A 60,948-nucleotide genomic window follows, 5' to 3' on the forward strand; every position below is an offset into this window, starting at 1 on the left:
AAATGCCGTCGTGCGTTTTGAAAAAGAGTAAAAACAATAATATAAAGTTTTAACGGATTGAAATGGAGAAAAAATTGTGTAACTGATATACCCCGTAACTGCACACACACTAGCATAAAGGTGCTTCAATCGCTAATATCACGGCGCGAATCCTTATTTTTTTACTAGTCCGTGGATTTGCTATGTTTTTTTCTTCGTAATCTATGTATGACGTGTCTGTTACCAAAATCTCAATCACATTAATACAAAGTCACTTTTCAAGAAAGTTTAGTATAAAACTACTTCCATCCATGTTTCATGAATGAGGTTATAGAAATCTTTGTTCGTTCGAGCATTGTGTTGCTATATGAAACTTTTCCATTGAAGTTTCACTTTCTTAGTTTCGCTCGACAAGACCTCGACGTCTCTTCAATATGGACTTCAATAATGAGAAAAGGTCTTGCCAAGAGGTTATACGATTCGTTGTGTTTGGCATTTAGTATTTCATAGTAAAACCATCCCTTATTATTTCGATATGTCGTTGCTAGATTTGTCTTTTCGGTGGTATTAAGGCTGTACTTAATTAATTATACCTACTTGTCAATTAGATATAAGTACAACCTTAGTATCCAACCCTACTATGTGGTACGATTAATAATAATATGACTTCTTATCATTTTACACCCATACTTTCCTTTTTCTAATACTGATATATATGTATATATATATCTATGCATAGCATTGTTAGTGTTCATTCTTCCAGTTTAAATTATTCCAAATGAATATTATTAGAAGCTGTAAAATATTATTGATTATTTGTGCCAATTAATATTTCTTTTTAATAAAAAGCGAGACGAGCAGGACGTTCAGCTGATGGTAATTGTTACGGCCTGCCCATTACAATGCAGTGCCGCTCGGAATTATAGAAAAACCCAAAAACTCTGAGCGGCTGGTGTTGTGGTCAATTGCACTCGTCACCTTGTATCATAAGTTGTTAAATCTCATTAGTCCAGTAATATAACTAGCTCCGGTGCCCATTCGACCGAAACACAATAACGTTAACACATTACTGCCTCACGGCAGAACTAGGCGCCGTTTGTGTATCATAATATAGCTGGCATCTTGTGCGAAGGAGCCTACTACTGGTTATGTTATCAAAGGAAAATAATAAAATTTAATAAGATATATTATTATGCGTTATTATAACTTTTAATTTATTGTTTAACAGTTTTGACACAAATCGGAAGGGTGAATCTGACTGACCTGTAAATATTTCTTCAAGAATCAGTGATGTTGTTGACATGACATGTTATTAATCAATTTAGGTAAAGTTTAATTATTTATTTTAAAATGTGTGGTAGAACAAGGCAAACATCAGTAGAGATAGTCCTACTAAAATCTTCTCTTTCATGGCATGCGTCCGTACAGAATGGGATGTCGCTATGCCAACTTAATGGCTGACAGGCTTGCCCTGCATGTTTCAGTATGACAACTGTCTCTGTTAATGATTATTCTCATATTAAAACTTTACATATAAAATTCTCGTATCACAATGTTAGTTACCTTACTCCTCCGAAACGGATTTACTGATTTTTACCAAATGTTATATGCATATTTAGTAGGTCTGAGAATCGGCTACTATCTATTTTCATACCCCTAAGTGATAAGGGTTGTTCACCCTTAACATTTTTTTTTAATTTTTGGACAATTATTTTTTGTTTTTATTTTATTATGATTCACCATTGAAAAATGCATACAACTTAAAATTTTCGCCCTTCTACGATCGATAAATCGAATCGAAAATAGTTCTGCTATTTTTGTATCGCTATTTTTACATTATTCTGTTCCATTCACAAAACCGCTTGGTTGCAAGTTAGCAATCGAATACAATAATTATAGTACGATATATTTGGAACGTCCGAGAATCAGTTGCATCTATTTCCTATATGTATCGGCAATACAACGTTTGCTGGGTCAGCTAGTACCTATCATATAACATTCACATAGTGATGCTTGAAATGTAGGTGAAAACAATATGATTGATAGTGAAAAAGCCATGAAATAATTTAAAAATTTACATAATATGAAACGTCAGCGGCGCAATATGCATGAACCAGTGCGCCCTAATCTGCCACGTCCTGATGTGTCTTCAGTTTTCGAAGTCATAATATAATGTACGTTAACTGGACGCCTTATAATGTCGGCAATGTTCTATTGTTTATTCCTCACCTGGTTGTAAGAGAGTCTATTGGCCGCGTTAAACACAGACCCGAATGTATGCTCTTTTGTCCTTTTCTTCCATTAATTATTCAAGTGTGTATTTAACATTATTATAGCTATTTACATCCCACCAAATGTATCTGACGATGTCTATGTCAATTTTTTTGACACATTACCAAACCAAATGAACAGGAGTTCCGTTAAGAAGTTCATTATTGTTTGTGACTTCAATCTGTCATCTATTGACTGGATTAGGTCTCAGGATCACATAGATATATCCGATAAATGCCCACTATCGACACCAGAATTCATTTGCAACAGTTTATGTTATTAACTAATAGTTTTCAGTACAACCCATTTAAAAATCACTTCAACAAATAAATTACTTGACCTAGTCATTAGCAATGTAAACTGTCAAATATTGCAATCCAGTAAATCTCTAGTTAATATTGATGCATACCACCCACCCATATATATTTTAACATTTTTTAATATATTAACTCCACTACTAAAAAAAAACGTTATGAGGTATAATTTTAATTAGGCTATATATCAATTAACTAGGAGATTGACAATACTGATTGGGACTCGGTACTAAAAGACACATCCTGTGAGCTATCCGTAGCAAAGTTATATGAAATCATTAATACTACTATTAAAAATAACATTCCGCTTTCAAATCTTAAAAATATGTCATTTCCCATTTGGTTTTCACCGTCTCTAATACACATTTTTAAAATAAATCCCGAGCATGGAGTAGGTGGAAGAAATATAATAATATCTCGGATTATGAAACTTTCTCCATCTTTAGAAAATGTTTCAAGAAAGAATGCGGATTATGTTACAAAAGGTACATTAGTTCTGTAGAGGATAGTGTTCACTCTAATATTAAATATTTTATGTAGCCAACAGTAAAAAAAAGATTGGTATTCCACATCATATGACGTACAAAGAAGGAGAGGAGAACCTCTAGTAATCCTGAAACTATTTGCGATATGTTTTCTTCTTTTTTTGAATCTTCTTATGAGCCATCAAGTCTTAATTTAGATAACTGGGCCCTCGCTTTATGCACAAACACTAATAACACTAATGTAAGTAATCTGAGTGTCACATTATCAGAAATAAAAATTAAACTGAAATCTCTCGACTTTAAAAGGACGGGACCTGACGGAATTCCAGCTAGGTTTCTTAAAAATACATGGGAAACCATTTCCTATCCAATACAAATAATATTTAATAAATGTCTGAATAAAGGAATATTCCCTAGCGTTTGGAAGGTAATGTCATTTTTGTCAAAGGTCTTTGAGAATCTTGTACATGATAAAATTTACCCCCTAAATCACAACAATATATTAGAACAACAGCAAGGCTTTGTCAAGGGAAGATCAACCACAACAAATTTTATTTTATTCACGACTCACGACGATATTATTGGATAAAATCTCCTGCAATGGCATAAAAGGCAACCTGCTTCGTTGGTTTGCACCCTATATTACTAACAGTACCCAGAAAATCGTCATTAGTGGTTATGAGTTCGTCCTGTTAATGTAACATCCGGTGTTCCTCAGGGATATATTTTAGGATCTTTTCTATTCGTTCTATTTATTAATGATATTCACACATGTTTATTAAATTCAAAATTCTTACTTTATTCAGACGACCTGAAGATATATAAAAGTATATCAAATCCTTCTTATACTATTCTCTTGCAACAGGACTTAAATAGACTCACCGACTATTGCAACGCCAATAAATTGTTCCTGAGTATTCCCAAGTGCCACTCTATAACGTTTTATAAAAAAAGAAATATTATTACCTCCCAATATTCCCTTTGCAGTTCAAATCTAGCTAAAATGTGTAGTGTCCGTGATCTTGGCATACAGCTTGACTCATAACTACATTTAGACTAGCACATTAACAATATTGTAAACAATGCACATAAGATGTTTGAATTTGTCATGCGCGTATCCCGCCAGTTTAAACAACATACAACATTCATAACACTTTACAAATCACTAATACGTTCTCAACTTGAATACGCTGTACAGGTCTGGGATCATCTGTACAGTAAATATACCGATATGATTGAGACTATACAGCGTAAATTTCTAAAATCAATTCATTATAGATGTTACCAATCTAAATTATCATACCCTGATCTGCTACAAAAATATAACTTACAGACCCTAAAGTCCAGAAGGAAACTTCTTGGGGCTAAAACATTATATGGATTATGTAACAACAAATAATATGACTGCCGTGATTTAGTACACAATCTAAATTTCCAGGTCCCAAGAGTTGTATGTCAGCGCAGTGTACGAAATCGTCCCCTTTTTGCAGTTAGCCCAATTCGGACCAACTCCGGCAAACGCGCGCCTCTCCAGCGCCTCATTAGCACACACAATGAAATCTTTTCAGATATTGACATATTAGGTTTATCGGAATTACAATTCAAATCAGCAATTAATAGCACATTGAAACAGCATCAACTTAATAAATTTTATTAAATTAAATTTAAACTTAAATCTCATGGTTATTAAATTAAGTATTCTCATTGGAGATTGTAAGCAACATCGTTTGTAATAATCTCTTGATCGTAATAATCGCATTATTAGAGTCTGCTTTTCTTTCTTGTTATCTAACACTTATTTACATAGGCTGCACTAAAAGTTTCGGGAATGGAATATTTCCACTGTTCCTCTCATATTAAAATCTTTTTAATTGAAAACTCCTTGGTTTTAAAAATCGAATACCATTTATTTATTTAAAAAAAGATTCTCGGTCTTGTCACAAGGTCTTGTCAAACTTGTTTAGTCGTTGAGAAAATGGAATTGAATCGAGAAAATTCTAGAGCGATGATTTATTATGACTTTCGAAGTGGTTTAACACAAAAACAGTGTGTTGACCGGATGATTTCTGCATTTGGTGATGAAGTCCCTTCCAAAACCAAAATTTATCGCTGGTTTGCTGAATTTCAACGTGGACGAAGAGAGAACCGCAACCGCCACATCATCCTCCATCACGACAATGCGAGTACTCACACCGCGCACAGAACATAAGAATCCTCTTAGAGCAAGAAAACATAGAATTATTAGACCATCCGCCGTACAGCCCCGACCTAAGCCCTAATAATTTCTATACTTTCCCTAAAATAAAGAATAAATTGCGTGGTCAGAGATTTTCTTCACCTGAAGAAGCTGTGGACGCCTACAAAACGGCCATTTTGGAGACCTCAACTTCCGAATGGAATGGTTTCTTCAATGATTGGTTCCATTGTATGGAAAAATGTGTCAAATTTCGCGGAGAATACTTCGAAGAGCAATAAATACATTTTTAAATAGTAATGTTGTGTCACTTCCTTGATTCCCGAAATTTTCAGTGCCTCCCTCGTAGTAACCCTTGCACTTAGTACATCTTATGTTATTTCTTCCTCTATTGTAATCATCTAGTGTGTAATGGTTTTGTGTCCCAAATAAAATAAAATAAATAAGGTATCACAACTTAATTAGTAATCTAACCGAAACCGATCCATTATTAAATCGCCAAGTGAACAGGTAAAGGTTCTTTAACATAAAACTTTTCTAAATATAATAAAAGTTGTGTATGTAATTGTGTTCGTGTTTTTAATAAGTTACCGAGTAGCATTAATAATTTAAATTCTAGATTATTTAAGAATAAGCTATATAGTTGGCTAAATTCTTATAATTTTTATAGTGTTAGTGAAATTATGGAAATCAAATTCTGATTCATTGTAGTTAAATAATTGCATGCTAGGAATAGTGCCAGCAAAACATATACGGTCATTATTATAATATTTTACACCATTGTATACTATGTTTTTTGCAAATAAATATATTATTATTATTATTAACGGATAAAATAGAGAAACCAGAGAAAAAAAAAGCCCGCTGAGTTTATAGCGCCCGTTCTTCTCAAGGCTGAGGCACAAATCGTGGTGAATGTGTGGTAATATTAAATAATAAGTGATTTACAAACCGATTATGAAAAAAATGCTTGAATTTTAAGAGTAAACAATATTATGTAATCAAATAAATAAAACAATACGTCATGCACTTAATGAAATTCTTATGCTTGTATTTATTTTTCTTTTATTTAAAAAATCACTCTTATCTTAACAATTAAATATGAATAGGGTTATATTGAATTAGTTATAAATAACAATCCGTCGTTCTAGGTATACATGAATTGGGCAATGAGTTTTTATATATTTCCGTAGAGCAGTTTGGTCGAACTCAAGAGTACGGAGATGCCTTTTTTTATCCATCATCTGAAAGAAATAAATAACGAATTATTATTATTTTATGTACCCTCGAGCGATGTAACAGGGACGAAACATTGATATGTTAAAGACTGCCTGACGTCACTTTGATGGCGTCCTGCGGGTCTACCATGAACTCTTATTGCGATTCAATTGACAAATTGATATCAATTGAATCGCAAACTGATTTAGTTCGTTTATTCATTCGTACCATGAGGTAATATTTCAACCTAAACTGGATAGCTTATTTGTCAAAGAGAGCGATTCGAAAAAAGTTGCTACTTCCTTAGAGGAAAGTGAATCGTGTTGTTAATAACTTTTAAAAAATATTGAAAACATACAGAAAAGGAAAATTTTATTGATGAATGATGAGATGAGAATACTTTATTGGACTTTTTTGTAAAACAAAATACTGAAAATAAATACCAAAAATAAAAATACTGAAGACAAGGCAGTAAGGGTCCGGGCTATAGCCTGTTGGCAAGAACGATTTAAAAAAAATGTACTCTGTGGTCCTGTCAAATTAAACATCAATGGAGGTGCATAACTCGTTATTGTTACGAAAACAGTAAGTAAGAGAGACAAACTTATGCAACGAATGTAGAGCGTCATCTCTTTCTCTCACCGCGGACCACAGACAAATTTATTTCGTTCATTCTTCATAAGCGATCCAAACGCCATTTAGTAAAAGGCACTTCATGGTACGAATTTTAGTAATTCAGTTTAGCTACCTTAACTGAACTGCATCGGAATAGCATCGGAAGTGAAACTGTCGAGAGCATTTCTGGGGCTTTTAACAACGGACAATCACAAGATATATTAATATTAACAAAAGATATATTATAATGAACACTAACCGCGTATCCGTCGCCACCATACGTCAGATAGCTTGTTGCTACTATTTGGTAGGTTTGTTCAGCCTCAAGTGGTACATGGAAGCTTCCTTCAACTACGAACACTTTGTCCACTCTACTGCCTTCTGGTTTTGATATATTGTAGATTACTTGAAGACCTAGAAATGAAGTTTTTTTTTAAAAAAGAGTGATTTACTCTTAGGCTACTGATATCACTCATCTTATAATGCGTAAATCAAATATAAGTGTCTTTATTATTATTATTCGTGACTCAGGTTTATTATATTCGGGGGATGGTCAAAAACCAGCTCTTGTATAGCCTCAATTATCAGGCTCAATCTCAGAGAGGTCTACTAAATCAAGAACAGGTCTATTTAGTGTTGTGTAATGAACTCTTTGACTAAATCTATTAAAATACGCTATCTGGAGCGTATTGTGTTTGATACGATCGTAATTATTTTTATTTAATAGGAAGCAAATCGTCTCACATGATGGTGGTGAAGCAACCGCCCAAGAATATCCGCAACACCAGAGCTCAAAAAATGCGGTGTCGGCCTTTAAGATGTTAAATGCCCTGATTAGATCAGCGTGCTTATACTATGAGATCGGCCTGCGGATCGTTCTGAGCTTCCCTGAGATTGCGGCCAATGACCTGAACTCAGCGACGTCAATGGTTGTGCCTAAAATACACGCGATATCGGAAGCGGTGTCATTTAAATATTGCTGCCCACCACTTGGTAGTACGCTTACCGATGCACTCGTCATGGGTGGCGGGGCTAGAACAATGACCTCTGTCTTCTTGTTCAGTCCCTAAGGGTTACTGGGGAATACCCATATACCTGGAAGAAATGGGACTGCCCGAGACCGCAATTGTAGTGTGAATTCTCAACCTTTTAATGCTGTGTACTGATTTACCAGTGGGAGGCTCCTTTGCACAGGAAGCCGGCTAGATTATTAAGGCATAAAAGGCATTTATTTTCTCAAAATTGATTCCCTTAGAATTCTTTTTGATGTCATTTCTAATATACTAGATACTACTACTGCTTCGGAAACAAATGGCGCTCTGAGAGAGAAGAAGCGGCGCAAGAAACTCTCCCAGCATTCTATTTTTCCGCTCTTTTTAATAAAAATATACAATATTGTACTTTCATTGCTATTGCTATAAAATAATCATAATCTAGTCCCAGGCTGTCCGATCACTTAGATATTCAGCTGTGGAGTAATAGGATTTACGACAGAGGCATTTTTTTTATAAAACATTTAAATTTATTTATAGATAATGCCTGAAAAGTGGCTGGGACTTTATTATAACAGTGTATACATTTACCCTTAAAACTATTATGTATCTTATGAAGCCTACTGGAATTAGTTACAAGCAATCCCTTATTTCTAGTGTTATAATAATGAAAATCACTATTAAGAGCAAAAACGTGACGATTTTTGTGAACGTTTAATTGTAGTGCCGCTTAGAATTCTTAGGTTTTTCAAGAATTCTGAGCGGCATTGTATTGTAATGGGTAAGGCGTATCAATTACCATCAGCTGAAGTCCTACTCGTCTCGTCCCTTATTTTCATAAATAAAAAAACAACCTTAACGTTAAAGATGTCCTTACCTATTTCAGTAAGGTGATCGGGAATGTTTTCGCTCTCGCATTTGACAGAGTTAAGATACGCCGTCACCATATGTCATAGCGTGGCACGGGAAAGCTGACTTCAGCTTAAAATTATTGCTGCCTTTTAGAAATACGCCGGTGATATCTGTTCAAAGCGCGTGTGCGAACACGTATCATATATCTAACGGCTGTTTTCAATAACCTATATATCCTTAGTTTAAGTTACTAGAAGGAGACAAATCTATTCTTTAACGCTTACTTACTTTTCAATAACCTAATTAAATCTATGACTTAATATAATAATAACATAAAGCATTGGACTATTGGCAGTTTTCAAAAACCTATCTACCCTTAGTTTAAGTTACGGCCGTTCCCAATAAACTTTCTACAGATAGAGATAAATTACTACCTTCTACTGTCAGTAATTAGTTGCCAATAATCTGAACGTGTCCCAATACCCGATAAGTCATTCTTATCGCCTTATATTGGGACGCGTAAATTTGCAAATTCCATACAAACTACTATCGCTGGTAAGCTATACGTCGTCCCATTGACAGACAGCGTGTACGGATAAGGTGAATTACCGTCGATAAGTTCATTGGGACAGAAAAGTCAACGATAGTTACGATTTTTATCTCAAGTAATAAATAAACTGAATATTGGGAACGGCCGTTATGGATACACTGCTGTCACCGTTTAATGACAAGATCTTATCTATCCATAGTTATGTCCAATATAGTTATAGTCCAATGCTATCTGTCAATAGGGTATTGAAATGTAAGTAAGCGTAAAAGGATAGATTTGTCTACGTATAGTAAGTTAAACTAAGGATAGATAGTAGTAGGTAGAAGTTATTGAAAACGGCTGTATTACTATATTAGACAAACTATGCAAAGATATGATCTTGTCATTAAACTAGAGATACGTTATTGAAAACGGCCGTTAGAGATTTCCTTACTACTGGTATTAATTTATTTTTTTAAAACCACGAGGAACGTTTTCAGCGAAATCTAAAGTATTTTCAAGTTTAATGTTATCAATAAATACGTAGAAGTTACATTGGATTACTATTATAATCATTTCTTTGCTTTGATACATCGAGTTATAAATAAAAATTAACATTTACACTAACCAAAATTATTCATTAATACCTTTTCATTTACAGTAATATTATACTTACCAGAAACCTGTAGTAGCCATGGAGCCATAAAAATATTTGTCTGCATAAGATCACTCACGGACCGTTCTAAGGCTTCTAATATATATTTTCCTTGTAATTCGAAACTTTCCACGGGGTCAAAATATGGAAATAATTCTACAACCTCACCCTCAGTCATAGCTGAAACACAACAAGTAAAGTATATATTTCTCTAATGCAATCAAATATACAATTTCAATTTCTACAAAACTTTATGACGAATATAAGTTTCTCGTGTAATATTCTAAAGGATCCTTTCGAACATAAGCTTACGCAGAAACATTGAGTTAATGAAAGGTTTGCTAATTACGCGGTTCAAAATCATAATTATATTTTCATGATATTATTTCCAGTGTGAGTTAAGTTTATAATAATTTGTCTAACTTCACGTTGATTGATTTTCTTTAAAGTTTTATAATGATGAATACGTTCAAAATTCGAATTTAAATTTGGTAAAAAAATTGAAAACAGACACGAGGCTTACGCCCATAATTTAATTTTCTGAGTCCTTTATTCAAATGTAGATAGACATGATGTGCTACAAATATGATTTTCTAGGTACCTAATGTATTTTGTCATATTATATATGTATTATACATCTTATGGAAACGACAGAAGGTGATAATATCAATTATTTACCTACAGAGTGTTAAGCGTTGGCTACTAAATGAAGGCGCTTCTTTCGTTCGTAATTCTGTGGGCAAAAACTGATTAACATTGATACAACATCAATCACAACGACTTACCCCCGGCTGGTACAGCTGCTCGCATATTGCTTCGCTGAATCAGCGCTATGAAGTGATACGGACTTTCCACGTTAGTTTTACCCTGAAATCATTTAAACAATATAATATTAATAATACTGACACACTTTTTACACAAATTATCTTGCCCCAAATTAGGCATATATAGCCTATGTTATACACTTACTTAAACATATATAAATACATATAAACGTCCATGACTCGGAAACAAACATTCATATTCATCATACAAATGTTTGCACCTACCGGGATTCGAACCCGGGACCCCTAGCTTAGTAGGTAGGATCGCTAACCACTCGGCTATATATGTCGCCGTAATAATCTGTAATAGAATAATTATTAAAAATATTATTTGCCATACTTTCATTCTCAAGAAATAATAATAATGTCTCACAAAAATTTTTTTTTCGCCTGCATATATCATGATGGTTATAGACAGTCACTGATAGTGAAACTTAGAGCCACTATAACCAACTTTGCAAATCCTGTGCTGCACTGCATAACAGTACAAATAGTAGTTTGTCTTGTGTGATTGAAAGTGATTTCTGGGACTCTTTTATTAAAATGAGCTCATACAGACAGTAGAGTTATATGAAACAGACATAATATGGAGTGCAGGTCCGGCCACATTATATGGAATATTGCTGTCATCTCTGGAGGTGACTACTCGCAAAATCGACAACGATACATTCGGATCTATACGATAATACTCCGAATATATCGTACCTACCCAACAATAACAAATGTTCGAATTCCTTATCGTTTATCGTAACCATCGACTAATATGTTTTTTTACGATGTTAGAGTGAATTAATTATATGCAAACCTTGAAAAACTAAATATTTTCTGTGCTATGTCGCTGTTAAGTGTCAAAAGTCAAAACATTGCTTAGACGTTTCTAAGGCGCGTTAATTCAATTTGTTTTGGATTGAAGGAAGTTGTAATGTAATTTACAGCATCACAGATCTGTAACAACAATTATTTTAAGTTGCACTATTTTTTGTGGACAAGATTACTTATTATAGTTAGTAAAAATCAACTTGAAATTTCTACATTCAAAGAATGGTAAGATTTCCTGATAAAAGGCATAAAAAAGGCATAAAAGGCATTTATTTTCTCAAAATTGATTCCTTTAGAATTCTTTTTGATGTCATTTCTAATAACTACTAGACACTACTACCGCTTCGGAAACAAATGGCGCTCTGAGAGAGAAGAAGCGGCGCAAGAAACTCTCCCAGCATTCTTTTTTTGCGCTCTTTTCACTAAAAATATACAATATTGTACAGTCATTTTTATCGCTATAAAATAATCGTAGTACTATCGTATTCCGTGCAAAATCCTTGTTATATTACACACGTACACAAGTTCTTTAAAATAAAATTATTTAAACGCGGTATATCGACAGTTAAATTATTGTAAGTTGTATATGAATGGATAAAGTCTGGATCGAATAAATGTTTTGATTAAAACGTGAACAGTTTAATAGTTTAAATAAGTGAATTTAAAGTAAGTTAACTAAGTTTTTAAGAGAATAATTATTCTGAAAGTGACGGTGAGGTATAAAAAAGTGCTAACAATTGCATTCCACTATAGTGCTTATTTCTTTGAGGATTGCGGCGATAAAGGCATATGACACACGGCCGTATATGGTTTTATACTGGATGAGCAAACTGTAAGCGATGTAAAAATTCTAATAATATTTTAACAAATATTAATAAGAGTTACATCTGAGACATACACTTATTGAACTAAGTGGTTGATGAATCTTTTTGTACAAGTTACCTACTTACCTAGCATATAAAGTTCCATAATGCCTTTATGCACAAAATGTTCAGTAACTATTCTTGTTACACAAAAACGTTTGAAGTGTACAAAATGCAATAACCAATACCATTCTGAATGTGTTGGTTATAATAATAATGATACAAAGTCACGATCACAGTGGATATGTTCTAGTTGCTCCCCAAACACTAAACAATGTAATTTAAATAGCACTTCCACAGTGTCTATTGAAACGCAAGCAACCAATTCTACTATATCGTCAAGTGTTATAAGTAAAATTGAGAATAAGATTATCGACGTAATTACGAAGGAATTACCGAGTATTATTCGGGAGGTTCTGGTTTCGGAGTTGGAACCAATTAAACAGCAGTTACAACAACTAAAGGATTCCACCGCAGTTCTTAATAATCAATACGAAGAATTATTAGAAGTTGTCAATTCCAAAACCACGGAAATATCATCTCTCCGCTTTGAAAAAGACACCCTATGTGATACCGTAAGCGAGTTAAAATCTCGAATTGGGCTTATGGAGCAAATTGCACGACAGAGCAATATAGAAATTATTGGAATCCCGGAACATAGAAACGAAAATACAAAGAAAATTGTCGAACAACTCTGTAGCGTAGTTGGGTTTAACCTTTCATCGTCAAAGAATATTTTATTGGCTACGAGAGTTGCTAAGTATAATCGTGAATCAAATAAGCCAAGAGCCCTTATATGTCAGCTTCCTAACAAATTAATGCGCGACAATTTACTTGCAGCTGTTATATTATATAACAAGACACACAAAGACACTAAACTCTCCTCAACGCTATTGGGCATTGCTGGTCCCCAAGTGCCAATATTTGTGAACGAACACTTGACGCGAGCCAACAAATCCTTGCACGCTGATGCCCGAAAGAAAGCCAAAGAAAACGGTTATAAATTTGTTTGGGTAAGAAACAGTAAAATATTTATCCGTAAAGACGAAAATTCTCCCTCCAAGACTATTTTGAGCCCGGAACAACTGGAAAAGTTATTTAAATAATTTTCTTATTTATTTTAGAATTCTTGTTTATATTGTTTTCTCACCGTTCTGTTTAGATTTTAATTTAATTTAATTTATATGTCTATTAATTTAAATGTTTTTAATAATGCAACATTAGATATATACTACCAAAATATAAGGGGAATGAGAACTAAGTTGGAGGAGATTAATAAAAACGTATTATTACATAATTATATGATAATTATACTAACTGAGACCTGGCTCAATAGCAATATTTATGATGGAGAAATATTTGACGATCGCTATGAGATTTATAGACGTGATAGGCAGTCTAATTCTTCATATAGTAATAGGGATGGTGGCGGTGTTCTCATTGCCGTACATAAATGTATTAAATGACCTCTTTTGAAAGTATTGCTGAAGACTTATGGGTAGAATTAGAGATTAAAATTGCTAATGGGTTTGACAAATTAAGCTTATGCGCCGTATATATGTCTCCTCCTATTGATAAAACAGTTCTTCAGGCCTTTTTCTCGAAATCATCTATTGCTGTAAATGAATCTAAGAAACATTTGATAATTGGGGATTTTAATATGAGTTTTATAAAATGGACCAGAGAGGATGATAATAAATTTCTGGAACCCATTAATTTTCAAACTCCAATAGGTACCTCTTTGATTGACCACATGGCTTTTTGTAATAGTAAACAATTTAATTCTGTGTTAAATAAAAATAGTAGAGTTTTAGATTTGGTGCTGTCAGACATAAAGAGTGTGACGGTAGTGGAGACATTAGATGCTATCTCAAGTACGGATTATCATCATCCACCATTAAATGTATCGTTAGACCTGCTTCAAATGAGTAATTTAAAAGAAAAAAATAATGTCCGTGAAAATTCTCTCAATTTCTTCAAGGGTGCATATGAATTAATAAAAAGTGAAATTTCATCGATAAACTGGTTGTCAGAATTAAGTAGCTGTATGGATATAGATGCTATGGTAACGAAATTTTATTCCATTTTACATAAATTTATAAAACTACATGTTCCTAAACAATTCAAACGAAATTATAAATACCCTCCCTGGTTCACACATAACCTTATTCAAGTGTTGAATGAGAAAGAAAAGATACGAAAACGCTACAAAAAATATATGAATGAAATGGATAAACTACAATATAACTTATTAAAAGAAAGATCTCGTGTGCTTATAAATAGTGCTTATGAAAAATATATAAAAAAAATAGAAGATAATATAAAAGTAAACCCAAAAATGTTCTGGTCTTACATAAAATCTAAAAGAGGTAATACAAGTGTAATTCCATCTTTAATGAAATTAAACGATAGTTCATCGAACGATGGCACTGAGATTGCTAACTTTTTTGCTGAGTTCTTTTCATCTATATATAATAACACATCAAAAATTGTATCACCACAAAAGGATAGACACACTACATCAAAATTTAATAAAAATAGTACAAATCACCTACAGGTAAGCGAAACAGAAGTTAAAAATAAGTTAATGTCTCTTGTCATTAATAAAAGTGCGGGAACTGATGGTATACCTCCCGTATTCTATAAAAATTGTGCTGCGGAATTATCGATACCTTTATCAATAATATATAATAAATCTCTGAGGGATGGTATATTTCCAAGTGAATGGAAAAAAGGGAAGGTGGTGCCTATATTCAAGAAGGGTAATAAATCGGATATTAAAAATTATAGACCAATTACTGTACTAAGTACTCCTGCCAAAATATTTGAATCTTTTGTCTGTTCCCAAATCTCATGGGAAACTAAACATTTAATAAGTGAAAAACAACATGGTTTCGTTAAAAAACGATCAACCCTTACAAATTTGATGTGTTTTACTGATTCTGCTATAACTGAAATGAGCAATGATAAGGAGGTTGACGCTGTGTATACAGATTTTAGTAAGGCGTTTGACAAAGTCGACCACACCCTGCTAATAAAGAAGCTAAGAGATGCATACTGCTTCTCAGAAAGTGTATTGGTATGGTTAGAATCATATTTAGCTCATCGACCACAAGTAGTTAAAATAAGTGGGTATCAATCTAGAGAATTTCAACAAACATCTGGTGTTCCTCAAGGCTCTAATTTGGGACCATTATTGTTTACACTGTTTATAAACGATATTTCCAAAAGTATTCAAGAATCAAATTACGAGTTATATGCAGATGACTTAAAAATATATCGTACAGTTACTTGTTCAGAGGATCAAACGAAACTACAGAATGATATCCATCGTGTAATGTTATGGTGTAAAAATAATTTGATGGAACTCAATGCGTCCAAATGTCATTTTATAAAATTTTCTAGGAAACGAAAGAAATTGGAGAGTAAATATCATATTGATGGCATACAAATAAATCAAATAAACCATATCAATGATTTGGGTGTCATTTTAGACGAGGAGTTGAGATTTGATAAACATATTGACAAAATAGCTCACAAAAGTTTTAAAATGCTTGGGTTTTTCTTACGTAACACCAAGGCTTTTACATCAATTCCTACGCTTAAAATACTATACTATTCCCTTGTAAGATCTCAGGTTGAATACAATTCGGTAGTTTGGTGCCCCTATTACAAAACGTACATCACTAGGATTGAGTCAGTTCAAAAGAAATTTATATCCAAATTGAGTTATGTCACTAATAATTACACTATTATAAGTTACAAAGACAAATTAAAATTTTTCAATATGAAAACCTTAGAATTGCGAAGAAATGCGTCACAAATTCTTTTCTTATATAAATTATTAAATAATCAATTAGACTGTCCATTACTTCTATCTAAGATTGGATTATGTGTACCACCTTATCCTTGTCGTATTAGTACATATCTGCCAGTACATGTACGATTTTTCAGAAACAATTATGGCTCAAATTCACCTATCCAACTTATCTCAAAATTATATAACAGTAAATTCCATAGTAATAGTAGTATAGATATAAATTTTAATACATTTGGAATTTTAAAAAATACGCTTTTGAACCCTTATAATTTGGATGTATAAAATTATAGTTTTTAGTAATAGTAAACACATATTGTAGTAGTATTACTTAACTTACAATAATAAATGAAGGCAACGCTGTGCATACCTATAAGTTAGATATACAAATATAAATATAAGAAATTTTATATTATAAGTAGTCATAATATTAATTGTGTGTCTAGTTGGTAAGCCTTTTCTAATAAATAAATAAATAAATAAATAAATAAATAAATAAATAAATAATCACAATCTAGTCCCAGGCTGTCCGATCATTTAGATATTCAGTAATGGAGTAATAGAATTTACGACAGAGCCATTTTTTTTATAAAACATTTAAATTTATTTATAGATAATGCCTGAACAGCGGCTGGGCCTTTATTATAGAAGTGTATACATTTACCCTTTAAAGCTATTATGTATTTTATGAAGCCTACTAGAATTATTTACAAGCAATTCCTTATTTCTCGTGTTATAATAATGAAAATGTTGAAATACGTTTCTATAGAAATTAGCACAGTATCTCATAAGCTCATCATAGCCATAGCTACACTTTACATAGGGTATGTTCCGATATGCACTGCGAGCACTGCACAATGCTATCACTGTAGAAAAATTCGTTCCGTTATGAACTGCGAGTATACTGCCGCAGTACTCTAGGGAAAAATATGACGTCATAAATCGCCGCCATATTCTACTGTGAGCACTGGCGTTTTCGAGGTAAGATACTCGCAGTACTTTGATCACGTGATCAATTAAAACCACTCGAGTGCCTAATGTTTTATAAATAATACCTACAGTTTATCCCAAATATTTTTAATTTAACAGTTCTTCAACAACAGTTTTTTTTGAATGAACTAGAAAACTTTAATACACTCATTTGAATGCGGCGGACAGTATACGGGTGTGTGTTCCGTTTTAAATAGCATCGAGAGCCTAGAAGGTGTCGTTGAGAATATCGTAATGGTGACGTTAGATTATTTGTCAAATTTGAATATTTGTCACTGACATTTACAACTAAGAGCCTTACTCTTAGAACTGATAATATCGAATAATGTTTCGTTCGTTCAATCATTGTTTCGACATTGGATACGATATTACTAAGAGTAGGATATCGAATATCGATTTTAGGAGTATGTCCCCTGGCCTGGCGCACCTCAGCTCCATCCATTTGACCGTGTGCAACACAGAGCAACTCGAATTGTCGAAGACCCAGTGCTCTGTGAACGGCTGGATCACTTGGCGTTGCGTAAAGACGTCGCTTCATAGTGTGTCTTCTACCGCATTTATCACAGGCAGTGTTGCGAAGAGCTGTTTCACTGATTCCTGCCTCCGAATTCCACCTTCGTACGACACGCCACAAGTTAGGATATCATCCCCACCATCTGGATGTGTGGCGGTCCTCCACAGTGCGGTTTACTTTCTTCCACTTACTACAAAGCTGTGCAATGAGCTTCTTTGCACGGTGTTTCCTTGATGGTACGACATGGGTACCTTCAAAAAAAGCGCGTACACCTTAAAGGCTCGTATGATTCCTCTAGTGTTGCAAGAGAATATGGGCGGTGGTGATCACTTCGTTCACTTCACTCGTTTGTCCTCCTTTTCCATAAAATAATAATAATAATAATAGCTGTAACAGAGCACATTGATACTAACGTAGTGTCTGAGAACATCGGCCAAGAAATTCCCCATCAGACATTCTCCGTACAGACAGTCTTTGTGGTTCATTGGTGTCGTGATATACCCAATAGGTTTAGCTGCTGCAGCGTGGACCCTTCGAACAAATGGTGCCATCTTCTTCTTAACAGACAGATCTGCAATCATTTACTCGTAAGTAACTATAGTCTATAGACCTTATAAGGCACGAAATTTTGGACTAAATAAATGTCTAGCAAATAATTAATGTTATAATTCAATTATTTGATAACATGTATTTCTATCCACTTCAGGCAAATTGTCCTTAATTAAACATACATAAATATATATTTTAATTGTAGTTGACTCAGAAAGTAACATTAATATTTACATAAGTTTCTACTTACCGGTATTTGGTATTACAGTAGTCAGGGTAACTAAACCCTAGGCTATACGAGTCAGAAAATATCAGACAATAATAACTGACCTTCAGGAATGGACTGGTCCAACAGGATCTCGCCTCCCTGCCACAATTGAACATCTCCCTCATCGTCGAAGTACAGCGACAGGTTTCCAAGAACTTTAGTAAAGGCATCCGCTTGTACAACTATAACCTTAAAAAATTGTCGCTATAGTAAAGCTTCTTGTACATATGGGTGCAAATCGCCACCTACCGTCAATTGTTTGCAACTATTGATATTTATGTTTTTAGTTTATCGTTAAAATGAATATATTATTATAGATATATCTGAAATATATAAGATTTAAATACAAATAGCTATTTGTAAACATAAAACTGTATTAAGGTCTAACTAATTTAATAGACACTGTTTTGACTGTTTGAATTGTTTGAAGATGTTTGATGTTTCATTTATTGTTAAAATATTTAATTGAATGTGTAAATGTTCAAATTAATTTGTATTAGAATTAATATCGTTATTCTGTATCAAACTTTATTATTTTATGCAATAAGTCTTTCTTAACTGTATTTCGAAACCTGCTTGCAGCGCCATTTTCTTACTTCGTAATGTTTGTTCAAATTAAATGAACAAACTATTATATAAATCATGTGAAGTTATATAAATTCACTAAAACATTTATTGAGCTGTATTTAGGAATTACTTTACAATACCTAATTTCATTTGTGTTTTAAAAGAAGTTGTATCTACTCTGTTTCATCTATTGTACGGAAGCTATAAAAGCGGTTGTTTTATGTAAAGACTGTTCATATCTATACTACCAGTTGTACTTCAATAAACTGAGAAATTCTTAGTGTTGTAATTCTTCATGATGGACAATTCAAGGAAACCCTGGCTTAACGCCGACATACACGACGCCGGAGACGCACCGGCACCGAACTGGATGTCCGAGTATACAAATAAATATCACACACGCACCGCATTATCTACATAATATATGCAGCGCCGGGTGAACATGTGTGGCTTTATTCAATTAAATCAGTGTATTTCAAAATTAGAAAAAAAAATGGAATATACAATAGGTACTAATTATTTGTAAATGTTATCATAATAAGTATAATAAATATGAATATTAAAATTATTAGCAGTATTATTTTAAGTTTATTTGCAATGTTTCACTGAATTATATTTTTTGACGTCTAGTAAGTCATTAAAAAAACTTATTTTAAAATAAAACATGAATCTTAATACTGGGCATTAATGCGGTTCCGATGCGGCTCAAGGGAGCCTAAGGCCTAGATACCTATAGTTATTTACACCGTTATTTTAAAGTTACAAGAAATGTACAAAAGTTATCCAACAAATATTGCAAATCATTGATCAATTTCAATAATTGCCACTGTGTGCGCTCGTTAAAATCACAATCTTATAAATCGTAAGGTAAACTTAAACCTCGTGCCGGCCTATTCCTGCTCCGTGCAACTTACATTAATGAAACAGCACGTATTTGAACTTATAAAAATTGTTAGTGGGTATAATTTCCATCATTATTAAGCTTGCTCCTGTACTATAAAGATTCAATTCGGATTTCACCAACACTCACTAAACGCAGTTATTACCTAATCGCGTTTAAATGCTGACCGCCGAATTTTGGACGTTCAACATGTTTGATTGTGTTCAACAGCTGTCAATGTCGCGTTATCGTAATGGAAACATTGACATAACAAGGATTTTTCATAAGTGCTAATATGTAAATTGTGATATTTTAGTAAATAATTTAATTTTTTTGTGTTATTAAATAAAGATAAAAAAATATATATGGGGTCCCTTTATGTGGGTACTTTCAATCACTTAGTAGATGTTATTTTTGTTATTATTTTTAATTTATGTTCAATTATTAATTTATATAGCATATTATATGTTTTGTTTTTGTCTGTAACTAGAATAGTATTATCTCAGTAAGTGAATTTTGTCATTCTTTTTGAGATAAATAAAGTTTCTGAAACCTGTAACAATTATGATGCTGTTCATACTTATCGATAATAGTTTTGACAGGTGTTTGATATATTCTATTGTAAATGACATGTAAAAAGGTCTTATTAGTGAAATCGATTTGTGTTTAATCTAGATTAAGAATTTCATTTGAACTCGTTTACGTAAAACCGAGTTTTATCTAACTTTAACTTAATGAAATTATTATTTTATGACTGTATTTATGTATCGGGCATTGGAAAAAAAAATGTTTTTAAAAGCAATTTTACAATAAATTAACCTAAATACATATAAAATCATCCATGACTCGGATAGAAACATTAATATTCTTTATTTAAATGCTTGTAAACCTACCGGGATTCGAACCTAAGACCTCTAAACCTATAACGTTAGTTAGGTTCATTAACCCCTAAATAGATACGTTGATAAGCTTGCTCATAATGAAAGTTGAACACTTTAATTAAATGAGAACAGAAAGTGCATTGAGGTAACTTTGTGAAAACTGATTAAGCTACTTATTGTGCTTGTCAAGTTATGTGATGAAGTTTTAATTAATGAGGATCACATTCATAAAAACTAAACCAGTATTTAATTTATGTCCAGAGATTTTATAGGAGTTCGAATGAAATATGAAGTTTTCATTTTACTCCGTACATGGTACTAACAATAAATTAATTGGATTCATAGTTGCGTGGTGAATTTCGAGTTTCTTTCCACTTGTTCTCATTACTTTGATATTTATAGCAACTGTACCCAATTAGTAAATAATTTTTGCTACGATTTATTGAAAATATAACGTTTTTGTAACAATACCATGTGTATTAAAGTTAAGGAAAAAACGTGTACACCAGTTCGGCAATTGATAAAAGATAATCAAATCAACACATAATTATACATTTAAGCATTTGCATAATATACTACGCGCCTACGATACATGTTTTTTTTTAATGAAGCTGCAAAGCCAACCTTCTGGACTCAACACCGGATATACAACAGCTCAATAGTAGTAATTTTCATTTGAACCCTAAAACAAAATTAAATTTGTATGTAATTGAAAAGCGAAGAACAAGAGGTCGAGCGCCGAATTGACTTGAGTCGGAAATAGTCCAGAACTTTTTCTGGTCCTTGAAGGAAATCCTAAAAGGAGAATTTTCCTTACACCTAAAGAAAACCGTCTTAGATAGCTGTGTTCTACCTACTCTCACATACGGATGCCAAACGTGGAAAATTACAACTAGTGTCATGCCTTTCTGGAAAAAAAATGTCAATCGGTCAGTGGTGGGCAGCGCAGTGCCCTGATCCAACGTATTCGTGATCTTGACCAAATCGTTGGTCCATCTTGTGAGGGGCCTACCAATACTTCATCTCCCGGTACCTAGTCACCATTTGAGGGCTTTCCTGCCCCACTGGCCATCTGTCCGTCGAACTATATACCCTGCCCACTGCCTATTCAGTTTCGCAATCATTTGGGCTATAGTGACTTTGGTTCTCCTACAGATCTCCTCATTTCTGATTTCATCTCGAAGGGAATCTCTGAGCATAGCCCTCTCCATGGTCCTATGTGATACCATGAGCTTTCTCATATGGCCTCTGAGGTAATGACCATAATATTTTGTTTGAAATCGGTTAAAAATGTAACCTACCTCATGATTAGTGCTACTGGTGGCAACCCTGGTGAGGTAAGGGAAGGGTTCAGTCTTGTCCCTGTGTGAGTGTCCGCCGACAATGACGTCAATGTAGCGTCCGTATTCTCGTGCTATTTCACTTAAACCAATTCATTTTGAATTAAACAATTGATATTATTTTTTCATTGATCCCTCAAAAATTGCAAGAGTTCATAGTGTCATTGGGGAACTAATATAAAATATAATATATAAATAATATAAATACCAGGCTCCTTTGCACAGGACGCCAACTAGATTATGGGTAACACAACGGCGCCTATTTCTGCCGTGAAACAGTTGTGTTAGCATTAGCTAGTGAAATTACTGGGCAAATGAATCGAGACATCTTATGTCTCAAGGTGACGAGCGCAGTTGCAGTGACGCTCAGAATTCTTGGGTATTTCAAGAATCCTGAGTGGCACTGCATTGAAATGGGCAGGGCGTATCAATTACCATCAGCTGAACGTCCTGCTCGTCTCAACCCTTATTTTCATAAAAAAATCGTTAATCAATTCCTAATACGTAAGTATCAATCCCTACTATGTGGTTCCTATTACTGATTATACGAAAATTGAAAAATTCCTGAAAAATATCAATTACTGTTCTTATATACGTTCGTACTTCGTACAATTTACAATTTTATTAATAATTCGCTGGTAAACTATCGTCCTCACCCCAATCCGGGTCCCGTGCTACGCCCTACGCGCCCTTCCTGCTACGGGTAGGATTCCTTTATTAATATACTTTCATTTAAAAATGGCACACAGTACTTTTATGTTCTTGTAAATTATATTATATCCATAATTTTCAATTAATTTATAATATCTAAAAATTCTGTAATTTACTAATGTTTTACCGAAGTCTTTAATATTCTACATTGCCCCACCTTTTTTGGAATCATAAACTTAATCGAGGTTAATGCGTGATAATAAACGGTTTAAATTTATCAGAGTAATATTTTTTGCAATTTTGGAATTAATCTAATGAAGAATTAAAAATCACGCCGCCCATGGACATCCGGAATACCAGAGATCAAGAGACGCTTACTCCGTTTAAGAAAGTAGAAAAATGAGAGTGTGGCTGCTCACAAAAAGTTTCGAACCATTGAACAAGATAAAGAACTCATTATGTACTTTTATTGAAACAAATATTGTAATAAAAATTCTTTAGGCACGACTTGAGACTAGATTATTTTTCGGACGGAAATAACATCCTCTAGTTAGTTGACGAAGTTTCGCTGTTTACTAACAAACTATAAAATGCTGTGAATATATCTGATACATTATAATAGTTATTTATGCAACTGTTGTGTAATAAGGGTCGTGTCACTCATGTGATACTATTATCACAAAATAATAATAAAATAAGATAAAGCCACATTCGTGTTTTAATACCTAATTATCAACAGTTGCATACAAGACTTTATCTACACCCAGAATATGAATCATTTAAAAGATTCTGAAACAGTTAGCTTACCGCTAACATTAAAACAGTCAGTCCTAGTAGTAACATTATATCATCCATTACTGATTTTATACAAATAAACTAAGTGTTAATGAAATACTTAATTATCTATTTTAGTAGTAATTTACATTTTGTATTGTGCAATTATTAAAATTCACTTGAATATTATGTTCTTTTGCAGCGTTTAAAATATCCGGCGGTGTGCTGTCAAAACTTCAATCGCTAATTTTTTTCAAGAAAAATGGCGGGGTTTCGAATAACCTCCTTTTTTTTACGGCGCGCCAGGTTCTGGTAGTGTGGAACGCGAAAAAACGAAAATGTTTTTTTTTTTTAATTCATACAGATACCACGCATCGAGCAATAAGAATGTGGCTGCTTGTTGATACTCTTTGCACATAAAGGGATCGAAAAAAAAATCAAGGAGTGTTGTTATGAAATTCAGTACAACATTACAACACTCGTTTGGATGATTTAATGGTTATTACGACATTGGGTGTTTTAATGTTGGTAATAAGCTAACTGTATCAGAATCTTTAATAGAGGATTTAAAGCATGGGTGTAGATAAATACTTAAATACTTTTAAGCATATATTTATATAAGCTATATTGACATGAGCTGCAATAACCATCAATTGTTTACAATTGATAAACTAGTGGGTGAAAAGTATTTCAAAAGTGAATCTAGTAATACCGAACATTATTTAAATTGTAAAAAAAAAATATTTATCAAGTAATTAAAACTTTCCAGGAACACTTTACTCTTTCATCAATAAAACTAAAACTATTGTCATATTGTCAATATGAGTAATCTATAATGGCCTTAAGAATTATGTTTTATATTATTGTTTAATATCGTGTACTGTAACGCTGTTGATTACCAATAAGTAAATAAATAGAGTCAAGAACGTCATGATTTGAATTTACAAAACGCGATTATTTTTTACGTAGCAGAGAGTGTGTCTTGTTATTTTTCTATATCTATATATTATATAGATCGAAAATAATCTTTGTTTGAGGCTCATATACGCCTAAACCACCGATCGGTGGTAGTTTCATGTCGATACTAGTGTATTCAATTCATACCGCAACTTGTTATGTTATTATGAAGCTAGTTTTGGTACATTTAGTGATTTAGATTAGGTAGCACCCCAGGGTAACAGATTAGGTAAAATATTTTGTTAAAAACGCCTAATCAATAGGCGTCCTACCATGGTCACGTGAAATATGGAAGTAGATAAGTATTTTCTTAATAATTATAAATAATATCATTATGGAGTAGTATGTACAACTATTAAAAAACCATAATTGGTAACTCACACGTCCATAGAGTATCCACAATGAGAGAGAAGAATAATTATATCGATTCCCTGATCGTTCAAAAGTTTTGACTCGCGGTAAGCAGCCTCCCGAGGATCTTTAAATATTACTCTACCAGTTGGAGCCAGTACCTGGACAGAAATAGATAATAGATCAATACATTTGAATTTCTACTTCTTTTGGCACGTTGGAGAAAATTATCAAAGTGATTGTTTACGATGCTCGCGCACACAAAATTATCTTGACGTTAGTTGGTCAACAACACATTTGTATCATAATTCAGCTACCACAAAACTCGTTTGCAATAATCGAGCGATGAAAGTTGTAGCGTGACACTGTTGCCATCAATATTATTATGGGACTTAAAAATTTTTTAGAGTTAGAATTTAGACATGCTGTAACAATTTCTACTAAAAAATTGCAGTTCTACAGAAGGGAATTATGAGTCTATTTGGATACCTTGTGTTTAAAACCTTCTGACTTTTTTTTTGTATAGAAATCAGACATATGTTTTTGAACAAATAAGCTTATCTCATAAATGTACAGGCATGGCAGCGATAGAATTTTCAATTTTTTTTAAAGAGGTCGACAAGAATCTAGGGGGCCGGCTCCACAAACCGCCCTGATACACTTCCTCTGTCCAATAAATAAATGCGCTATGCTCACTGAGTTGCCCCATATTACCAATCCATATCGTAAAGCTAAAACCACGAATTCATGATATGCCATTAGCGCTGTTTTTTCAACTATTGTTTTTGATACGCGTCTGAGGACAAATAAATGTTGGTTAATTTTCTTGCTAATTTTGTCAACATGTGACTTGAAGGAAGAGTGGCTGTCTAATGTAATACTAAGAAAATTGACAAGTTGTGCTTCTTTAATATTCTCGCTATGATAATTAACATTAATATCTTTTCCTTTCCCATTCTTGCCATTCGATTGTGTCCTTTATTGTTTTATTAATTTCTATATCATATGTCAATTCATTGTCACATTAATTACAATAGAGATGTCATCAGCAAAAAGTGTACAGTTATAAGTAGTAATGCTAAGTAAGTCGTTTATGTAGAATATGAATAGATTGGACCCAGTACACTTCCTTTCGTTTTTAGTCTAAGTTCCGATCGATAAGGTATTTATTTATATATTAAAGCCTATTACAATATTAAAACTATTACTAATTTATTTCCAATTTTTTTTTTACATATCATCCCACTGCTGGGCAAACGCCTCTCCCTTCTTTTTCCATTGTTCCTTATTCTATGTTGTGCGTGACCACATCACTCCTTCGTAATTTACTAGGTCGTCTCTCCATCTAGTACCAGGTCTACCTCTTCTTCTTTTGGCGTCTATTGGGTACCAGTTTGTTGCTATATTGCTCCATCTTTCGTACTGGCCCTTGATATATGGCCTGCCCAATTCCATTTTGCAGTTTTTGCGATTCGTATTATGTCTTTAAGTTTACTTTTTTCTTTGCGTTACTTTTAGTCTCTTCGCTTGGTGTTTATTGAGCGCCCAGGTTTGGCAGCCATATGTTAGCGAGGGAGCGATACAGCTGTTAAATCTTTTTGATTTTAATCTGAAAGGAACGTCTTTGTTTTTTAGTATGTGTTTCAGTGCCCAAAATTATTCCATCCTAGTTGTATCCTCTTTTCTATCTCTATGTCTTGCCAACCCTTAAATGTTACTGTTTGACCGAGGTATGTGTATTTATTTACTTCTTCTTATGTATAATCATCTATCTTTAAATTCATATGTTCTTCCACGTTATTCATTACTTTGGTTTTTTCCATGTTCATTATGAGTCCAACTTTCTTGCTTTTTTCTTTTAGATCTTCTAACATTGTCTGTAAGTCTTTAGGTGTTTTTGAGAAAATAACTATGTCATCTAAATCTAATCTAAATCTTAGATTGGTAAGGTTTTACTTCATGTTTATTATTTAATTTTTAAGCCAGATATTGAGCGCATTTATCTAATAGTTTTTTTATGACAAACACTGTCAAAAGCTTTGCTCATATCAAAAAATACCGACGTTACAGGAATTTTTTTGTCCATGCATTCTGATATTTCCTTTATTAGCGAAAAACACGCTAAAGTTGTTGATTTTCCTGTTCATAAATCATTTTGTTCCTTCAAAATCATATTATGTTTTGATAGAAAAGATGTTAATCGCTTTTGCAGTATCTTTTCGATTTTTTTTGAAATAATAGGAATTTGTGTGATTGGTCGATAGTTGGTAATGTCCTTTTTGTCTCCTGCTTTGAATAGAGGTGTTACTATTGACATTTATAAATTTGATGGGAACTTACCTGCTTCAAAAGATAGATTTATTAAGTAGGCAAGGACTGGAGCTAGTTCCTTTGCACATTCCTTTATTACTTTTGTTGCTATTTCATCACAGCCCGTGGAATTTGAATTATTAGGTGACTTGATAAAGGTTATTATCTCCATTTCATCAGTTGGCATTAAATTTTGCAAACATAACTACAAAAGCAGTACCTGCATAACTTTTAGTTTTGTATTTAGCTACAGTCCTCTTATTTCTTTATAACTGCTAAGCAATAATGACTTATATTTAATATTGGTTTACTAAAAAATCATCACCTCCGTAACTGTAGTAGTAACTCCGACAATACCAATCTTGCGTCCATTCCTCTCCACAATCACATAGGGCTTGTACAAGCCTTGGAGAGAAGGTTCGTAAGTGCTGTCCAGGTTAGCTGCTACTGTTGGTGCTCTTAGTGATGCAAGGTAAGGCACCAAGCCTTGGACATCATCATCGAACTCGTGGTTACCAATCGCCTAAAATGGAAAATAATTGATGCAAAAATTTCTTGTAGAAAGAAATCCTAAAAGCTACTTTTTTTTTCTTCTTCGAGAAAAATGACGCAGGAGTAAATGTGGATCGCTTGGCAATGTCTCTTGCAACGCCCATCTTCCGTTCTTTGAATCCCTGAGTCACCTCTTACAACACCCACGGGAGGAGATGTGGTGGTGCCCTTCTGGTGCAACACCACACGCAAGTGTTGGTAGGCCCCCCACAAGATGGACTGCCGATCTGGTCAAGATCGCCGGAATATGTTGGATGAGGGCAGCGTAGGATCGATTGTCGTGGCGATCTTTGGGGGAGAACCTTTGTTCAGCAGTTTTTGTTGGACGTCTTCCAGCTCATGATGATGAGAACAAACTTCAAACACTGCGGTCCTTGAGCTATTTTTATTGGATGAAAAGATCCAGATGGTGAGAAAGATATTGATGTTTTTGCATGTGGTACGATAAAATAATCACATGGCACGAATCAGCTATGCAATTCTCTAACGTAACCATTCGTCGTTGTTCTCTAGAGCGAGTAAGGGTTTGACTAAACTTCTAATGGGTAAAAAAACGGTTTATTTTTCCAAGGCAATTAAATTAAAACTATTAAGTTAGTAAAATATATTCTTCACACAAAAATGGTTTAATAAATAACATACTCGCAGTTTTACTCATAGGAAAATTAATCTAAATAATCATTTTCTTTAATTATTTTTGATAAATGATGTAGAATGTCACCATTATATCTACACTAAGTTTAGTGAAGACTTTTTTGTAACATTTATGGTGTCGGTCTTTTTTAATAAAAAAATAAGATAATAGAAACAATAAAAAAAATATAAAGGTTTCCCGGAGGTTCTACATCTAACCTTTACGTCTAACTTACTTCTTGATGTATTTTTTTTACCCATCAACCTAACGGGGGTTCTTCTTGTTATGTTCTCGATATTGAAAAATAATTATTTTATTGTATTTTGTTTTGAGCCGATGGTCTTATTACCAATGCTCTAAATAAATATAACGGCGATTCTGCGCCCTTATCAGAATTATCCATTCTACGACGGTAATCGGGCGAGGTTATTTAAGAAATAAACGTCAATAGTTACGTATAATCAAATCATAATTGGTCTTCCATAATTCAAATCACTTTACAATCGTATTTCAAGCGGATTAAATCAGATAACAAAATATGGCTAGACGATCCGTCGTTAACGTACGGTCGGGCCGCTGCTCGTTCAAAAAGTGACCAGCAACATGGCCGCCCAACTAACCCACGGCGTTCCGGCAGAGCGACAGGTACCTCTCACTCCCGCACGTCAAACTGTTTTCCTTGAAAGATTAAGGCGCCATAGTTTCGCTGCCAGACGTCAGTGACAGGTACCTCTCGCTCTTGCCCATCAAGGTTTCTCTTTCTATCGAAGAACTAAGGCGCTACAGTTGCGCCGTCAAATAAAACTAAAACCAAAACATTTGTTGTTTAAAAATAAAAATAATCTTCTTTTGGCCCGCCCGTTCACTCTTTATTTTGTATTATGTTTTACATTACCAAATCTGTTTTATAATTAAAAGAAAAGAAAACCTGTGCTGTTGGTAAGATTTTTTTTTATTATTTTATTTATTATGTTTCATCGTTGCTTATTTGGTTGTATTTATGTCGTATTTATTTTAATAGAATAACAGAAATGCGATTTATTTAAGCAAAGATGTCGCTATCAATGATTCCTAGCATTTGCCCGGAATTGCCCGGCTAAAAAATTGTCAGATATGTTTAATAGGTACAAGTTTCTTGCCTCCGGTCACGTTTGTACTGCTTATGCTAGAAACCATATTAAAGCAGCTTGGAAAAAAGTTGCCACTATTTTCAATAGTGAGGGCAATAGCTGCATTAATAGTCTGAACACATGAACGGAATCGATACAGCATTGGTATTATTATTACCGTTATCCAGAGTATGACGGCGAATGATATAGTGCGAGGCACCCACCGGACCGTCCGATGGTCTATACGTACCAAATCCGATCACGTGTTTAGGTTATAAGACTTAGTAGCAATAGGCTAAAGTCAGTTTTATAAAGGACTTTATAAAGGTTATATTTTATACATGGTACCTAAGTATATAGTTATATCCTAGCACTTAATTTCAGAGGAGCGATAAAAAAATTCCCTCAAAAAAAAAGGTCATTCAGCAAAACATAGCAAGGCTTCGTACTGGTGGTGGTGCAGCTACTTAACTTAACTAACTTCCATAAAAGAGAAATCATCATCATCAGCCGGAAAACGTCCACTGCTGGACAAAGGCCTCCCCCGAAAATTTCCACGACGATCGGTCCTGCGCTGCCCTCATCCAACGTATTCCGGCGATCTTGACCAGATAGTCGGTCCATCTTGTGGGGGGCCTGCCAACACTGCGTCTTCCGGTACGTGGTTGCCATTCGAGGACTTTACTGCCCCAACGGCGATCTGTCCGTCGAACTATGTGCCCTGCTCACTGCCACTTTAGTTTCGCAATCGTTTAGACTATGTCGGTTACTTTGGTTCTCCTACGGATCTCCTCATTTCTGATTAGATCTCGCAGGAAACTCCGAGCATAGCCCTCTCCATTGCCCTCTGAGCGACCATGAGCTTTCTCATAAGGCCCATAGTTAGCGACCACGTCTGTGTACCGTAAGTCATCACTGGCAACACACACTGGTTGAAAACCTTCGTCTTTAAACACTGCGGTATTTGGGACGAGAAGATTTTACGGAGCTACCCGAACGCTGCCCATCTGAGTTGGATTCGACGAGTGACCTCCTTCTCGAAATTGGACCTGCCTAACTAGATTGTTTGTCCGAGGTAGATGTACTCGTCAACAATTTCGAGAGTACAGTTCCCAATTGTTATGGGAGGAGGTGCGACATGGACATTTGACATGATCTTCGTCTTGTCCATGTTCATTTTGAACCCTACTCCTTGGGAAGCTGTATTGAGGCCATCGAGCATATGGCTTAAGTCTTCCATGGTCTCTGCCATGATTACGATATCGTCTGCGAATCGAAGGCGAGTGATGTATTCGCCGTTGATGTTAATGCCCAGTCCGTTCCAGTCCAGAAGCTTAAAGACATCTTCCAACACAGCGGTGAACAGCTTGGGCGATATGACATCGCCTCGTCTGACTCCCCGCTGCAGTCGGATAGGCTTCGAGATCTGATCCTGGAGACGGACATGGTGGCGTTTCTATACAAACACTTCAACCCTTTGATATATCGGTAATCAATGTGGCACCTCTGGAGAGACTGAAGCACCGCCCTGGTCTCGTTCGAATCAAAGGCTTTCTCATAGTCCACGAATGCCAAGCATAGTGGCTGGTTATACTCCTCTGTCTTCTGTATAGCTTGCCGCAGCGTATGTATGTGGTCTATGGTGCTAAAGCCTTTCCGGAATCCGGCTTGTTTGGGAGGCTGGAAGTCGTCAAGCCTGCACACGAGACAATTCGTGATAACCCTAGAAAACAACTTATATACATTGCTCAGAAGTGATATGGGCCTATAGTTCTTCAAAAGCATTTTATCGCCCTTTTTGAAGAACAGCACCACTATACTTCTGTGCCATGCTTGCGGCGTTTTGCCCTCGAGGATGACGGAATTGAATATTTTCTGGAGGGTCTTAAGTACAGGGATACCACCAGCTCTCAGAAGCTCAATTGTAATTCCATCATCACCCGGCGCCTTGTTGTTTTTACCCTGTTTTAGGGCGATACTGATTTCGTACAGGCTGACGTCTGGAATATCTTCGGTATAGTGTCGGGTTAATTTGGCTCTTGGGTCTTTAGCCTTGTTGATAACAGGTGCCCGTGTGGTCGTGTATAACTGTCCATAGAACTTCTCGACCTCCCTCAAAAGTTCGGGTTTAGACGAAACGACCCTAAAGACCGAAAATAGAAATAGTTTGAAATTAATTCGGCATCCCGAGAAATTGTTCTTTCACGACGCTTTCATAAGCGTCTGATTTTATATACATTAAGCACAATTCACGAGCTATTTACCAACAAATATTCAACTAATATCTAACATTTCATCAGTTTGTTTATATTTTGAGTTAATTGCCTACAAAATAGTAGCTTTTGATTTTGACAAGACAAGTCGAGGTTATGGGCGAAGCGGTCGTCGAAGTCTAGGCGTTTTTTGCTTAGCGAATACCGATTGTGATAGAAGAATTGTCTAACTATTCAATATTGAGTAGTTCCATAAAAAACCGTACATTTTCGTTGCGCTTGTGCTGCGTCAGTGAAGTTAGTGAATACGAAATTGACACTCGCCGCTGCCTCAGCGTCGAGCTGGAGGTCGTGTTGCTTAGAGAATTGCACTGTAGTTCAAAGAGCTCTTCGTAACACTCCCCGAGATACGTGCGGTAGACGACACGATGAAACGACTTCTTTATGCAACTCCAAACGTGCCTTAAATTGTTCTTGCTCATATTGGAGTACATAGCATTAGAGAAATACTCCACAAGTTGCCAAACCTGTTCTTAATACAGCGTTAAAATGTTAGCAACCTTCAATGACCTTAAACTTTTAAAAGTCCACAGTTATTCACTTTACCTCCGTTATACCGCCTTCATGGAGAGCAATAAACCCATGATTATAGCACTTGCATCAGCGCCGAAATATCGTTGTTTCATAAAGAACCATATCGTACTATACCTATACCATTCCAGACCATAAAAAATTGTCATAGATTAACATACGTGAGCATCATGGTTTAAAAGGTTCAGGAAGTACTGAGTGACATTCCACTTGAGAGCAGTGTACCAGTATGTGCCTTGGAAGCTGTCTCCAGCCTCCAACAACAAGGAGTCAGGGTTCTCTCTCTGAAGAGCTTCGATCTCGTACACCATTCGCGGCAATCCACCGAAACATGAAGTACCATGCTTGCATATCAACTCATCGTCTGACGTTTCCTCGAATCTGTAAAATAAATCATCATATTTTACAATGCACAGATGATGATTGAAAGGTCAAAAATAGGTCAGGTGGGTAGAACCCTTCCAGTATCGGGAATGATAAGTCTGAAGTGGGAATAAACATATTATTTATCTATTGGTAATCAGAGTAATAGCACACCATTTTTTTTAATAACCAGACCTTGAGATTTATTTTTGATGAATTCTAATCACTACTATAATAATAATATCATTCCCGTCATGTACATTAGTAATTGCCAAAAAAAAACATAATGGTTTAAAAAAACATATTAGTTTGGGCGATAGTGCAGGAATCGCCTCTTTCGACTGTCTGCAGCCTGAGACATTTGTCCATCGGGTTCCATGTAGGTTGTTGGTGAGAGAGCGTATCCATGACCACATTTGGCTGAAGGGTAGCGGCAGGACTGGCCCTGGGCCAGCCACTTGCGTTTCCGACCCCCGCCTTGCAAGTTCATCCGCTGCATCGTTCCCCAACGAACCGCTGTGTACTTTGATCCACTGCAGAGTTACCCAGTTGTTAGAGGCAGCTCGTTCTAAGGATCGGTGACACTCGTATATCAGCGCTGAGTTATAGGTGTTGCTCCCCAGCGCAGTCAGTGCCATACTATCGGATAGAATACGGATATTATATCCGTGTATTTTCCTTCTTAGTATCGCGTCTGCAGCTTCCTTGATGGCTATGCATTCGCATTGGAATATGGAGCTGTGTATGCCTAAGGGTATAGAGGTGTGTATATTCAGTTCCTGTGAGAAGATGCCAGCTACAGTTCCGGCTGCCATTTTGGAGCCGTCTGTGTAAATTCTGAGTTCATTTACACCTGACTGGTCTGCTCCCACTTCGAACAGTTGAATACGGTAATTCTTTTGAAAGATGTGTGTTTTGGGTATTCTATCACAGGGTGCCTCATAGAGTGGGAAATCCTTCCTTACTCTCTTCCAGAGGTTTCCTGTGAGGCAGTCATCTTTCTTGCATACACCCATCAGCTTCAGGCGGAGAACCGACATTGTCGCCTCATGTTGGATATGTATGTCAAGCGGTGTGAGCCCTAGAATGGTTTCTAGGGCAGATGTTGGCGTAGTGTGCATGCAACCAGTTATGGCTGTGCAGGCCAGCCGTTGGAATCGCTGCAGCTTGGTTTGTACTGTTGTTAGCTCTGTCCTGGGCCACCAAGCTATTGCTCCGTAGGTGATAATTGGTCTAATAACTGCTGTATATAGCCATTTACATATCTTTGGAGCAAGACCCCAGGTTCTCCCTACGAGTCTTCTACACTGCCAAAATATTATACATGCTTTTTCCAGCTTGTGGTCTATGTGTTTATTCCAAAGCAGCTTACTGTCCAGTATGACCCCCAGGTATTTAACTTCTTTAGTAAGGCTTATCTCGGTATTGAACAACTTAGGTAATGTAAGATTGCCAAAATTGCGTTTGTTAGTGAAAAGTATTAGCTCAGTCTTTGATGGATTAGCGGTTAGCCGATGTTGTGTGCACCATTCTTCGATTATCTTAAAAGCAGATCTCATGAGATTACATAGGACATTCTCGAATGGACCTGTTATTAGAATGGCGAGATCGTCCGCATAGCCTACTGTGTATAGTTTTCGTCTTGTTCAAAGTCAAAGTTCTTTATTTGCCAGAAACATTTATTACATTAATTCACAGGTAAAGTTGTTTCAAATTTAAGAGTAGGCACATGTTTCGTCTTGACAATATTTTTGGTTTCAGTCACAGACTAGTAAATTTACTAGTCCGTGATTTCACTTCACAATATTATAAACCTAACACAATCAATAATTACTGCTACATTTAATTTGATCAACGTAAATCTTACTAAAAGACCCTACAATAAACAAGTACTAGTTATTTATGCAACTGTTTTGTAATAAGGGGTATTAAAAGACGAATGTGGGTTTATCACACGAGGCGAAACCGAGTATGATAATAGTATCTCATGAGTGTTTTAATTCCTAATTATCAACAGTTGCAGACAAGACTTTATCTACACCCAGAATATGAATCCTCTAAAATATTCTGAAACAATTAGCTTACTGCAAACATTAAAACAGCCAGCCCTAGTAGTAACCTAATATCATCCCTTACTGATTATATACAAATAAACTAAGAATTAATGAAGAATTAATGAAAGAATTATTAATTTTAGTAGTAATTTACATTTTTTATAGTGCAATTATTAAAATTCACTTGAATATTATGTTATTTTGCAGTGTTTAAAATATCCGGCGGTGTGCTGTCAAAACATGAATCGCTCATATTTCCAAGAAAAATGGCGGGGTTTCGAACAACCTACTTTATTTCAGGGCGCGCCATGTTCTGGTAGTGTGGAACGCGCGTAAACGAAAATGTTATTTTTTTGAAATTCATACAGATACCACGCATCGAGCAATAAGAATGTGGCTGTTTGTTGAAACTCTTTGTGCATGAAGGGATTGAAAAAAAATAGGTGTGTTGTTATGAAATTCATTACAACATTACAACACTCATTTGGGTGATGTAATGGTTATTAGAACATTGGGTGTTTTAATGTTGGCAATAACCTAACTGTTTCAGAATCTTTTAAAGAGGATTTAAAACATGGGTGAAGATAAAATAATAAATGAAAAACTTAGCGATAATGTAGTAAAAATAATCACAACATAATATAATATTATTGGTTCTGATTATATTTTTTAATAGTGTTAATAATTTAAATGTATTTAATACTGTCTCCTCTCTTATTTATCTTGGTAATTTATTAAATATTTTTCAGGTTTCAGGTTTCATTGGTACTCGAAGTACAAAGAACAGTCGCCCAGCCGAGTTTCTTAACAAATAAACTAGCCTCTTGTACATAAATATTCATAGCTGTCACAGTCTACCAGATGAATTATCTAAGAATTATTTGAAAAATTTAATAATAGAAATTCTTTAAATTGATGGCCGTCACTATTTAAGTGTCACTATTCATGAGCTGATGTCTTCATCACGATAAACGAGTCTTATGTTGTGTTAATTTATTGATCATTTGTGGTGAACATTAAAATAACACACATTTGGTTTTCAAATCTCAAATTTTATCTCAAAACCCGGCGCAATTAAATTTAAGCCTCTTAATTAAGTTGTTTGACCTGAACGGTTTCTTGTTTACCATTTAGAGACTCTACAGAATAATTAATTCCAAATTTAAATAAACTAACAGATTGTTGGATAGACGGGAATACTCAGCACAGGTAATCATTGTTTTCAAAGAATTAGATAACAGTGAAATAAAGGAACTAACTGGTTTTATAAAGACACACATCTAATATTCTTCTATAACTATCGGCACGGGGCATTTGAAACTCGACACCGCACGCACATGATATGTTTACTTTATTGCATTCTTTGTCATAGAAACTTTAATAATATGGTTAAAGTATGGAATTGCCGTTTTATTGTAATAGGTACTTCGAATTGACATAGAACCTTCATGGTTTGAGATTTTTGAGTGAAACATTGACAAATGGTTCCTATGTAGATCTTCTTTTAAAAATGTTTTATTATATTATTATAGACTTTCAGCTATTTTTTTATTCACTTTTGACAAGAAAGATGGATACTTCGAAAAGTCAAGTGATTTTTTTATACGAGTTCCGATGCGAACTAACGCGGCATTAACAGGCGCAATATCAATGTTGCCTTTGGAGAGGGGACTGCTAATGAACGCGCCGTGGGATTTTGGTTAAAAAACTTTCTTGGTAAGAACTTTGATTTGAAGAACGAACCACGTGGAAGACGCCGAAGAGACATGTGAATAACAATGAATTGAAAGAGATGGTGGAAGCCGATACGAGCCTAACTACCCAGGAATTAGTGGCATAGTTTAACGTTACCTTACCAACAATATTGAATCATTTGCCTCAAATCAATAAAATAAAAATTATGAAAAATGGGTGCCTCATGATTTGACTAATCTGCAAAAAGAAACTAGTGTTGATACAGAAATGAAGGAATATTGGATCGAATTGTGACATGCGATGAAAAGTGTATTCTTGATGATAACCGTAAGCGAAAATGCAATGGCTGACCCCAGGTCAAAGCCGCAACAGTGTCCTAAAGCAAAGCTTACCAATAAAAAGGTAATGGTAACTGTTTGGTAGTCTCAGCATGGTGTTATTCACTATAGCTTTTTCCGATCTGGTAAAGCAATAACGGCAGTTGTCTACTGTGTCAAACTCCGAACAATGATAGCAAAATTAGGAGTGAAACAGCCCCGACTTATCAATCGATCTTCACCAATATTGCTCCATGATAACACGAGAAACCATTTTAACCTTACAGGAACTCCAATGAGAAACCACTCTTATTCTTCTGCCGCGGGAGAAGAAAATAGAAACGGGAAGTAGTGGTTATAGTGATAGTACTCCCACGATATTTTTCAACGTATGCTGCACAACTCAATCTATTTGCCAATCCATCAAAGTCGGAGCCCTATAATTGTAATGTAGAATCAAGAGTATTGCCTGCATATTATACGAAATACCACAGAGTTTCAAAACACTCCATAGATTAGAGATTTAAAATTAGAAATGCAGTACATATTTCATATTAATTTTTATTTTTAACTACTTCTTCATACGTCACTCAATGATATTTTTCCCAATATGACTTAAAAATACTTCACAATCAATACTACTTCATATTTCTTCACTACAATAAGGCAAATCGTTAAGAGCACGTATTCTATTCGCGACGAAAACTTTATTTTCTTTTACCTTTTTCGGTTCCCGCTTGCTTATAAACACCGACAGCATGAGCGACTCATTCCATTAAATTTTTTGCTTTAAGTCAAAACAAACAAGCACTCTTAACCATGAACTATTTATTATATTAAGTGAAGTCCCAGCGTATCCCAACCATTCTCAATGATTTATAAGCAGTCTCTCTTATGCTATAATGGCATAGCTTCCTTATCGTTGTTGTATGATCATCATGATCAAAAGCCTAAAAAAATTGACAGAAGAGTCCAAGTACATTCTGTGAATACCTGGCGATAAAGGTATTCTCAAAAGAAATCCCAATACAGATAAAATTGCTTTGTTCTCCTAAAATACAAACCAGGGCTTATCACCAATATTATTACTAAAAGGAATTTAGAAAAATGAAATAAAGATTATCAACTATTATTAAATTCACAATGGTATAAAAGAGGCCATAACTCAAGTAAAACTAAATATTGGTTGTAAACTTAATATCTGATGCGTCAATTCACGTGCGACCTTGTAATTAATCAAATAAACTAATATAATATACCACTATATAATAATTCATATTATCATTACCAGAACCGGCAAACAGGTATAAAAACAGCAATGAATGTAGAGCGCGTGAGGTTTGAAAGGATAGAAGAAAGTCGTCTTCTGTTGTCTCTGCCTACCCCGACTAAATTTTACCGAACTAATCTTGAGACTTTACATAGCATAGTTTCAGGCATAAATTTATTCCGGTTCCCACCAACGCTAATCTGAGAGATGTTAGCAAGAGGCATATGCTGTCACCTGTATTGCAATGAATGCCGCTGATTTGTAGAATATCTATGAAATACAGAAGAAACAGTGAAGGAGATGGCAACTTTGTGGGACACCAGCGTTTATGGGTTTTAAGTTGATCACTAGCTAAGCGACCTTGACGGCAATCGCTTATGTGCTAGTGCCTCTCTAGCGTAATTGTGGAAAATGGCGAGTGGCCATTTTGCAGGAGCGGTCAAACTATACATAAGCTGAGGCCTGCAACTGATAGGCACCGAAAAGAATCAATCTACCTATCTAATATTAATAACCTATGTTGCAATACCAGGCTTTTACCAAATATGGCTGAAAAAATTTTGGCAGAGCAACTCGACCAGTTAAGATATACTCCGAGTTACAAATATCGGGTATATCATTTCAGCAGGAAGACCTCCACTGGTGGACAAAGGCCTCACCCAAAGATTGCCATGACGATTAGTCCTGAGCTGCCCTCATCCAACCTACTCCGGCGATCTTGACCAGATCGTCGGTCCATCTTTTGGGGGGCCTACCAACACTACACCTTCCGGTACGTGGTCGCCATTCGAGGACCTTACTACCAACGGCCATCTGTCCGCCGAGCTGTGTGCCCTGCCCACTGCCACTTGGTTCTCCTTCGGATCTCCTCATTTCTGATTCGATCTCACAGGAAAACTCCGAGCATAGCCCTCTCTATTGCCCGCTGAGCAACAGTGAGCTTCCTCCATGTCTGTGTTCTGTATGTCATCACTGGCAACACACATTGGTTAAAAACTAAAAAATATCGGGTTCTAAAAATATAGTTACATATCGCCTAGTTTGTAGCATTGGTATATTAAAGCCTTGAGGATAATATTGGGTATCAAACAGCAGCTAGGAGCCTAATGTTTTTCGTAATTAGTGTACCACCTTTAAGTGACAATATATCTTAAGAGTCTCTTAACCTAACTCTGAGACGGCAGCAGCTCAGCCAGAGTCAAATAGTCCCTCTCAAACCGTACTCACACACTACAAACGTCGTTTTCTGGGGAGGGCACAGTACCGCTTATGGCTGAGGACACACGACGCAACTACGCTACGGAACTCCTTTCCATCCCATTTTGGACTCTTGCAACACCAGGGGAATCCATTCCAACTTAACTAAACATCCACCATCACCTTGAGATAGTGTAGCGGCTCTTGTTACGTGGGTAACACTGGAAATGTTTAGAACCGGCCTCTGTTCTTTTTGTGATAAAATTCGAAAGGCAATGTAGATAATGACTTTTTGCCGGTCCAAACCATTGACTCGGATCACTACTGGCAACAACTGATGAGATCATAGCAAGAAGTGAAAGAGAAAGTGGCCGGAATTCATCAATAGAAAGGGTGTGGACTTTCACCATGATAACACTAGACCACAGATATCTTTAGCCACTCGGAAAAAATTAAGAGAGTCGGCAAAAGGTAATAAATCCATCATTTAGCCACTACCTTGATTATAAATTCAGATTTCCACCTGTTTTCGTTTCTACAAGCTTAAGAATTAATAATTGGAGTGTTAGAGTATCATCAAGAGACGAATGCCAAAACTACTTGTCACGTTTTTTCATCAAAAGTCGCTAAAAATCTGCAGCAACGGGATAATGCCACTACTTATAAGATTGCATAAAGTCATAGAACAAAATGGTGAATATCATCATCATCATCAGCCCCAAGACGCTCCAAGGGCTCCCCCAAAGATCGCCATGAGGATAGGTCCTGCGCTGTCCTCATTCAACCTTTTCCGGTGATCTTGACCAGATCGTCAGTCCATCTTGTAGCATACCAACACTATGTTTTCTGATATGTGGTCGCCATTCAACGGCCACCTGTTGGTCGAGCTATGTGGCTGCCCACTGCCTCTTCAGTTTCGCAACTGTCACGGCTATACCGCTGACTTTGATTGGCAATGGCAAATGCATACCCACACCTACGTAAATCGAAATAGAAAAAAAAATTGTCCTGAGTTTTCAAGTTAAATGCGAAGAAACATTTTTCTCAACCTATTATTAGTCCTCTGTTTATGCAAAGCAAAATAACATAATTTTTGATTAAGCTTAAGTCTGTTATTAATTTTTATTCATGTATAAAAATAAAAGTGACACTTTAAAAAAATCTATTTGTTTTTAATTCTATGCGGTAAATAAAAGAATATTAAAGTAAAATTATATTATCTTACCTGTTCATCAGTCCCTTAGCACATTAATATATAGAAGGATTTTCAATTATACAAAGTTACTAACACCTCATTATAAAATATTGTTGCGTTACTTATCGCTACTAATTTTGCGAATATTATGAGCTCCAAAGTGGATATTTAGCCAAATGTCAAATAACATAATTAGCGCTCTTTTATTCATAACGTCTAAAAAGGTCAGATTCGGACATCTCTCTCCAGTGTGCAATAATAAATAAATTTATACATACCTTGCATGGAAATCATTGTAGTGGATTATATGAAGTCGAAATAATTGATTCAACTTTGTTACTTTATATGAGGACACATAATTATACATTAAAGCAAATATTAACACTTCCATAAACTTCATAATTAAGAACACGTCAGATCACTTTGCTAATGAAATTCACAAGAATAACACCAGTCATTTTGTACACAGTATTTCGAATATACGTTGAAATACATGAATATCAATGGCAGATCCCATTACAAGGGTAATTAGATAAGAATTGATAGTAATTAATAAACTTCACTCGATCACACTAAGTTTATTTTTGGCTTAAATCTAAATAATTGTATGGGACATTTAGCTTTGGACAGAAGTGATCAACCTTTGTTATATTGTATTATATTTTAATATGTTTATCTATTTTATTGTTTGGCTGTCTTTGTCGTGATCATGACTTAGTAATTAAACGCTTTCAATACATAAATGAATGGAACAACTCCGTATCTGTTTCTTCAATATAATTTATAGATTTCTTACTTGATAATTAATAAAAACTATATTTTTTATTTATCCCTCACAAAGTGTTAGGAGTATTATGAAAAGGATTAATGATGGTTAATATTCACGATAGCCCATATTCTGGCTACCTCAGAATAATGAATGATATATATTTTGCCAGTTTATTATGTGCCTATGCACAATATGTACCTAGAAGCTCTTCAAATGACACGTCTTAATTTAACAGTGAGGTGTACGTAGAAAAAAGTTCTCTGAAAACCACCCCACAGACAAGAAAATTTAATCAGATAGTATTTTATGTGTGTCCAGCAGTGGAAGATTGGTTAGGACAGGTTGTTGACTAGATGGATATTACAGCGAAGTTTTTCTGCCGTCCAGCTAGTAGTGTGCAAGTATCGTTTGTTTTTACTTCGGAAAGGTGCCATACCCAGTAGAATTACTGGGATAATGAGACGTAACATATTATGTCTCAAAGTGACCAATGCAATGGATCTACCATTCAGATATTGTTTTTTTTCAGAATGCTGTATGGAACTGCATTGTTATAGATAGATCATATCACTAATTACTATCGGTGAAGTGATGCAACGTCTCTATGCAATGCCAATTGCGATGCCTAGAGCTGGTCCTGGTGGTTAGAATTTTGTTAATAATAATTTTGCATGCCAGAAATGGCCGATAACATTCATACATTAAAACTATTTATACGCATTGTTACATGTTTTCTAGGAAAATAAAGGATTTATTTATTTTATTTATTTATTTATAAGTAGGAACGTTCTTAATAATTCGTGCCACACTGTGTTGCATTGAGCTGGTGAAATTCATAGTCTATGAGCTGGAGTGAAATATTGCCTCACTCTATTCATGATATCTAGGTTAGTTGATATCAATAAAGCTTTGCTTTTTAAATCGACTGCCAGATGCTGGAAATCACTCAAAATTTTCATAACAGCATTCTGATACATAGTCACGTACTGTAGGGAGTAAATTGTAATCAAGTGATGGTACGGTGATACATTTACTTTTTTCTTAGTGGTTGACTGAGTATCTTGAGAGTGAAACTAAACAAAGTTTTGATTGATTCTTTTTTCGGTTTACCGTTACCATCATGAGAGGTATCGGTAGAAGTTCTTCCATAGCTCGTCGACTGTTCTGGACTGACTGCGGCGGCGTCGTGTGCCGGGTCGTCTTCCCTCAAATATGTGCAGTGCAAATGGAACGGATGGCTAGTCCATGCATCAACTCTTGAACGGGTGCTATTTGTGGTGCCAGGTCGACCTGTTATAATTAAATAATTGTATTTCTTGGATGCAATTACTAATAGCGATAGTAATCACGAACTTCATGTTCAGGAAGTATCCTTACACAAACAATGAAATCAAGCTCTTAAGGTTGATACGTTCAATATACGATAACTTATATTTATACATTTAATTCTTTATTACTTTTTATGAAATAATTTATAATATTTAAACACGACTCATATATTGGATGCAGCACCTTACAAACTAATTTGTTATGTATATTACAGTCATTGTAAAAACAGTCGTTGAGTTTCTTGTAAATGTTCTTTTCGTGAGCTCAATTTCTTACGAACATATGGTAAATTCAGTATTTTAAATGAAATATTTAGTGACGATTCAAAAGCGCTTAGTTTAACCCTAATTGAATAAAGTTTATTTGACTTTGACAAGTGCGCGACGGCTTTGACCTTACTCAGGCCAAACATTCTCCCTAACTGTGGATCGCCAGCCAAGCCAACACGGCGACAGATTTGCGTATCGATGAACATCAAGAGCTATTTTTATAGCTTGAAATATAGAAAATGCAGTTTTCTTTAAGATCCCTTAGGTATGTGACCGCTTTCAAGTAGTTTGGGGGTCAAGCACTCTTACTCCACTTATTATTCTAAGTAACTAATACGTTCTCCGTGTGTATTACGAATCATGTTGATTCTGCTCATTTGTGTTGGTGTATAGGGCCGAATGATGCTCGTACAATAAGATCACTACATTGCCTTTGTTTTACGTCTGAGACGACCTTATTAATTTTACTCTTCTTCGTCATCTTTTTGCTCTTAATAGTGATTTTCATATTATATAATAACACTAGAAATAAGGGATTGCTTGTAACTAAAACTAGTAGGCTTCATAAGATACATAATAGCTTTAAGGGTAAATGTATACACTTTTATAATAAGCCACGGTTCAGACGTTATCTATAAATAAATTTTAATATTTTGTTAAAAAAATGGCTCTGTCGTAAATCCTATTACTCCACAGTTGAATATCTAAGTGATCGTACAGACTGGGACTACTTGATCATTATTTTAAAGCAATAGCATTGACAGTACAATATTGTATATTTGATTAAAAAGAGCGCAAAAAATTGCTGGAAGAGTTTCTTCTAACACTTCTTCTCTCTCAGAGCTCCATTTATTTCCGAAGAGGTAGTAGTGTCTAGTATATTAGAAATGACATCAAAAAGAATTCTAGAGGAATCAATTTTGAGAAAATAAATGCCTTTTCACGTAAATGTATACAACAATAAGATAGATATCTGTACATTACATATTAATTATCATTATATATAAAACAAAATAATAAATATTCATTTCTGATAAAAAGCCTATTATAATATAGACGAACTACTAAGTAATTGCGTATTTAACCCAATAAAAAATATTATCTTCACATTATTATACTTAACGATATAAATATGCAAAAAAGGTTTATTGAGACATTTAAAATTTAAAAATGGTTCATCAGCTCTGACTCGATCATTACTGGTTTTACGCCGTAATTAATTGAAGAGAGCCATTCAATATCTAATAATAACGGTTGTATCTTTATAATAGGTAAAACAGTACCGGTGTCTCAACCGATGAAAGACAAGTAATTTAAAATTTTTACTATACAGCATGTAATAAAAAACTTTAATGTTGATCGTTGCCTGTATTTACAAAATACGTGATTTTTGATTTGATTTGATATAAAGTGGATTTCATTTATTTATCTATGATGAGTATAATAATGTCATTGTCTGCTTTTTTATACAAATAATTTAAGTTTTCTTTAGTGTTAATTCCGCCAATATTTGTTTTTAAACAATTCGACACGTGTTTTGCCTCTACACGAGGCATCCTCAGGATGTGTTGTCTAGAAAAAATCTGAAAATCTGGCACGAAACTGGACACACTAAAGAACACTTAAATCATTTGTATAATTATGGATTTCCGCAAAATAACGCCTACTTCAATAAATTTTTCTTTTTTTTATAACAATAAGGGATGAGATGAGCAAAACGTTCAGCTGATGGTAATTGATACGGCTTGCCTATTACAATGCAGTGCCGCTAGGGATTCTTGAAAAATCCAAAAATTCTGAGCGGCACTACAATTGCGCTCGTCTCCTTGAGACATAATATGTTAAGTATAGTTTGCCCAGTAATTTAACTAGTTACGGCGCCCATCAGACCGAAACACAATAATGTTTACACATTACTGCTTCATGGCAAAAATAGGCGCCGTTGAGGTACCCGTAATCTAGCCGGCATCCTGTGCAAAGGAGCCTCCCACTGGTAGATACTATATAATGTATATATGATGTAATAAAACTGTATACGGTATACAGCATTTATGTTTGCAATATCAGTGTCAACTTTTTGATCATTGACATCAAATAAAGGCAAGGGTAGAGAAGCAATTAATATTTTAGATATTGTTATATACATATAACTTATATTAATGACCTATGTAATTTAAAAACTAGAAATGCAAACATGAAAGTGTCCTACCAGTAACTAAGTCACATAATCTAAATATCAGGGCGTGATAATAGATCAGCGTATATTATCGGCGTATCCCCACCTCGAACAAACTGCATAGAGCTGTCATGCTGCATATTAATATGCAAACTAAATAATAAAGGAATAATTTCAAAATCGAAAACTGTTTTAACCGATATATACATGTGTAGAAGGGGTTGGTTATATAAACGCACTTAATAAAATTGAAATATCTGCATTTTACAGTTGCCACTAATAATTATAATAATGACTCAATACAATTTGGGCAGCTTTACCCCTTAGAATTCACAATATCAAGGCTAAGCCCTATACCCTGGCTCTTCTACTCCCAAAACGTTGTGAGAGTCTTTGGGTAAGGTGACGGTGATTATTTTTTTGTGTTTTTCTTTTATTAATTTTTTCTTTTGTTCTTGCACAGTAGCTAGTCAGTCAGTCAGTCCTTTGTCGTATTCGGCTTCTTTTGGGATTGTTTTTCTCCTCTTCGTTTGCAATGTCTCTTGAGTATGCCTTCATTTTTCTTCTACCCTCTTCATCTGGGGGTCTTGTGTGTAGCGGGGCAATTCCTATCAGATGAAGATGTGATTTCATTTGTAAGCCTTCGTACGAAGGCGTCTATAGTCTCCGTCTTCAGATCTTTGGCGATCGTAGCGTTTCTTACATAACGCGGTGCCCCCAATATGGCCCGCAACGCAAGGTTTTCTTGAGTTTGCAGGCGAACCCGGTTCGTCGTGGTGAGAAGCGAGTACCAAGCTGCTGCTGCATAGGTCAGTCTGGACCGTATGTAAGTTTTATAAATCATGAGTTTTGTTCCTAGTGGCAGCTTGGACCGCAGGATGGGCTGCAGTTTGGCGCGAGCACCCCTCGACATCCCAATGTTTCTTGAAGCTGAGTCTCCGGTCAATGGTTACTCCCAGGTATTTGACTTCCCATGGCAGAGGAAGTCCCCTCCATGGGACTTACTCCGACATCAGCTTTAAGGGTGAAGGTAGTTGTGAATTTCCGGTGATGATCGCCTGCGTTTTCGCTACACTACGCTCCACCCTTCTGGTGTGATGGGGATCCAAGTCTGGATTTGGTGCAAACTATCGCTCCAGACTGCCCGGATTTCCGCCCTGTCTGCCGCTGTGAACTTCAGAAGGCCATCCTGATAAAAGAGTGGCTGGACCGGTCTGGTGCTGCTAGAGAGCTGTTTACATAGCTCGTGGATATCTTCATTAATATTATAAGTGTGGACGAGTACACAGCCAAAGGGTGGCTGTGTGGCGGGCCCAGCGGGCCCGCTATCTGGCTCTGTGACGTGCCAGGTGGTGGGTCAGCGAAAGGATCCATCTTGGTTTCTTAGTAGACGTCTGCGTGTGACCTTGAGGGCCTATACATACGGGATGTAAGGTCCGGCCGGTTGCCTCAACAACGGGTGATATCTCCGTCAATTTTCTCTGAAAATTTTGAAGATTATGTGATTCGCGACTTACTAAATGAACCGTACACTTTGCTATATAATTCCATAATGCTATATGATTCCAAAATAATTCACAAGAGATGGAAGCAATCTAATCTTGGGAGCGCCTCACCCAGTTCTTCTACCAATAAACTAAGGTCAAGGCCCTGAACTGAGACCAATGGCAGATAGAAAACATCAGCTGAGCGGCGACTCAAAATAATTATAAGGCGGGGCCTCTCACACCGCTGTATGCAGCCAATCGCGGAAATTAGAATTATTACTTTACAAAATTAAAACCGTCAACCCGCTTCAGGATCGGATGTGCAAATTTTGAGTTCGCGTCAATTGCGTGATGTTTGGTGTTATAGTGTTAGTAAATTAGTGGTAATTTTTAAGGATGTGCTCTTCCGCTCGGTTTGGTGTTCCCGTCTCGCAATGCTTCCTGCGCCTGCACCTGCGAAAGTACACCACGGGCAGCGTCCATGCAACATGACGGAGCTTCACCACGTTTCTCGCGCGCCGTTCTAGAGTATCTCCAAAAAGAGTACGGCACTCGAGGGATCGGGCCAAGGGGTCCTGTTGCTTGGCCGCCGTGGTCTCCCGACCGCCGACTACGACCGACGACACGTACACTGCTCGACTTTTCTTTGGGGACACTTGAATGAATCCGTGATCCGAAACATTTGTGACGCTGAGGAGGAAATGAGAGGCCAGATCGTTACAGTATTTGATACGATTAAGACACGACGTTGTTACAACGGGACCGAGCTTATGTCGTGAAACAATGCACAAAATATATCGAAGTCAGTGGCGGTCACGTCCGTCCAGAAGAACCTGCGGTTGAGAGACGCTAAGCAAGTTGACGTAATAATTATTTAAAGTGTGTCATTCATCATCAGCCGGAAGACGACCACTGCTGGGCAAAGGCCTCTCACAAAGATTTCTACAATAATGTTCCTGCGCTGCCCTCATCCAACGTATTCCGGCGATCTTGACTAGATCGTCGGTCCTTCCTGCGGGGGGACTTTACTGGCCAACGGCCATCTGTCCGTCGAAGAATGTGCTCTGCCCACTGCCACTTCAGTTTCGTTATCATTTGAGCTATGTCGGTAACTTTGGCTCTCCTACGGATCTCCTCATTTCTGATTCGATCTCACAGGGAAACTCCGAGCATAGCCCTCTCCATTTCCCTCTGAGTGAAAATGCGCTTTCTCATCAGGCCCAAAATTTTTTTTTCGATAGGAGGAAAATACATTTACGTATTTACGCCCCGGAACGGGGTGTAAAATGTCGGACTCGAAAGTCCGCGCAAGCGGACACCCCCTACCGACTAAAAACCTCCTCTATGCTGTTAGCCCTGACGGCTTTTACAGCGTCATAGGACGTGGGCCGTGGAGGCCGCAAAGACTAAGTCAACATCAGCTGCGGGGCGTCTCCGAATGAGACTCGAACCTCGGACCGGCTGTGTGCTTGTGGGAAGGATTGAGAATGAAAATGAACATGAAATGACGATAAAAGATGAAATGATAAGAAGAACACACTCGCCGACGAGAGTGGTGATGTTTTGTGTAATGTTACATACATAGATGTACATAGTATGTGTTTATAAATGTATGTTTGTATGTATGTAAGTAGTATAAATGTTTGTGTGCATGTATGTTTGTGTTTGTGTCTGTTTGTAGAGAGTGTTTGAAATTGTGTAAGTGGTGTAAGTCAGTCCGTGTATGAGTGTGAGTGGAGTGAAGCGATTACAGGACGAGGACTAACATCTCCTCCGGTATCAAAACAATGTGTGTTGTGTCTAATTTGCGTACCCCTGGCCATCGTCAGAGTGCCGAGTGCGGTGTGTGCGCGTCTGTGTCGGTGTTAATGTGGGTGTCGCGTTCGCGATGGTGATGTCATCATCAGGGTGTACCGTGACGTGCCGGGCCCCACATGCCTGCCTAACCAAGATGTTGGAATGGTTAGGCGCCTTGTCAAAGAAGCGTTGTGAGATCTCTTTAAAGTGTTGAGCTATCGTCGGAAGCTCAAGATCGCGGTGAAGGTCCACGTTTCGGATGAACCACGGGGCTCCGGTTGCCGTGCGCGTTAATTTATTTTGAACTACTTGCAATCAGTGTAAGTAGCTCGGTTGGGTGTGCGCGAACACGACGCTTGCGTGTGACAGTATGGGCCGTACGATGGTTTTGTACAGCGTCACTTTATGTTTGAACGGAAGTTTGCTTCGCCCACACACAAGTGGATAAAGGCGACTGAGGACAAATCGGGCTCTATTGCATACCGTATTGATATGTTTCTTGAAGTTCATATTGCTGTTGAACGTGACTCCCTAAGTATTTGTAATCCTTCACCCACGGTATGGGTGTTTCATACTATTTAATTATGTGGGTCGGTTATTTTTTGGCTCGAATGCTATTCGCGTCATCGAAGAGTACCGCTGCACTCTTGGTGGAGTTCACTTCAATCCACCATTTTCTGAACCAGTTGCCTAGTTCTTCAACGGCGGCTTGCTCAAGGTTGAGCGGTTGGATCCAAAGTAGAGTGCCGTATCGTCAGCGTACTGAGTGAGCTGGACACTTGGAAACTTGGGAATGTCGCTCGTGAAGAGCGAGAATAGGGTGGGAGAGAGGACTGAAACCTGTGGTACGCCAGACCTGATAAGTCGGGGTGAGGATAGGGTGCCTTCTACTCGATATCGAAAGGAGCGATCAGTAAGGTAGGCTGGTATGGTGCGCACGAGCCTGTCTAGCACTCCCAGTTGATACAGCATGAATACTACGCTATTGTACCATACCTTGTCGAAGGCCTTCGCGACAATCAAAAAACACGGCTGCCGTGGTAACGTGGAATTGACGCCGTATGAGGATGTACTCGGTGAGTCGGTGAGCCTGCTGGGGACACGAGTGAGCGGTTCTGAACCCGAACTGTATAATGATTAAGACGCGAGAAAATTAGTCTTTCATACAATTTCCCGATTGAATTAATTAAGCTAATAGGCCTATAGCTACTCGGATTAGCTTTAGGTATATTGGGCTTTGGGATACCGATAACAATGGTATGCTTCCATTGTTCGGGGAACGCGCTGTTAGACAAAAGAATATAAAAAATTGTAACCAATAAATTAATAAGAGCCGAAGGCAGGATTTTAAGAACCCTATTGTTTATAATGTCGGGCCCCGGGGCCTTCTTAGAGTGAAGCTCCTTAATTAAGCTTTGAGCTTCACCTCTTCGTAAGAGGTGGGTTTAATAATTAACGTTCAACTTCACGATTAACTTCATCAACGTGTGTCGGGTCGGCTGATGCATTTGGAGAGCACTGACTCTCGAGACTGCCCATAGTTAGCTACCACGTCTGCGTACCGTAAGTCATCACTGGCAACACATACTGGTTGAAAAACTTTGTCTTCAGACCCTGTGATATTTGGGACGAGAAGATTTTACGGAGCTTCCCATCCGAGTTGGATTCGACGAGTGACCTCTTCCGCGAAATTGGACCTGCCTAACTGGATTTTTTGTCAGAGGTAAACGTACTCGTCAACAATTTCAAGAGTATAGATTCCAATTGTTATGGGAGAAGGTCCGACATGGACATTTGTCATAATCTTCGTCTTGTCCATGTTCATTTTGAGATCTACTCCATGGGAAGCGGTATTGAGGCCATCGAGCATATGGCTTAAGTCTTCCATGGTCTCTGCCATGATTACGATATCGTCTTCGAATGGAAGGAGAGTGATGTATTCGCCATTGATATTGATGACCAGTCCGTTCCAGTTCAGAAGCTTAAAGACATCTTCCAACGCAGCGGTGAACAGTTTGGGCGATATAACATCGCCTTGTCTGACTCCCCGCTATAGTCGGATAGGCTTCCATAGGTTTCCATATTTCCATACAAACACTCCAACGCTTCGATATATCGGTAATCAATGTGGCAGCTCTGGAGAAACTGAAGCACCACCCAGGACTCGATCGAATCAATGGCTTTCTCATAGTCCACAAATGCCAAGCATAGTGGCTGTTTATACTCCTCTGTCTTCTGTATAACATACTGCAGCGTATGTGGTCTATGGTGCTAAATCCTTTTCGGAATCCGGCTTTTGTTTGGGAGGCTGGAAGTCGTCAAGCCTGCACACGAGACAATTCGTGATAACCCTAGAAAACAACTTATATACATGGCTCAGAAGTGACATGGGCCCATAGTTCTTCAAAAGCATTTTATCGCCCTTTTTGAAGAACAGCACCACTATACTTCTGTGCTATGCTTGCGGCATTTTCCTCAAGGATGACGGAGTTTAATAGCTTCTAGCTAAGACCATCCGTATTAAGTAGGACAGGACAGACAGTCCAGCTCTCAGAAGCTCAGTTGTGATTCGATAACCACCCGGCGCCTTGTTGTTTTTAAGCTGCTTAAGGGCCATACTAATCTCGTACAGGCTGACGTCTGGGATATCTTTGGTATAGTGTCGGGTTAATTTGGCTCTTGAGTCTTCAGCCTTGTTGGTAACAGGTGGCTGTGCGGTCGTGTCAACTTCTCAACCTCCTTCAAAAGTTTTGGTTTAGACGAAATGACCCTGCCGTCACCGTTTTTCTTCACGACATCCCATCGTAATCTGCTCAAAGCTTGCTCCAGTTCCTCCAACTTCTTGTCGGCCCGCAGTATCTTGACATTGTATGTCACCAGGGCCAATGGGCCAGGGCCTTGCCAAACCCGGAGATTCTGAGCCCTCCCCCTCCCCGTCACTTATGTGGCTGTCTACTTTGACTACCATGAGCGAGGTCGCCGGGGACTGGGGGCCGGAGCCTTATAGTGTCTGTCATGTTTGGGAGGTTTTGCCATAATCACCACGCTGGGCAGGCAAAGGATTTTTTAAACACCTTGTATAATAAGATTTATAAGCAAATATTAATTAGTTATGATTAACTTTATAACGACTGTGAAAAATAATTTATACAATGGTTAAAATAATCAAATGACGACAAGACGGAACATCTGCAACATGTATTAAAATAAAAGAATTACAAACTGTTGCATATGCTATATACATACACCCGTACACTTGTGCACATACACACATTTTATTTCAATACAGTTTCAAATAGTAATAATAATTATGTATCAAATAGTAAGTTAACTGATTTTTGATAGGGAAGTGCGGTGCCGCCTATCACAAACATTAAATGGAGACTATTAAGCCATTAGATAAAACTGTCTTCATATAATAATATTATTATTTAATGAAGGTTGAGGTAGTATGTAATATAGTAGCGATAGGTTGCCTATAATAATTGGCCGCAATTACTTGTAATTAATTTGAGTATAATTAATTTTCTGATACCTATAAATTGCAACTAAGTATAATATGTTTTATTAATAAATTTTACGTCATTAAGGAAATTATGTAAAAAGGCATAAAAGAGATTTATTTTCTCAAATTGATTCCTTTACAATTATTTTTGATGTCATTTCTAATATACTAGATACCTACTACTACCACTTCGGAAACAAATGGCGGTCTAAGAGAAAAGAAGCGGCGCATGAACGCAACTCTCAATACAATATGCCGAATGGCTTGGATCACGCACCACAGACTACGCAGGGCGATCTGTGCATAATTTTGCATTGGCCAATGGTCTGTCCCAATTGGTTGAGTCACCAACGCGGCTCCCGGATGTGGATAGCCACATGGCCCTGGAAATTTAAAAAGGTAAATATTAAACTGAAAGTGACAAGATAGTTAAGCGACTGTAACTAATCAAAAAATTATGAAAAAAAGAGAGTAAAATTAGTACAGATATCTCGCAAGTTGAATGCACAGTTCAGATGCAGATAGTGATTATGAGTTTGTTGATAAATTTTAATAGTGCTTTAACTTTACCATTTAACACTATATTAAATTATTTCATATTTGTTTTTATAATTTAATCCTAATAATACTTTATTTCTATACTTTTATGAACCACACATTTTGGAAGGGGTGGTAGTTTTTGACTTTCATTAATAATAATAATAAAGCCATTTTTTTTATTTCATATCCTTAATATATGTACATTTCAAATGTTGTTATTTAGTGTTAGTTTATATTTTTCTTAATATCTATATGTTAGTACGTGTTACTTATTTGTATGGGTTATTTATTTATTTGGATATGAACCCCTCCTCGGGTGAAGGCCTCCTCCAGCTTTTTCCACGCGTCTCTGTCTTTACCCATTATTTGCCAGTCGTTCCCGGCTATTTCCATTACTTCATCAGCCCACTTACTTTTCGGTCTGCCTACTCGTCATTTTCCTTTAGGTCCCTTCCACTGCGTGATTCTGAGTGTCCACCTGCTGTCTTTATAGCGAGTTACGTGACCAGCCCATTGCCATTTCAATTTAAGGGCTTGCATGAGGGCATCAGTTACCTTAGTTTTGTTGTCTAATTTCTTCACTTCTGACTTTGTGTATTTTCCTTATTTTTAATATGCTTCGCTCCATGGCTCTTTGTGTTGTCCTGATCTTCTGTTTAGCTCTTGTCGTGAATACCCATGTTTGACAGCCATATAACAAACAGGGTATTATGCAGGTATCAAATACTGTTTTTTTTCAAATTCAGCGAATAGTCTCCTTTTAAGATTTCTTTGAGCGACCAGAATTTTTTCCAGGTTATTTTTGTTCTGCGTTCGACTTCGTCTTCGTTATTTGTTTTATTAAATGATACCTGCTTACCCAGGTAGATGTAGCTGTTAACATATTCTATACTGTTTTCTTTGACTCTGATGGGTAATTTGATGCTGTTTGTCATTATTTTGGTTTTGGTAGCATTCATTTGTAATCCAACTTTTGAGCTTTCTTGATCAAGTGTGCATAGCATTTCGCATAGATCTTTGGATGTTTCAGACAGGATAACTATATCATCAGCAAACCTGAGATGATTTAAATAGCTGTTGTTAACTTTTAGTTCTTTGGCTTTCCAGTCTATGTTTTGGAATATGTTTTCTAACACAGCAATAAATAGCTCAGGTGACAGGGGGTCACCCTGTCTCACTCTTCTTTCAATGCATATTGCTTCACTCCTCGATTCTAGTCGATCATTACTAATACAGTTACTGTAAATATGTTTTATGATATTAATATACTTTGCGTTGATGTTCAAACTGCTTAGTGACTTCCATATAGAGCTGTGGCTTATGCTATTGAATGCTTTGGTATAGTCGATAAAACCTAAGTACAGAGGTTTTTTAAATTCTTGGTACTTTTCGATTATTTGTTCCAATACATCTATGTGGTCAATCGTACTAAAGCCAGAACGGAAGCCTGCTTGTTCCCTGGGTTGTGCAATGTCAATTTCGTATGTTATGCGTTTGAGAATGACAGATGCAAAAAGCTTATATAAACTTGCCAGTAAACTGATTGGTCTGTAATTGGTGATGTCTAATGGGTTTCCTTTTTTGTATAGCAGTACAATATCCGACTTACACCATTGATTGGGGACAGATTCAGCTTCAAGAATCATATTAAACAATTTTGTTAGGTGTTTAAGTAATACTGGTGCACCTAATTTAATGATTTCATTGGTTATCCCATCTGGACCTGGGCTTTTATCTGGTATTAGTTGTTTCAGCTGTGCATAAATTTCTTTTTCATCTAAAGGTCTAATTAATTGGATGCTTTCAGCTTGGTATCTTTCATTGAATTCCACAATTTCGTCGTCTTTTCTTTTATAGATTCGCGATAATAAGTACTAGCTTGATGCATAATATCTTGTCTTGTTTTGGTTTCTTTAGATTGGCTTTCTAGTTTTTGTATCCATATTTTCTTATTATTCAGTTCTTTAAATGCTCTTTTCGTGCTTCTAAATTTGTCTATGTTTTTGTTATTATCCCTTGCCTGTGTTTGCTATAATCTTTTTTTATTGCTTTTTTAGTTTCTTTATATAATCTGCTTAGATCCTTCTTTGTATTGATATCCTTATTCTTTTTCATTTGTAGTTCAGTTCTTCTTTTTATTAGTTCTATTGTGTTTTCACTTAATATTTTGCTTCTTTTTTTGATTTCAAAGTTGTTTTTGTTGGTTGAGCTGTAAATTATCGCTTCTTCAAGCATATCATAACAGGATTGAACATTTGTTAAATCTTTTTGTATGCCTTCGATATTCTGCTTTAGCATATCTACGTAGTATTTAATTTCATCATCTGTTTTGGGGATACTTGGTAGTTTTTTGTAGTTTATTCTACATTTTTTTCTTTGGTTTAAAAGAAGCGTTGCTCTCAGTAGTCTATGATCTGTTAGAAATCTTACATTATTAAGGACTTCATAGTTTTTGATAATTTTTGGAACATTTGTCATAATGTAATCAATTTCATTCTTGACAGTTTTGTCTGGTGATTCCCATGTCCATTTTCTAATAGGTCTTTTTTTAAATAGGTATTGATTATTGCTAATCTGTATTCAAATGCATAGTCTATTAATCGTTCTCCTCTTTCATTCCTTTGACCTACGCCGTAATTTCCCATGATGAAACTTTCATCTATTTTCATGCGTCCTATTTTTGCATTAAAATCTCCTAAGACTAGAACATTCTCATCTGCCATCGTATGTGCTTTTTTAAGATCAGCGTAGAAGTTTTGGATTTCGGCTTCACTGGATCTTTCTGTAGGTGCATATGCCTGAATTATAGAAATGTTTAATTTTTCAAATTTTAATTGTAATAATGCTACTCTTTCTGAAATACCAGTGAAATTTGTAATATTACTTTTCCGAGCTTTCTTTATTAGGAATCCTACTCCGTACAAGCCTTTTGTTTCTCCAATGTAGCAGAAAATTTAGTCTGGATATTCCTCTATATGGCATCCCATTCATCTTATCTCCGAAAGTCCAAGTATTTCCCAGTTTATACTTTCCAGAGCATTTGTATGTTCTAGATATCGATATGCTGATGCCAAGGATCTTACATTATAAGCACAAATTTTAATACAATTCTTATGGTTTTTGCTTAAGTTTGTGGTGGTTTTTCTATTGGGTGGAGGGTATTGGTCTGATTTCCCACGATGACCAGTCGGCTTGGGAAATTGTTTATTTCTGGTTTGGTATTGTTGTTGCTCGCTCGTTTTGTTCCGGTGGCTGATGGCGTTGTCCTACGAACTATGCTCTGATGACGGGGTATACGCTGACATTGAGTTACTTCTGGCTCTCATTATATCAAAAGCGTTCGTTCTATTTATTTTAGATTTTGCCTGTTGTTTTCGGGGCTGGATTTTTGTTTGAGGAGACGTGGATATATCTCTTTTGCGTTTTTCTTGAGAAGTGTTTGCCTCTTTGATAATTAGCTTGTCATGTTTAAGGAATGCTATATTGCCTTTTTTTCTCTCTTCTTTAAGTTTTTCCATTAGTTCCTTTCTCTTTTCTATGATTTCTTTTGTGTAATCATCAGAGGCGTACACATCCTTAAATTTCTTCTTGTTTCTCATTATTTAATTTTTTTGCTAGCCATTAACGAAGGTGGTAATTAGTATTGGTCTTGGTTTTTCTTTTATATCATATTTTTTTTGTCCAACTCTTTATACAAAATCGATATCTCTTTTTTCTAAAGTCATTTTTAAATCACTTCTGATTTTGTTTATTGTATTTTCTAAGAGATCTGATGTGAATTTTTCGTTTTCTTTAAGGCCATAGAGAATGATATTATTTCTTCTTTTGTGTGTATCTAATTGTGTTATTTTATATTTTAAGTTTTGGTTTTCTACCTTTAAATCTTCAATTTCTCTTTTTAGAGGTGCCAGTTTCTCATCTATTTGTGATATAATATCTCTCGTTTGATTCGCCATTTCGATTTTCATTTGATCTAAAAAAGTTTGAAGATTCTCGATTGTGATTGAGTGTAACGGAACGTTGCTTCGCGGACGAGTGAATTTAAACTGACTGCTAAAGTCTTCACTAATATCGTTTCGTATGAACGAGTCTTAAGAAATTTCGTGTCGTCTAAGCGATGCTGAAGCGATTTCGAATCGTAAGAATGAGGCTTAAGTAGTATCGTGTTGTTTATGCGAGGCTTAAATGATTTCGCGTTGTTATGTTGGTGCGACTGATGTAGAATTCAATGGAGTCTATTGTTTATGTTTCAAAATGACACTTTGTGTCTTGGCATTTATGTTATTATTTTTTTCCTGCAGTTTGTGGTTTGTATTCGAAACTTTACAAGTAAAAAAATTCACTGTTATTATTCACGTCCATGCACCGCAAAATACTCAGTTTTATTGAATGTTGTTATTTCTAGTAACTTACAGTGTTTTTACGTAGTATATCGCACTTTTTCACTACAAATTCAATTTATGTAACGGAGACACTTTACCAAACAACTTAGTCGTTTGACAGCCGAAGCCGGAATCCTGACTTTTTTTTTTATGGAATAGGAGGACAAACGAGCGTACGGGTCACCTGTTGTTAAGTGATCACCGCCGCCCATACTCTCTTGCAACACCAGAGGAATCACAGGAGCGTTGCCGGCCTTTAAGGAAGGTGTACGCGCTTTTTTTGAAGGTACCCATGTCGTATCGTCCCGGAAACACCACACAAGGAAGTTCATTCCACAGCTTTGTAGTACGTGGAAGAAAGCTCCTTGTAAACCGCACTGTGGAGGACCGCCACACATCCAGGTGGTGAGGATGATATCCTAACTTGTGGCGTGTCGTGCGAAGGTGGAATTCGGCGGCAGGAATTAGGTAAAACAGCTCTTCGGAACACTCCCCGTGATAAATGCGGTAGAAGACACACAATGAAGAGACGTCTCTACGCAACGCCAAGTGATCCAGCCGTTCACAGAGTACTGGGTCCCCGACAATTCGCGCTGCTCTGCGTTGCACGCGGTCAAATAGATCGAGCTGATACTGGGGTGCGCCAGACTACACATCCCGATGGTTACCAGATCTTTGTCGACGCTCCTCTCGGAACGTCCGACCATTGCCTGATCAGGAGTGTAGTGCCTATCCGACGCCAACGTCGCAGACCACCAGCGACCCGCCGCGTTTGGCACTACAAGTCAGCAGATTGGGATAGGATGCGTTCCTTTTTTGCATCCTACCCTTGGGGCAAGGTTTGTTTCCCTTCGGATGATCCTAGTGCCTGCGCCGTTGCAGTAGCCGATGTGATATTACAGGGCATGGATATTTTTATACCAAGCTCTATAGTACCGATCGGTGGCAGATCACAGCCCTGGTTCGATGCGTCAGTTAAAGCAGCATCTGACTGCAAAAAACAGGCGTATCGAACTTGGGTTGCGGCGCTGGCTACAAGGGATCCCAACTGCAAAGTTCTTAAGAGGAAATATAACCGTGCCTCCAGATTTTTTAAACGGCAAATCACCCGTGCGAAGTCGAAGCACGTCGTCAAAATCGTCGAGCAGCATTCCAGTTACCCGACCGGAACTCGCAAGTTCTGGTCGTTGTCGAAAGCTGCTCTTGGTAACTTCAACCAGCCGTCCCTGCCGCCGTTGCACATGAGAAATGACACCCTGGCTCATACGGCAAAAGAGAAAGCTGATCTCCTGTGCACTCTTTTTGTCTCCAACTAGACTCTTGACGACAACTGAAAAACACCGCCGACCATCCCGCGGTGTCAGAGCCCTATGCCTGAAGTACAGTTCAGACAGAAAACTGTTAGGCGAGCTCTGTTTTCGTTGGACGTCAGGAAGTCGAGCGGGCCGGATGGCATTTCTCCAATCGTGCTTAGAACATGTGCCCCTGAGTTGACGCCGGTGCTAACGCTTTTATTCCGGCACTCTTATTCAAAAGGCGTAGTTCCTGACTCATGTAAGTCAGCCCTTTTCCATCCGAACAAAAAAAAGGAGACAGTTCGGATCCAGAAAAGAACAAGCCTATTGCTATTACCTCCCTGCTCTCCAAAATCATGGAGAGCATAATCAGCCGCCAGCTCTTGGTATATCTAGAAGGTCACCAGTAGATCAACGACCGACAGTACAGTGGTCGGTCGGCAGGTGATCTTCTGGTATACCTAACACAAAGATGAGCGGCGGCTATTGAAAGCAAGGGGGAAGGCCTGGCAGTTAGCCTGGATATAGCAAAGGCCTTTTATCGTGTATGGCACAAGGCGCTTCTCTCAAAACTTCCATCATTTGTGCTTCACGAGAGCTTGTGCAAGTGGACCTCCATTTTTCCCACTGGGCGCAGATCGTTGTCGACGGATACTGCTCGAACCCGAAGCCCGTGAATGCTGGAGTGCCCCAAGGCTATTTCTTCTGCATATCAATGATATGTTGGACACCTCCAACATACATTGCTATGCAGACGACAGCACTGTGCCGTATACACGGGCCATGCAGGTCTCTCTCGGGAAATCGTCGAGCAGAGCCGGGAGAAACTTGTGTCTTCTATCGAGTCCTCTCTTGAGAAGGTCGCGGAATGGGGTATTGAAAGAATGCTGGGAGAGTTTCTTGCGCTGCTTCTTCTCTCTCTTGATCTCGAAATCTCGAGCTATAGCCAATTTCGTGGCCATCTGGAGGGCAAAGCCAAATTGGCTTCAAAGAAACTGGGCGTCATTAATAGAGCACGGCAATACTTCAAGCCGGCCCAGCTCACATTCTAGCGCTCTGCAAAGCGCAGGTCCGGCCACTCATGGAGTATTGTTGCCATCTCTGGTCTGCCCCCCCCCTCAGTATCAGCTCGATCCATTTTACCGCGTGCAACGTAGAGTAGCTAGAATTGTCGGGGACCCAGTGCTCTGTGAACGGCTGGATCACTTGGCGTTGCGTAGAGATGTCGCTTTATTGTGTGTCTTCTACCGCATTTATCACGAAGAGCTCTTTAACCTGATTCCTGCCACTGAATTCCACCTTCGCACGACACACCACAAGTTAGGATATCATTCCCACCATCTGGATGTGTGGCGGTCTTCCACAGTGCGGTTTTCAAGGAGCTTTCTTCCACGTACTACAAAGCTGTGGAATGAACATCCTTGTGCGATCCTCCTATTGTATGTAAAGAATTGCAAAAAATATATAGTTACCGGCCCTCAGTGGACCCCAACATTATAGTTGCAAGGTGTAAACAGGTATATTATTATTGATTATTCACACTCACCTGTTTTTTTTAATATGATAATATAATGTACTCCGAAACAAATTGATTGTTGAGTTGATTTTATGCGTGTAAGTAAATACTTACCTACGCAAGAAACTGATAATGAATATTCTAAGTGAAAGTGTAATTAATTCTTAAATGGAAAAAATAATTACGTAAAGTACCTACCTACATGCTTATCTGTTTGTCTGATACATAGCTTATATAGTTCATTGACATTTTACAAAATTTAATACAATAAATATCTTATTCCCACTTATTTTTTATTAATAATTCTGGTGTAGTTATTAAAACTTACATTTTTTTTAATTATTCATTAGGGGAACTAACGAATTACACTTTTTTATCATCATCAGCTGCAAGACATCCACTGCTAGACAAAGGCCTCCCCAAAGATCAAAGTTAAAGTCAAAAATATTTTATGGACATAAAATCATAAGATTGCTCGTCAACGTCAATCACTAAAAATACAATTCATGTTAATTACACAAAAGTTTAAGCAAATACATATTTTAAAAATAATGCAATCCACTAAAACAATACAAGGCTGACCAATAAAATCCATAAAACAAAACAACTATAATACTATTCAATTCCATATTGTAATATCGTTTACGTAATCTTCAATACTGTAATAAGCCTTCGAACATAAGTCTGCGTTTAATAAAAGATATAAATTTATTTATTGGCACTCTTATTCAAAAGGCGTAGTCCCTGATTCATGGAAGTCAGCCCATGTCCATCCGATCCCAAAAAAAGGAGACAGTTCGGATCCGGTAAACTACAGGCCTATTGCTATTACCTCCCTACTCTCTCAGCTCTTGGTATACCTTGAGGGTCACCAGTTGATCAACGACCGGCAGTACAGCTTTCGCCATGGTCAGTCGACTGGCGATCTTCTGGTATACCTAACACATAGATGGGCGGCGGCTATTGAAAGCAAGGGGGAAGGCCTGGCAGTTAGCCTGGATATAGCGAAGGCCTTTGATCGTGTATGGCACAAGGCCCTCCTCGCAAAACTTCCATCATTTGGGCTTCCCGAGAGCTTATGCAAGTGGCGCAGCATACAGGTCGTCGCTGTCGACGGTTATTGCTCGAATCCCAAGCCCGTGAACGCTGGAGTGCCCCAAGGCTGTGTGCTATCTCCCACACTGTTTCTTCTGCATATCAATGATATGTTGGACATCGCCAACATGCATTGCTA

The 60,948-nt window shown here is 36.7% G+C and overlaps 1 protein-coding gene and 1 long non-coding RNA gene across 4 annotated transcripts; both read right to left on the bottom strand.

Moving 5' to 3' along the window:
* Positions 1-6,265: 6,265 nt before the first annotated feature.
* On the bottom strand, positions 6,266-41,167 carry LOC126975673 (apyrase-like). Of its 3 annotated transcripts, none has more exons than XM_050823668.1 (11): positions 40,928-41,124; positions 32,720-32,939; positions 27,785-27,982; positions 25,180-25,310; positions 22,378-22,498; positions 18,811-18,937; positions 18,345-18,502; positions 10,890-10,971; positions 10,126-10,284; positions 7,336-7,490; positions 6,266-6,487 (listed from the first exon to the last, which is right to left on the bottom strand). In XM_050823668.1, exons 1-11 carry the CDS (start codon positions 41,047-41,049, stop codon positions 6,365-6,367), a joined length of 1,596 nt encoding a protein of 531 aa, XP_050679625.1. In that variant the 5' UTR covers positions 41,050-41,124; the 3' UTR covers positions 6,266-6,364. The 3 variants fall into 3 exon arrangements, 2 of the variants coding, with proteins under 2 accessions (XP_050679625.1, XP_050679626.1); XM_050823669.1 differs by lacking the exon at positions 40,928-41,124 and adding an exon at positions 40,680-40,815; XR_007731775.1 differs by lacking the exon at positions 6,266-6,487 and adding an exon at positions 8,946-9,090 and having other exon boundaries at positions 7,343-7,490; positions 40,928-41,167.
* A 4,268-nt stretch (positions 41,168-45,435) lies between these two features.
* On the bottom strand, positions 45,436-59,835 carry LOC126975703 (uncharacterized). Its single transcript, XR_007731780.1, has 3 exons — positions 59,745-59,835; positions 52,259-52,364; positions 45,436-46,673 (listed from the first exon to the last, which is right to left on the bottom strand). It is a non-coding gene; the product is annotated as an uncharacterized LOC126975703 (long non-coding RNA).
* Between the last annotated feature and the right edge of the window lie 1,113 nt (positions 59,836-60,948).

The sequence above is a fragment of the Leptidea sinapis genome, chromosome 37 (assembly GCF_905404315.1).
Source record: "Leptidea sinapis chromosome 37, ilLepSina1.1, whole genome shotgun sequence".
NCBI classification, from domain to species: Eukaryota; Metazoa; Arthropoda; class Insecta; order Lepidoptera; family Pieridae; genus Leptidea; species Leptidea sinapis.

Coding starts and splice junctions, on each gene's coding strand:
- LOC126975673 (XM_050823668.1), bottom strand. CDS start 41,049: ATGAAGTTTATGGAAGTGTTAATATTTGCTTTAATGTATAATTATGTG. Junction 32,940..40,927: donor TACAATGATTTCCATGCAAG/GTATGTATAAAT, acceptor TTTATTTTACAG/ATTCGAGGAAACGTCAGACG. Junction 22,499..25,179: donor TGTGGATACTCTATGGACGT/GTGAGTTACCAA, acceptor AATTGGTTTAAG/TGAAATAGCACGAGAATACG.